We start from the raw sequence: 72,089 nt of genomic DNA, 5'->3' as shown, positions 1-72,089 counted from the left end.
CAAAATATGCACTTTCTTTGAGGAGTCTTATGTGATGTTATTGAGTAGAGGAATGCCTTCCCATCATTTGTTATCTAATGAAAATTACATCAAAAAAAAAAACTTACAGAAGGCAATTCAACATTTTAGGAGATGCACCTTTGTCAACACAAAATTTGCCATTAACAAGGTAATCAGATTCCTTGATTACAGGGAATTCTCCACCTCCAATTCTCACCATCCATAAAACTCTATTTCAAAACGAAATGTAATTAGATTACAACAATAACAATTTACTAATTCAGGACAGAACAAAAGGTGCATCAATAAATATCATTTGTTGCTACAGCTTAAAATCTATGATTCCAAGACTCAAGCACAATTACAACCACCACATCCATTTCAAGATCTGCCAACAGTTGGAAGCAGAAACTCTCCCCACCATTATTTGGTGGTTTAACTTTATGAATCCAAACTATCCAGTTTGGGACTGCTTAGCATATTTACTAGCAGGTACACATCATAAATCATGTCTAGATTTACTGCAGCAATGTCGATTGAGAGGAGATTATTCCATATTAACACTTCGATAGCATTCACAATTTCTGAACTAGTGCACAAAAACATTCACCTGTTGAATCACTACATAATAGATCCACTACCATGGCTGCTGTGGATGCATCTGCAGAAATCCTTTCTGAACCATTTCATGAAGAATTTGTATTGCCTGTGATATGTCGTTGTTGTGAAGACATCCTTGGATCATGGTATTATAAGAGCAACTATCTCGCATGTAACCATCCACTTCCATTTTCCTAAACAATTCATATGCTTCATTCAGCAGCCCTTCTTTACAAAGTCCTTTGATCATTGTACTATATGTGTAAACACTAGGGTGTACCCCTTTTACTGTGAGTGCATAAAATAATTTCCTAGCAGCTTTAAGTTGCCCAACTAGACACAAGCCATCAATTAAGATATTATAGTGGACAATATCAGGTTCTAACGCACTGCTCTGCATTGCACGAAAAAATCCCAATGCCTCATTAATATGACCATGCCTGCATAAGCCATACAACAAGGAAGAGTAAGCGATCACATCTGGTACTAGACCATAAGCATACATTTCTTTGAAAATTTCTTGTGCAACAGCAAGTCTTCCAGTTTGTGACATACCGTTAACAAGAGTGCTGAAAGTAACAACATTAGGGATTAATCCATTTCGAGTCATTTCATGAAAAAGTGTCACTGCCTCCTCTATCCTTTTAGCTTTACAATATCCATTAATAATGATACTGTAACTAACTACGTCAGGTGTGCAACCCTTATTGGTTATTGAATTGAATACTTTTCTAGCCTCGTCCATTTCACCTCGTAAACAATATCCATCCATCAATGAATTATATGTAACTATATCAGGCTCTATACCTTGTTGAATCATTCTCTCAAGAATAGCTTGAGCCTCTAAAGCCCTACCCTCTTTACAAAGTGTATCAACCACACTACCATATGTGATCACATTCGGTCTGCAATTGGTAGCCACCATTTCATTGAATAATGCTGTAGCTTCCTTCCACTGACATGAATTACATATAGCATGAATGAAAGAAGTATAAGTGACAACATCAGGTGGAATTCCTTTATACCTCTCATTTCATTAAACGCCTCAGTTACATGATTGTCCTTACAAAGGCTGTCGATTATGATGTTGAATGGTATAGTGTTCGGTGCACAACCTCTTTCTCCCATGGTCCTCAGCAATCTAATAGCACTAGTAGTTTCACCTATTTTACAAAGACCATTGACTATCGAATTATAGGTAAATAAATTAGGCTGACAACTTCTCTAACAAAAACGTCATCAAACAACCTCAAAGCTTGAGCTGCTTTACCTCCAATGCAGAGGCCATTGATCAAAGTGGAGAATGTTATAACATCAGGTTGAATGCCCAGCTTCAACATTTCCCCCAAAGCAGAAAACCCAAAATCCATACGATGCAAGCGGCAAAAACAATTAACCAAAATGCTACGAGTAGAAACACTGTGATGATTTCCTAGCAATTCCATTTGTCTCAACAGAGAAATACCAATTTCATAATGCTTCATTCTAACAATGGCTGAAAATAATTTATTAAATTCAACAATACAAGGGCGGGGATGGGTACGAAGCATGCGATCGAACAAAGCCAAGGCATCATCAATTTTATCAAGCACATACTTGGATTTCTTGCAGGGGGTGGTAGAGAAGTAAGATTTTTTAGAATAGAAGAGAGGGCTTTCCTTATTTAAAGCAGAAAAACAATTCAACAAAGAGAAGGGAATAGAATTGACAGATTTGGGGTTACTCAATGGCAGAAGAAGAAGGAAGAGAAGCGATTTTCCAACACCTCATCATCATCATATTCACCAAACAAATTCAAAACTCCGATTCTCCTTCAACACTCCAATTACTTGTCGGATGATACACTCAGATACACAGAGACTTCAAACTTATGTTTGGGTCCATTTAAACCATTTGCAGTTGCTTGAGAAAAAATATTTTGTTTAAGTGATTTTTTAACTTTTAATATATAACTAGATAAGGAATTCACTTACATTAGTATAATTTTTATATATTTTTTAAAATTTTATATCAAAATTAAATTTATAATTCATTTGAGATTAAATTTATGAATCAAAATAATTTTTTTAAATTTAATAATTTTGATTCAATGATTCAAAAAATATAAAAATTATACTAATATAAGTGAATATATATATATATATTTGTATTTGATTTTGAGTGGATTCTAATTGATAGGGCTTTGGATTGAATTAAACTTATTTAAAGTTGATCACCCGAAGTTGTACTCAAAATTTTAAAAATTTATAATAGAAATATCAAGTTGGCTATATGGATTGAGCACAAATAAAATATATTTTTTTAAAATGAGTCTAGATTGAAGACTCATGTGTAGCCCAATAGTTATGTTTTTAAATGATTCTTGATTGAAGACTCAGATATGACTAGATAATTATTTATATATATTTTACATTTATATCCCATTACGTGATGGTTAATTAAATTATTTTATCATTTTATTTAATGAAAATTTTTACCATATGAATCATATTTAGAAATATTTTCTACCTTAAACTTAAAAAATTATTATTCATAATTGTTAAAAATTTCATTATTGAATTTATTATTTTTTTTAAAGTCTAAATTTTAGTTCTAAAATTTATTTTATTATTAAAATAAATGTCAATTATCATTATTAAAACTTTATCTAAATTTTTTTATAATTTGGGTTAAATTTTAAAAACATTTTCATACAAAATTTTCGTAGAAAATCAATTATTCATGATTTTTATGAATTTTATCTTCGAAATTACTTTTATTTAATTTCAAAATTTTAATACATTTTATTTTTGGCTCAAAAATTAATAACAATTATCATTATTGATTTTTTTTCTAAAATTTTCCTTAATTTGGGTAAAATTGTAAAAATGTCTTATATAGAAGTTTCTTAGAAAATCAACTATTTTGATTATTAAAATTTCATCATTGGAATATATTTATTTATTTTCAAAATTTTATTATATTTTTTAAATTTAAAGAATTATTATTTTTTAACTAATCAAAATCTATCCTAATTTAAATAAGTAACAAGTTAAAATAAATTTAAAAATACAAAAATAATTAAATAAAAACAAAATAAAATAAACATACAAATAAAGTAAAATAATTAAAAACAAAAACGATTAATAAGATTACAATGATAATTTAACAACATTGGATAAGTGTCATATGAAGAATCCTCAGGGGACTCTTTTCATCTAGTGTAGTATGGATATATTAAATAGATATAAGTGATTAATTGTGAAAAAATGAAGTTAGAATATATTTCTTTTGATTTTTAATCTACTATTAATCCCAAACTCTATCTGTTTAATTCATCTAATGAGTATCTTACATGTCTAAATCTTCTAAAACTTAAAACTTTCAAAATTTCACTAGCATATATGCCATATGAGCTACTACTTTATTGGCAGTTAGAATGCATATTATATAATTATATTAATATATATTAAAGAATGTAAGTTAATATTAATCTATAATAAACAAATACTTCTTAGCATGGTTTCAAATGATTTCGTACAAAAGTGATTTTGGATATATTTTATATTATTTTAGATTTAACATAATATTTTTAAATTTATTTTGTGAGTAGTGCGATGCATTGGTTAGTTTTATTCATTTAATTATATGATACATTGCATAGATAATATATTATATAAATATTTATAGAAATTTAAAAAAATAAAATTATAAATTCATTAAAAATATTTTAATTTTGAGTTTGAGAGTTTAAAGCATGATTTATGTATTGCTTAATGAGAAAAATTATTTTATGTAATAATTGAGTAATATTAATGAACATTTATCATGGAATAATTGAATATATTAAAAAGTTGGTTATTCAAATAGGTAATAAAATAATTGTTAAAATATTTTAATTGATTATTATTTTATTATAAAAATTAAGAAGTAATTTATTAATTATTACATAAATTATAGCATGTTGATTAGAAAAAGATTTTTTTGTTAAAGAGATAAATATATTTTTACATAACCATTAAAAAAGATAAAAATGTGAGCTAAAAGCAAAACAAATTAAAAAATCATAAAATTAATAATAAGTACATTCGAAAGAAAAGTTACAAGTTAAAAAAAAAAGTACATGGCAAATATCATTTACAGATTTAAATATTTTTATATGCATACAATGGGGAAGCACTTACATATTTTTATACGATTTATATATTTAAATTTGACAATTGTATTTCATATTTTATTCATACTAATTATACATGTCAAATTATGTTTTTACATAGCCATTAAAAATGATTAAAAGATGTGAGCATTGTGCCCAAAGTAAAAATTAATTGAAAAATTTTATAAAATTAAGTAATATATACCTTTGAAAAAAGTTATAAAATAAAAAAATGTAACAAAAATTAGTTATAGGCTTAAAATCATAGGGTAATTGTTAGATGACAACTATGTGTGTTTGTGTGTGTATATATATGCAAGGGGAAATATCCACTTCTATTGATGAAAAAATACTTTAATTGTATACCTTTCATAATTTTTTATACACTTTATATTTACTTAATATGATTGTTTTATTTCATACTTTATTCATGTAAATAAATTCATGTCAAATTTTGAGTCAACATAAAATGTTTAACTATTTATCTGGTATAAAAATTTCAGTCGTTAAATATATTTTTAGAAAAAAAATTCTCAAATTCATATGATATGATAAAAATATTAAATTGATTATAAACTTTAGGTGTATGACGAATACTATTTTTTTTTGTTAAATTAGCCAATTGATACATGATTATACTAAAATTTTAGTGATTTATCATATCTTTTTAGGGAATTTTATGATGAACATTTGCTTGTTCATTAAGAAATTTGACAAAAATACTCCTAATTGCATAAATATTCAATGTGTAGGTAAAAAAATGAGAAAAGATAAAAATGAGAGCTTTTGGACTCATTTTGGATGCATTTTTATGCAAAAAGCTTCATTAGGCCTAAACTAATGTGCATTTGCTCAAATGCCTTACATGGGAGATTTTTTTACCTATTCTTTCTTTACTTCCTTCACTTAATGAAACTTTAATTCAAGTTTTAATTATAGACACTTAATTTTATTCAGATAAATTCTAACCAATTGTTTAGCCTTTAAAGTCTGGCTTAGTTCGAATCCAACATTGATAAATTTTTGAAATTAAATTCAAGATCAATTTGACTTAACTGCCTTGTGGTCCAACGTAGTTAAATAAAATCAAAACTGGTTAAAATCGATCAAATTTGGTCGAACTTGGGTTAACCCTTGAAATTTACAACCTAAGGGATTATCAAGGCTTAGAATTAATATTCTTGTGATTTTGATGCACTAAAAATTTGACTGTACCTTGAAAATGGTAAAATTACCAAAATACCTTTTAGAAATATTTTTATAATTTTGACTTTCTCGATGTTGGATTTTTGTGAAAGACTCCAAATAATATTTTTATATTATTTCATGATTTTTTATGCTTTAAAAACCTTGATCGCACCTTGGAAAATGTAAAATTAAAAAAATACCATTTAGGGATATTTTTGTAATTTAATCTTTTCAAGATCAAATTTTTGTGAAAAATTCTAGATCATATTTTCATATTTTTATGATTTATAGACATTAAAAACCTTGATTACACATTGAAAAACATAAAATTACCAAAATACCCTTTAAAGATATTTTCATAATTTAACATTCTCGATGTCGATTTTTCATGAAAACTTTTAGATCATATTTTTATATTATTTCATGATTTTTGGGGCATTGAAAATAGTGATCGCACCTTGAAAGGTGTCAAATTACTAAAATGCCCTTTTAAATGTATTTTTATAATTTGACATTTCTAAGGTTAGTTTTTCATGAAAACTTTTAGATCATATTTTCATATTATTTTATGATTTTTAGTGTATTAAAATCATGAAAACAATGATGGGATCATAATTTCCAAGAAAATTATGCAAAATGTCTAAAAACACTAATAAGGACAAAATTATCATTTCACATGCAATAAAGGGATTGCTACACATACTGCTAAATGAATATGTTGTGAATAATAAGGACTAGTAGATTTTAAAGGATACTAATCTAGTGGCCCACATTGTGAGCTTACCCACTAAGTTTAACAAAAGAAGACAAATGACTTTGTGCCATTTAATGGGATTTGATTCAAGGGCCATTAAGGAGTTTTTTTTTTTTTTTTTAGGTTTTAAGCAGTAAAAAGCAGTTATGTTGGGTGGAAGAGAGAAAAAAAAAAGAGAAAGGAAAGGCAAAAAAAAAAGGAATAAAAGGGGAGAAAAAAAGGTGGAAAGATAGGAGTTGGGAAAAATTAAGGTAGCTTTTGTTTATCTTTATTTCTTTTGATTGTCTTTATACATGGAACTTCAAGAAACATGGATTTCCTTCTTTTCTTTACTTGGATTTGTGTCAAAAATGGGGTGCTTGGTTTTAAAATGTAAACATTTTCCATGAATGAAAAGGAATGGTTCTAAAGTTTAAAAGATTTGTTTCCTGGTTTACATGGCTATCCATGGGAGCTTTGTATTGAATTTTTTTTTCATTAATTTTGTTTTAAAACCAACTTCATGAATGATTCAGTTTCGGTCAAGAAGCTTCATTTTTGTTCTGTTTTCCTTGTTCAAAATTGGTTTTTATGATTTTTTTTTTTGGTTTTATCCATAATGGTTGTTTTGAAAGCTTAAAGCTTAGACCTTTTAGTGCTTAAAAAATGGTTTTTTAGTTCCGTCTTCTTGTTAGCTATCTAAAGATGTTTTGGCTCAAGTTTTAAGCTCTTAAGTTTAGTTTTTATGATAAAGATTAAAGTTTTTATGGTAAAGTGTAGGAGCTGTTCAAATCATGACAAATAAAGTTTTTTATGGCTTTTTTATGGGAGTTTCAATTCTACCATTGGGGGGTTGTTTCTTTGAAATTCAAGGCTGTTTTCTTTGTCTTTAATTGGTGTTTGATGAAGAAAAGAGGGGCCTTTCATTATAAAATTCAAAAGGCATTAAGAATAGAAAGATATGAGTGTTTAAAAAACAACAAAGTGTTGAAAACCATAAAATGGGATTTTCAGTTGTCGTGAAATAAATAGAACCCTACCCTTTGACTTTTTGTTCATCACTGTAGACACCCAATTTGGTTCAGGCCCGGATCAATTGGGCCTGGTCCAAATAGGTAAGTCTATGTTCTTTTTTTCTTCATTTTATTTTTTATTTTTATTGTTATTTTTATTTGTATTTTACATTTTTATTTTATTTGTATTTTATTTTAATTATTATTATTATTATTGTTTATATATATATTTATTTTTTTATCTTAGGTATTTATGTATTTATTAATATGTATATATCTTTATTATTATTATTTTTTTTTCTGTTAATATTTATGTATATAAGATTATGTATTATGTATTATTTAATTTTAATTTATCTGTTAATTTTCTTGATTTATCTGATTTATTTTCATTTGATTTTTTTATTTTATTTTTTTGATTTATCTGGCTGGAAATTGGATTGGGATTCAATCAGAAGAGTCCATGTTGGATTCAATGATTGAATCCCGATCCAAAGAGGAATTGAGATTGATCAGAAACTCTTCTGATCAATCCCTATAAAAGGGATCCTCAGGAACAGAACAGAAGATAAAAAAAATAGTGAAAAAAAAAGCTACTGATTGAGAGAAAAGGGCGTATAGAAGATTTTTGAAGGCTAAGAAAATGTTTAGAAGTGTTAGAATAGCTGTAGGAATCGAAAAAATTTTTTGGAGATTTTTGGGGAAATTTTTTTCTGGAAATTTTTGAAAAATTTCCAGATTCCGGTGATTTTTTCGGCGAAAGTTGAATTTTTCGGCAACAATTTCGGTCAACTTTGAAGTTTCCGGCCAGCTGCCTAATTTTCGGAGAAGATTCCCAAAAATCGACCAATTTTTCGATGAACTTCCGATGAAAAACCCAGATTCTGACGAAAAATTCTAGAATCCGATGAATATTCAACCGGAGCTCTTCGACCGTTTTAGAGAGAAGGGAGAGAAAAGGAAGGAAGAGAGAGAGAGGAGAAAAGGTTTCTGTCAAAAAAACAAAGAAAATAGCCTAATATACCCTCCCAAAATGACGTCGTTTTTGAGTTAAATAACCTAGAGGATCCGCGCGTTTTGCCAAGATCTGACCCGATCCGAGCGTCGACCTGCTTTTTGACCCACGCGTGTTCTACTTTCCCGAGCTGTTAGCCGAGCCGAGCCAAGCCGACTTCTCGAGCACCTTCTCCGAGCCGTTTCTCTTCCTTGAGCCGAGCCGAGCCAAGCCATACTCCGAGTCGCTCCAGGTTTTTTTTTTTTTATTTATTTATTTATTTATTTATTAAATTAGGATTATTTAATGTTCTTTTATTTTTATTTTTGTTTTACTCTTTTTTTTATTTTCACTTTTATTTTGTTTTATTATTTTATTTTCTTTAAATAAAACCTAAAAAAAAATATTTTTGGGGAAAAGTTGAAAGTATCAATTTTTCTTAAAAATAAATTTTCAAAAAAAAGTTTTTTGAGAAAAAGTTGAAAGTATCAATTTTCCTTGAAAATCAAAGTTTTCAAAAAATATTTTTGGGGAAAAGTTAAAAGTATCAATTTTCCTTAAAAATAAATTTTCAAAAAAAAATATTTTTGGGGAAAAGTTGAAAGTATCAATTTTCCTTAAAAATAAATTTTCAAAAAAAAGCTTTTTGAGGAAAAGTTGAAAGTATCAATTTTTCTCGAAAATCAAAGTTTCCAAAAAATATTTTTGGGGAAAAGTTGAAAGTATCAATTTTCCTTAAAAATAAATTTTGAAAAAATCAATTTTTGAGGAAAAGTTGAAAGCATCAATCAATTTTCCTCAAAATTAAAGTTTCAAAAGAATATTTTTAGGAAAAAGTTGAAAGTATCAATTTTTCCTACACAAGAATAATCATTCTTTTCTTCTTTTTTATTCTTATTTTTTTATTTTTTCTTTAAATAATTTGACGATGGAGCCTCTGCAAGTGAAACAATAGTTTTTCTTGCATACTCTTGAGGTGAGGGAATTTTCTCAATTTTCTGCTAAAAGTATTAGAGTCAATTGAGAATAATTTCCAATAATTAATTACTTGGTAAAATTTTAAAGCTCATTGGATAACATAAATTTCAACTGGTATCATCTTTTGATGGGCATTGTGAGGGTGCTATAACCTTCCTCACACGTAACCGAACTCTTGAACCCTGTTCTGGTTAGTAGACCTGAACCTATTCTTTTAGGGACTCTTAAACTTAGGTGTTCCCTGAAAGGACAGATTCCATAGGTGGCCAATCGCACCTAGGTAAAAAAGATTGGTGGTGACTCCCTAAAAGTCAATGTCTAGCGATAGATCCCCGGATCTAAACATTATGACAGCTTGACGACTCCATTGGAAACTTTGAGAGTCAGGCCAGCAAATAATTTGTGTTATCCAAAAGCCTAATAAAATTGAACCTTTTTGTATATATGTGTTATTATTCATTCATGTTTATTTACTTTGTTAATTATGTCATTCATGTGTATATGCATAACATGAGCTCTACACCCGAGCTCCATCCCTCTAGGAGGGAGTAAAGTACCTATTGCTTTCGTGAGGTCTAATGCCTCCGCAGTGGCTAGCGAAATACTCCCACTCAAATTGAACCTTTTTCGTTTGTAGCCTATAATGGGTGAGGATTAGGGTGCCTTACTAGTCTGTGATGGACAAGGATGTAAGGAGCAATTTGAGGACCTTTAGACTTTGACTTTAAAACCGCATATAGTGAACCTTAAGAGTGCCTAAACCTAGGATATAGCCCTTTCTAATAGATATACCCTGAAATTAAGACACAAAAAGGGTGTTTATCTAATCATTTTGATTGTTTAACTTTGTGCATCATTTTCATTATCATATGTAACATTATGCATCAGCATCACTTTCATTTCATCCATGAAACTAACTATATTGTTTGTCTAATTTTATGCATCTACATTACTTTCATGATTATGTTTTAACACAATCATTTGCATCCATTTCATATTAGATTTCATTCAGGAAAATATACATTTCATTCGTGCATCAAAGCATCATACATAAAGCATAGCATAACATTGCTAATTCTAAGATATGGTACTCAAGGTTCAAGGATAGCTCCATCTAGCAAAAATTCTGCCCATCGATACAACACAAGATCCAAAGCAAGGTTAATAGAGCAAGAAAATTCTCATAGATTTGAAAAGATAGAAAAGGCACAAGAAAAGATTGAAAGTGAGTTGAGCAAGATTCTGGATGCTCTTAATAGCATGAATAAAGGAAAAAAAGTTGAAGAAAATGCAAGCCAACAAGTTTCCCCGTTGCAAGAAGTGGCTGACCCTTTATATCCTCTAGGTTTTGGCCCACCTCAAGCCCAGTCTGCTCAAGAGGTCCCACCACAACACTTCACATATCCAACATATCCTGAAATACCGTCAATTTTCAACCCAGGGCATTTTAATAGCTATGTAAACCCTGTCTTTACTGTAAAAGTAGCAGAATCAATTCCTGATCTAGATGATTTAAAAGAGAAGGAGAAAGAAAATATAAGAGTGAAAATTCAGGAAAGCTCCAAAATTAGTATGCTACAGCAAAGGCTACGGGCTGTGGAAGGATTTAGTTTTTATGGGTCAGTTGATGCTGTTGGGCTCTGCCTAGTCCCTGATGTGGTTATTTCTCATAAGTTTAAAGTACCAAAATTTGAAAAATATGACGGTACAAAGTGCCCCAAAACTCACATCACAATGTATTGTCGAAAAATGGCAGCTCATGCTCATGATGAAAAACTATTAATGCATGTCTTTCAGGATAGTCTTACTGGCTTTGCGGCCAGATGGTATGTTCAGCTAGACAAAACTCGCATTCGCTCTTGGAGCGATATGGCACATGACTTCATCGGTCAATATCGACATATTATCGATTTGACCCATGATCGTTTGTCTTTACAAAATCTGGAGAAAAAGGTAAACAAGTCTTTTAAAGAGTATGCCCAGAGGTGGAGGGATGTTGCTTCTCAGGTACAACCTCCTTTGACTGAGAAAGAGACTACAGTGCTATTTGTTAGCACTTTAAAACCTCTCTATTATGAAAAGATGATAGGGAATACAACGAAAAACTTTACTGATATGATAATTTTGAAAGAAATTATTGAGAGTGCCATCAAGAATGACAAGCTAGAAGGAAATTAAGCATCTAGCAAGAGAGTCCCGAAGAAGAAAGAAACTGAAGCTCAGGCTGTGAGTTTTGATAGACAGTAATTTAGAGGCTATCAACCCTACTTACCACCAGAATATCTGCCATATTACTTTACTGTAAATAACACTTCCCTTCACCTATACCAACCATTTGTACAATCACCATACCCCTAAACATATCAAACCCTTCATAGGCCTCAAAATACCATGTACAGTCCTAACAATCAACTACCCCAAGACCCCAAAATCGCCCAACTAACCCTATTGGTGGTTCACGGAAGCAACGAACTACTCGTGAGAAACCTGTTTTTGACCCAATTCTAGTGACTTATACGGAATTATATAAAGAGCTTTACAACAGTCATTTGATTGCTCCAAGTAAATTGGAACCCCTTAAGCCACTTACCCCAAGTGTTACGATCCCACAGCCCACTGTGACTACCATTATGGGATTGTCGGTCACTCCCCAAGAAAGAGGTTAGAATGGGCACTTCACTTTCATTTGGAAATAGACAACGATTGGCAGACCTACTTCGAGAATTTGTAGATATATTTGCTTGGTCTTACTAAGATATATCAGGGTTGAGCACAGAGATAGTGGAGCACAGATTGCCCTTAAAGCCAGAATGTAAGCCAATTCAGCAGAAACTGAGACGGATAAAGCCCGAAATGCTACTAAAGATTAAAGAAGAGGTGAAGAAACAATTTGATGTAGGTTTTCTACAAATGGCTAAGTATCCAGAATAGGTAGCCAATATAGTCCCAGTTCCTAAGAAAGATGAAAAAGTACGAATGTGTGTAGACTATCAGGATTTGAATAAGGCTAGCCCAAAGGATAACTTTCCTTTGCCTCATATCGATACATTGGTAGATAACACGGCTAAGCATTCAATTTTTTCTTTTATGAATGGTTTCTTAGGGTATAATCAGATAAAGATGGCTACAGATGATATGGAAAAGACTACTTTTGTGACTATGTGGGGAACTTTTTACTACAAAGTCATGCCTTTTGGGTTAAAGAATGTTGGGGCAACATATCAAAGGGCTATGGTAACACTCTTCCATGACATGATGCACAAAGAGATCGAGGTGTATGTAGACGATATGATTGCAAAGTCTTGTGAAGATGAAGATCATGTCACTAGCCTCAGAAAGTTATTTGAGAGGTTGAAAAAATTTCAACTCAAATTAAACCCAGTCAAGTGCACCTTTGGGGTAAAGTCAGGAAAGTTGCTAGGCTTTGTGGTTAGTGAAAGAGGAATTGAAGTTGATCCAGATAAGATACAGGTCATTCAAAATTTGTCACCTCCTAGCACACCAAAAGAAGTTTGAAGTTTTCGGGGAGATTGAACTACATTTCTTGATTTATCTCTCAGCTTACTTACAAATGTGATCTCATATTTAAGCTTCTCCGTAAAAATAATCTTGGGAAATGGAATGAAGAATGTAAAGAGACGTTTGATAAAATTAAGCAATACTTATCGAACCCTCCAGTATTGGTGCCACTTGTTCCAGGGAAACCTTTAATCTTATACTTAACTGTATGTGAAAATTCAATAGGATGTGTGCTGGGGCAGCAAGACGAGGCTAGCCGAAAGGAGAGAGCTATTTACTATCTGAGTAAAAAATTCACAGAATATGAATCCAAGTATTTTTCATTGGAGAAAATATGTTGTGCATTAGCGTGGACTGCCAAAAGACTCAGACAATATATGCTCTATCATACTATGTGGCTCATAGCAAAACTGGATCCCATTAAGTATATCTTCGAGAAGCCTTCTTTGTCTGAGAGAATCGTTAGATGGCAAGTAATGCTTTCAAAATATGATATTATATACATGAGCTAAAAAGTAATAAAATGGGGCGTTATAGCAAAATTTCTTACAGATCGTGCTACTGGAGAGTATAAGCCAATAAAGTTAGAATTCCCTGATGAAGACCTAATGACTATTTCCTAACTGGAGGAAGGGGAGCATGGAGAAAAAAGTTGGAGAATGTACTTTGATGGAGTTACTAATGCCTTGAGGCATAGAATTAGGGCAATTCTTATTTCTTCAGAAGAATAATACTGCCCTGTAACAGGAAGGTTAAATTTTAATTGCACAAATAACATCACTGAATATGAGACATGCATCATGGGCTTACAAGCTGCTATAGATAGAAGAGTGAAAGTACTGAAAGTGTTTGGAGACTCAGCTCTAGTTATATACCAGTTGAAAGGAGAATGGAAGACGAAAGATTCAAAACTCGTTTCATATCATAAGTATATTCTAGAGTTGACAAAATAATTTGAAGATATCCAGTTTGACCACTTACCCCGAGAAGAGAATTTGATTGTTGATGCATTGGCTACTTTAGTTGTAATGATTCGAATTAATGACAATACTGACATTCAGCCCATCAAGCTAGATGTTAAGGATATACTAACTTATTGCTCTAATATAGAAGAAGAAGATGATGGAAAGCCCTGGTATTATGACATCTTACAGTATATTAAGGATCAGCAGTACCCAGTTTAAGCAACAGAAAATGGTAAAAGGGTCATCCGAAGATTGGCTATGAGCTTTTTCCTGGATGAGGATGTCCTGTACAAAAGAAGCAGGGATCAAGTATTATTGAGGTGCGTAAATAAGACTGAAGTGAAGAAAATCATTGAAGAGGTGCATGATGGAATATGTGGGGCACATACCAGTGGATATATGATGGTGAGACAGATCATGAGAGCAAGATATTACTGGTTGACGATGGAAAATGATTGTATTAATTATGCTCGTAGCCATAAATGTCAGATATATGCTGATAAGATCCATACTCCGTCATCTGCCTTACATGTTATGGCACCACCATGGCCATTCTCAATGTGAGGCATGGATGTCATCGGTCCAATCACCCCAAAGGCTTTTAACGAGCACATATTCATTTTTGTGATGATAGATTACTTCACAAAATAAGTAGAGATAGCATCATACGTAAATGTGACACGCTTTGTGGTTTGCAAGTTCATAAAGAAAGAGATTATCTATAGATATGAGCTTTCGAAGAGGATTGTTTCAGACAATGCCAAGAATCTAAATAGTAAGATGATACAAGAAATATGTGCTCAATCCAAGATCAAGCAACATAACTTGGCACCATACCGTCCGAAAATGAATAGGGCAGTTGAAGCAGCCAATAAGAACATAAAGAGGATTTTAGAGAAGATGACCGAGACTTACAAAGATTGGCATGAGAAGTTACCATTTGTATTACATGCATATCGAACGTTAGTTCGTACCTCTACTGAGGCAACCCCATTTTCTTTAGTTTATGGGATGAAAGCTGTACTACCAGTGGAAGTAGAGATCCCCTCCTTAAGAGTTCTAAAAGAAGTTGAGTTGAAAGAAGCTGAATGGATTCAAGAACGCTATGAGCAATTAAATTTCATAAAAAAAAAGAGATTGACTGCACTGTGCCATAGTCAGCTATATCAAAGAAGAATGATGGGGGCTCATGATAAGAAGATTCAGTCCCGTTACTTTCGAGAAGGAGAGTTGGTCTTGAAAAGAATTCTTCCAATCCAGCACGATAGTAGAGGAAAATGGACTCCGAATTGAGAAGGGTCGTATGTGGTGAAACGAGCTTTTTCGGGTGGAGCGTTGATACTGACTGAGATGGATGGAAATGATTTACCCCATCTTATAAATTCTGATGCTGTGAAGAAATACTATGCTTGAAAAAAAAATGAAAAAATGAAAAAATGAAAAAATAAAAAATAAAAAATAAAAAAAAAGAAAAAAGTGAACGAAAAAGGAGGACTTAAGGCGAAAACCCTAAAAGGGCGATTTGAGTCATAGGAGATTTGTCTAAGTTGAAAACCTGAAAAGGCAGCTTAGATAAGGAAAATACAGCATCGAATTTAAAAGTTCGCTGACATGGAGGCTAGCAAATTCGAAAGAGTTCCAAGTTGTCAAATACATCAGAGGGTTGGGTTTTCAGAAAAAACTTTGAGATGTGTTGTCATGATTATCTGATTGTTCATTTTGGGCTTTATCTCCATACTCATCCTTGTAATTCTCCCTTGGCCAAAATTAGCTAACATTTTGCTAATAAAAGACATTCTATTTCATTCTTTGTGTCTTTTTTTTATGACTGTTTCTCAACCATTCATATTCCTTTCTTCCTAATACCCCACCATAGAAGAAATGTGTAAATGCATTCTTACTTTTTGAGTTTGAAATAATGATTGATGAATGAATAACAACATGAAAGATTTTTTTTACATTGCATTGAATAAGTCAAGAGTGATAAAGACAAAATTAAGATGTTCAATTCCTGATTAGGATATTGAATCTGGGAAGAGATTTCTTACAGGAAGAATGTGAGTGGAAGAGACAATTAAGAGCTACACTGGCTTGATTTTAAAATAGCAGTGTAATTGGATCTTTGAAGAATTAAAAGGCTTGATGCCTAAGAAAAGAGCTTGAGAAACTTGAGTACTATACATTGAACAGGAATTAATTGGCCAACATTTGCATAGCATGCATTGAAATTCATATGCATTGCATAGCATACACTACTTTTAGGAAAGTATAGTGTATAAATTCAAGAAGCAGGGGTGTTCCAAGATCCCACATAGAGAAGATAGATGTGAAGACATTTTCAAAATTAAAAAAAAAAAGCTTGTCAGGTAAGTTCCTAATCCTTGAAATAGGATGTCTTTTGATATCATGGTTGATTTATAAGACCTTTGGACATAATCTCCTGAAATTCCTTCAAACACAACTTTCAACTCCTTTGGAAATGATTGTCAAGGAGCAATTTATTTTTCAAAGTTGTGGTGCCTCTGTTTAGAGGAGCAATTTGCTTTTTCAAAGTCGTGGTGCCTCTGTTTAGATGAGCAATTTACTTTTCAAAATCGTGGTGCCTCTATTTAGAGGAGTAATTTATTTTCCAAAAGTCGTGGTGCCTCTGTTTAGAGAAGCAATTTACTTTCCAAAAGTCATGGTGCCTCTGTTTAGAGGAGCAATTTATTTTTTCAAAGTTGTTGAGCCTCTGATTAGAGGAGCCATTTATGTTTCTCAAAGTCATGGAGCCTCTGCCTAGAGGAGCTTTGATCAAAAATAAAAAAAAATAAAAAGTAAAAAGGTCGAGTTGAGTCTTGAGTGGGTGTCTACATCTTTGCAAAATTTTTGTTTCACAGAAAATGTGCAAAGAAGGGCAGTTGTAGACACCCAATTTGGTCCAAGCCCGGATCAATTGGGCCTGGTCCAAATAGGTAGGTCTATGTTCTTTTTTTCTTCATTTTATTTTTTATTTTTATTTTTATTTTTTTTGTATTTTACATTTTTATTTTATTTTTATTATTGTTTTATATATATTTTTTATTTTTTTATCTTAGGTATTTATGTATTTATTAATATGTATATATCTTTATTATTATTATTTTTTTTTGTTAATATTTATGTATATCAGATTATGTATCATCTGTTATTTAATTTTAATTTATCTGTTAATTTTTTTGATTTATCTGATTTATTTTCATTTGATTTTTTTGATTTATCTGGCTGAAAATTGGATTGCGATTCAATCAGAAGAATTCATATTGGATTCAATGATTGAATCCCGATCCAAAGAGAAATTGGGATTAATCAGAAACTCTTCTGATCAATCCCTATAAAAGGGATCCTCAGGAACAGAACAGAAGATAGAAAAACAGTGAAAAAAAGTTACTGATTGAGAGAAAAGGACGTATAGAAGATTTTTGAAGGCTAAGAAAAGGTTTAGAAGTGTTAGAACAGTTGTAGGAATCGAAAAAAACTTTTGAAGATTTTTGACGAAATTTTTTTCTGGAAATTTCTAAAAAATTTTCAGATTTTGGTGATTTTTTCGGTGATAATTTCGGCCAACTTTAAAGTTTTCGACCAGCTGCCCAGTTTTCGGAGAAGATTCTCAGACACCGACCAACTTTTCGGTGAACCTCCGACGAAAAACCCAGATTTCGATGAAAAATTCCAGAATCCGTTGAATATTCAACCGAAGTTCTTCGTCCGTTTTAGAGAGAAGGGGGAGAAAAGGAAGGAAGAGAGAGAGAGGGAAGAAGGTTTCTACCAAAAAAACAAAGGAAACAGCCTTATATACCTTCCCAAAATGATACCCTTTTTGCGTTAAATAACCCAGAGGATCCGCGCGTTTTGCCAAGATTTGATCCGACCCGAGCGTCGACTCGCTTTTCGATCCGTGCGTGTTCTGCCTCCCCGAGCTGTTAGCCGAGCTGACGTCTTGAGCTATTTCTCCGAGCCGTTTCTCTTTGTTGAGCCGAGTCGAGCCGTACTCCGAGCCGCTCCAGGTTTTTTTTTTCTTTTTATATTTATTTATTTATTTTATTTATTAAATTAAGATTATTTAATGTTCTTTTATCTTTATTTTATTTTTATTTTTGTTTTACTCTTTTTTTATTTTCACTTTTATTTTGTTTTATTATTTTATTTTCTTTAAATAAAACCTAAAAAAAATATTTTTGGGAAAAAGTTGAAAGTATCAATTTTCCTTAAAAATAAATTTTTTTAAAAAAATATTTTTTGGAAAAAGTTGAAAGTATCAATTTTTTTCGAAAATCAAAGAATCCAAAAAAAATATTTTTAGGAAAAAGTTGAAAATATCAATTTTCCTTAAAAATAAATTTTCAAAAAAAAGTTTTTTGAGGAAAAGTTGAAAGTATCAATTTTCCTCGAAAATCAAAGTTTCCAAAAAATATTTTTGGGGAAAAGTTGAAAGTATCAATTTTCCTTAAAAAATAAATTTTTTCAAAAAAATATTTTTGGGAAAAAGTTGAAAGTATCAATTTTTCTTAAAAATAAATTTTTAAAAAATCAATTTTTGAGGAAAAGTCGAAAGTATCAATTTTTCTCGAAATTAAAGTTTCAAAAGAATATTTTTAGGGAAAAGTTGAAAGTATCAATTTTCTCTACACAAGAACAATCATTCTTTTCTTCCTTTTTATTCTTATTTTTTTATTTTTTCTTTAAATAATCCGACGATGGAGCCTCTGCAAGTGAAACAGTAGTTTTTCTTGCATACTCTTGAGGTGAGGGAATTTTCTCATTTTTTGCTAAAAGTATTAGAGTCAATTGAGAATAATTTTCAATAATTAATTACTTGGTAAAATTTTAAGGCTCATTGGATAACACAAATTTCAACTGGTACCATCTTTTGATAGGTGTTGTGAGGGTGCTATAACCTTCCTCACACGTAACTGAACTCTCGAACCCTGTTTTGATTAGTAGACCTGAACCTATTCTTTTAGGGACCCTTAAACTTAGGTGTTTCCTGAAAGGAAAGATTCCATAGGTGGCCAATCGCATCTAGGTAAAAAAGATTGGTGGCGACTCCCTAAAAGTCAATGTCTAGCGATAGATCCCCGGATCTAAACTTATGACAATCACTTTTAGTAAAAACCTTGGTTATTGAGATTCTTCAAATTGTGTGTTGCATACTAAATTTATTTTTTAGTTTACATTTAGTTATATTGTCATGTCTTCTATGTTAGTTTGTTAAGGTTATTTATTTCACATTTATTATTATTATTATTATTATTATTATTATTACTACTACTACTATTACTACTACTACTATTATTAATGCCATTACATAGTCATCTTTGTTTATATGTGCCTTTTGCTTGTTTAATAACTTGTTACATGCATAGCCATTCTAAAATATCATTTATATGTCATCTTTAATTACATTCATACATTTATATTCAGTATTTGCATTTTTAAATGTCTCTCCAAGAGATTAATAAAAATCTGATTTTTAGAAAAGTCATGAAAAGTGAGTTTGCTTCGAAAATCCACCTAAATGTTGGAAATTTTAGAGACATTCATAAAAATATGAAAAAACCCAAACCTTAAAACCCTAAATCCTGAAACCTTGAAATCTTCAGTCCTAAAATTGTAAACCTTAAAACCTTAAACCATAAACCTTAAATCTCAAAACCTTAAATTACCTAAACCCTAAACCTAGCACTTAATCCTAAATCTACCCAAACACCAAAAATCATTCCAAAATTCAAGGAATTTGCACAAAAATCTCATATGAATAATTTATTCTTGAATGCTATATAGAGAATGGAGCACTTAGGAAATTTTATTTTTATTAAGTTTTTCATGGTATTCTTTGACAAAGAATAATAAGATTAAACAAAAAAAAAAAAACGAGATTTTAAATATAAATAGTTACACCTAAACTCTATTTAAAGGTTGATGAGTCCAAATGGTCTCTTTATATTTAAAGACCTAATTTTCAAATCTTTTCTCGCCATTATGCATAACACACAAAACTTTATTTTTAGATTGTAGCTTGCATTTATTTTGCATGCCCATGCCTTTTAATTAGTATTATTTAACATCGTAAGTTTTTCACATAAAACATTTTTTTATGGAAAACGTTATTAAAAAATATGAAATTTGAAATAAAATAATATTTCGAGAGAAATAATTCTTGGTATTGTACCTAGATTTTAGAAAGTCACCGCAATTATCATATTTAAAAGGATGTTATTTTCATTTTAAAAAAATTTAATGATGAATCTTAGGCAGAAAGAGTTATCTTTAAATTTTACCTAGATGTTGGAGAATTTTAAAGTAATTATTTAACCTAAAGATTTTCTTAATATTCTTAAAAGAAGACTTTTAATAAAATTGATTTTATTTTTTAAAAATGAAGGAAATTATTATTAAATTTCAAATGGAAACCATTTTCATGCAAAACCAAAGATAACACATGATTAATTGGTATTGTTTTTTAAACAAGCACTATAGGATTGCTAATTCTTCCCAACGTGTAATCGTATTCTCGAACCTAGTTCTATTTTCAAAGACCAAAAATATCTTTTTGATAAATCTCAAATTCCTTTTTTGGTGTTATTAAAAAGATAAACTTTTTAAGTTAACCAATCACACCTAATACCAAAAGGTTGGTTGTGACTCTATGTTTGTAATTTTTAAAATTTTTTGTCTAGTAGTCCTCAAAATCATTATGACAATTTGGTGACTCCGTTGGGACCTTTTGAGAGTTAGGTAAAAAATTAATCATGCATTATCTTAAGTTTTGGATTTAGTGGTTTAGTTTATATTTAATTTTAAGTCCTTTCATTTTAATTTTTTTAAGAATATTGCATGCTAGTATCTTACTTTGATTGCCATTTGCTCTTCTCTTATATTATTTTGATTGATATATCTCTTCACATGTGCTTTGCATATTCACTTGTATGTATGAGCTCTATACTCAAACTCTGTCCCTATTAGGAGGGAGTAAAGTAATTATGCTTTCATGATTTGAAAACCTCTACATTTACTAACGAAACACTCTCACTCAGATTAAACTCTTTCTATTTATAGCCTATAATAGGTGAACATCGAGATGCCTTACTAATCTATAATGAGCGATGATATGAGGAACAATCTAGAAACCTTTAGACAAATAAATCATAACTCAGCATATACTGAGCTTTATAAAGCTAGCCTTTGGTAGAGTTACGCCACACCCATTCCATAAAAATTACCCAAAATAAGTCACATAAAAAAGCATTATTTACCTTTCTCATTTGATTTTCTATTTAAATCATCAATTTGTTGAATGTTTTTGTTGTTTTAATAATAATAAAGGTAAAAAAAAATCACTAGGAATAATGATCCTTTGGTTTTTTTTTAAGAGAGAAAAAAAGAGAAAAAAAAAAAACAATGAATGAATGGATGAATGAATGAAAGAAAAGAATAAAAAGAAAGAGTGAAGTTGTTCAAAAAGATTAATTTACTTTTTGCATTGCATTGCATTTTAAAGTTTTCCTTTTATTAATTTTTCTATGTTTTATGTGTTTTGTTGTTTGTTGCATGCATCATTTTTAGCATCAAGCATTGGAGACATTCATTTTAGATAGCTTATCATGATAGGTTTTTGTCAAATTTCAAGAATATGTCTTTCTGTTAATAAGTCATTTTGGGAAGTCAAGGAATAATTTGAAAATAGGTAGCATATGGAAGAAAAAAGAAAGAAAAAGAAAAAAAGAAAATAAAAAGGTCCATCTAATAAATTTTCTTCAAACATATTGGTCTAGTCTTTGTCTAAGATATGCATAAAAGAAAAAAAAAATACAAAATACAACAAAATAAAAAATTTTACAAAAAAATTAAAAGAAAAACATAGGGTTTTTCTTTAATTCTTTATTGGCCTAATAAAAAAATAACAAAACAATAGAATTGGAAAATGATAAAAATCATTGAATCCTAGTCACTCTGTTTGAATTTCTTTTTAAAAGAAAAAAAAAAGATGAGTGTTCCTGAATATTTCTTTCTTCTAAGAAAAGGAAAAAAAAGTTCTAAGCCGAATGTTGTTGTATCTTTTGCATTTCATTTGATCCTTTTTAATACATTTTTATCATGCGTTTGAACTTATAATAAAACAGTATATGCAATCCATCTCATGCACATAGATAGTACATGTATTCCATCTTAAGCACATTTTAATAGATAATACATGCATTACATATCTTAATTTCAATAGGTTAGTATAACACATGCATTGCATTTCATGTAAAAATATCTTATGCGTACAATATGTCAAAGTATTGCATATAGCCCTATTGTTTAAGTGATAGGCATATATCTCATTACGCATGTAGAATGTCATTGTATTTCATGCATGTGGATTCATGAATAATATGATGCATTGTACAAATTACATTTCATATGAACATACATCACCATTTCCACAGCATGACATTTCATTTCTTGCATGCATATTTCTAAGTGATGTGATTTTTATCATTTAGACCTTGTACATATGAAAATTCATTGTCTTAAGTATCTTTGTATTTCATAATATCCTTTTGCATCATTATCATATTCATGCATTCACAAACATGTTTTGTGTGTCACGTAAAGTTAGATATTCTTTTGAAGCATTTATTCAATAAGAGTAATAATATAGATTTTTTAGTCTAAAACCCTATAATAGAACATCTTCTTAATGGACATCAAAAGGAAAAATTAGGAAAGGTTTTGGAAGCTCTAAGGGTAGCGTATCCTAAAAAAGAAGATAGTTTGTTCCTCACTCATACAATATACAGAATCATGGAGAATAAGAATGACAACAAGATTGAAAAGATTGAATAAGCTCGAGAAGAGATGAAAGAAATGGTTGTGGAAATATGGTAAGGCATTGAAAGATAGTTAATGAAGTTAAAGTAGATCTTGTTAGGGCTTTCAAAAGGAAAGAGAATTAGTGAAACATTAAGGACGAGGGGAGAAGTTGTTATCAATTAACCATTGCACCCACCTAAGTTCACATGTCTTTATGCCTAGAATCCTTATACTACATAAGCACCATCAACAAACCATCCACCTTATATTTATATTGGTACTTCTGCCAGACTATCTTCGACTCAAATAAATGTTAATCTTAAGTCTATTCTCTGTAATCCTATCATGATACCTAACCTGGATGATCCTAAAGAATCAAAGAAGCTAAAAGGGGTGTCTGAATTGGTAGAGAGTATGAAAATAAAAAACAAGTGCAATTTATTGAAAGAAAGACTTAGGGCAATAAAAAGAAAGAAATGTCTTTGGGAATGTTGATGCCAATGAGCTTAGCTTAGTTCCTAAACTGGTTATCTTTGCAATGTTTAAAGTTTCTGACTTCGAGAAGTATGATGGAACAAAGTATTATTTGGCACATATTATAATGTACTACAAGAAAATGATTGGCTATACCCACAGTGATAAACTCTTAATACATTGTTTCTAAGATAGTCTAACCAGATCTACAACAAAATGGTATGTGTATTAGGCCAAAACAAAATTTATTCTTGGAAAGATTTGACTAGTGGTTTTATTGCATAATATAAACATGTGGTAAGCATGGTGCCGGATAGGTTGACCATATATAATATGGAAAAAAAGAGCTACTGAGACTTTCAAAGAGTATGCCTACATATAGAGGGATCTTACAGCCCAAGTGCAACCATCATTGACCTAAAAGGAAACAATCATCGTATTTGTCAATACCGTTCGAGTTCCATAGTTTGTTAAGCTCATTGTTCACGTCATAAAAAACTTTACTAATGTGGTGCTTATTAGGAAGATAATAGAAAATGTAATCGACAATGGTGAGCTTAAAGGATGGGAGAATACTGATACAAAGAATGATGATGAAAATGCAACTCAGATTGAAAGCCATAAGGGGTAACAATTTGGAAACTTCACTTTGTTTTATCATTACCCAGTGCATCAAGCTCATGAGGTATCAATCCATTATACTTATTAGCCAAAACCATCAATTTTTTAGCCAATATATGTCCTCTAAACACTTGCTTATATGCCTAGCCCAATCACTACATCCATTATTAAATCAGTTACAAAGCCTAGCCAAAAGACAAATTGTTCAAAGGGATCAAGAAAAAAGCAAGTGAGGAGTTAGATTAAACCAACTCTCATGACTCACTTTAAACTACTACCCCAAATGGTCCATAAAAACCTTCTAAAACTTGTGAATTTAGAACCTCTGAAGCCTTCTTACCCAAGATGGTATGACACCCATACACGGTGTGATTGCCATAATAGCAATCAAGGACAATTAATAGAGAACTGCCCTCAATTGAAATACAAAGTCAAAGATCTAATCAAAGCTAGATTGTTAGATTTTTAAGACAAAAAAAGAATCAAATGAAGAATTTGTGGAATTGTTATAAGCCAAAAATATATGAGGTCCTGCAAGATCCAACATTCAAAACTTTCTAAAAATTCAATAAAATGATCCACTTTTGGGTTAAAAAGGTAACGGTAGTCCAAGGGTAATTTGCAGTTTCAGTTTGAAAAAATAAATTTTGTTTTGATTTGGATATCTAAATGGATAAACTTTTGCCTGGTATATTACCTTATAGATTTGTGATCTAAAATTTTCCCATTTACTTAGGATTGAATTATTGATTTTCAAGATTTTTCAATAGAAATAAAAGGTTCAATTAAGAACAAAGCCTCACATAATTAATTTCAAAAATCATGAAAAAGAAAAGCACCTGGAAAGAAAAAAAGAGAAGAAAAAAAGAAAAGGAAAGAAAAAGGAAAAAAAAAAGAAAAAAGAAAGGAAAAAAAAGAAAAAGAAGAAAAATGAGAGAAACAGAAAGTTTTCTTTTGTAATAAAAGGTCTTGAAAAAGTTGGTGATTACTACTAGAAATAAATTTATCAAATACCTTCACACATTTTCTTAAATCATTCAATTGATTCCACTTATTAACCACAACAGTTCAAGAGGCATGAACTTAAATTCATGAACTTTGTTTTCACTAATAATGTTATGATATGAAAGAATGATAATTTTTTCCCTAGGCACTAGCCAATGAGATAGTCAAGTTCAAACCAAAAATAAAAAAAGAAATTTAAGATTACTAGAAGATCAGGTAAACATGACATTTTAAAAGATTCAGATGTGGTAATTTGATGAGTCAAGGCTATATTGAAACCTTAAAATTTTCCAAAATTGAAGCAATCCCAAATCTTTTAAAAGGATTCAAAATATGCCAACCTCTTTTTTTTTTACCCTAAAATTGTCCTTATCCAATATCACAGAAGCACATTGACCAAAAAGAAGGACTTTATTGCCCTTAAGGTGACTTAAGTTCCAATTAACTTGTTCCTTTTATGAAGTAAAATGAATATCTTGACACCTTAAATGAATTCATTCTACATGACCCCTTTCTCATAATAACCTTAGGGATGGTTTGTCAAAATTGGGTATCTTTCTTTATTTATGGTGAGGACATAAAAAAAAAATGAGAAAAAAAATGAGAAGAACAAAAAGAAATGAAAAGAAAAATTGAAAAGAAAAAAGAAAGAAAGATTTTATTGTGACATTATGTAATTGAGACATTCAAATGAATCCGAGATTAAAAGGTTCATAATAAATTTATGAAGAAACCAGTAAGAAAAACTAAAAAATTAAAAAAAAAGTTAAAATCTAAGAAAATTTGAAAAATTACTACTTGAGATGATAAATGGTCATCTTTCATCATCCCTTCACAAATATAGAAAGTTATCCTTTATTGTCCTTTTGAGTTTGATAAAATTTTTTTAAAATAAACCCTAACCAAATATCACTCTCTAAACTGAGAGGCAAAAAGGGATGCATTTAGGGGTTAAGAATGGTAATGTTTAAAAGAAATCTCGTATGTTAAGGGCAATGCCTAATATAAGATATCCCAAACTTTTGAATCCATTCAAAGAAAAAGTTAAAAAAATGAGAAAGTGAAAGAAAAAGAAAAAAAAAAGAAAAACAAAAGAAAAAGAGAAAAAGAATAAGAATAAGAATAAAAGAAAAAGAAATGAATGAATAGAAAGTATAGGAAAATGAAAAGATAAATACCCCCAAAATGAATCCTTCAAATAAAAGAATAATTCTTGGTTTAAATCACCCTTAAACACTTATTTTGGGCCTATTTATCCTTTTTTTTTTTTTAACTTTTGAACCTTGGCCTACATTAGATCCTCAGAAAAGTCCATATTGGATCAAGTATAGATGCTTAAAAGTAAAGAGTTTCTCTTAGAGGAATGATAATAAAACTTGTTGCAATGTTTTAGGATCGAGAAAGTGTCCATTTACCAGACGAATGAGGAATGAGAAAAACAGGGGCTTAAAAAAGCATTTTCAATAAAAATCAAAGCAAAAAGTCACCACCAATCTTTTTTAGGGTGCGATGGGCCACCCAAAAGTTTTGTCATTTTAATAAAACATTTAAAATATTTAAAAGTTTTATAAAAAGAATAAATTTGTGATCTCTAAAATCAGATTTAGGATTTGAGAGTCAGTTATGCATAGGAAAAAATTAGCACCCCGCACAGTACTCGTCAAAGATAGTACCAATTGATTGTATGCCATCCTTGAAATTTGATACAATGGTCCTATTATAGTGTTTAGAAACTAATTCCCTTTTTCAATCGAAAAACTTCAATTTTCTTTTCTTTTTGAAAACATATTAACTTTTTTTAAAACAAAACATTTTATTTTTGAATCAAAGTGAAAACACTTTAAATATCAAGACACTTTTTTCACTCTCCAATATTTAGATTGAGTTTAAAAAATATCTCTAATTTAAAGGTTTTCAAATTATCCTATAAAACTGAGATAACACCTCATATAAATAATAATCGTCAAGAATCTCTTTATAATTAGTCCAGATCTTGATGACTATATCTATTTGAGATGTTATCTTATTTAAAAATATTTTTACTTTGAAAACTCATTTTGAAAATAGATGCATGATAAGCATGTTCATAATAAAATGAATGCATGAATGACATAATATGAATGTATAGTAATTTAAAAATGCATGTAACAAAGTAAAACATGATATGAATGCATAAATGGGCTTAAGGATTAGTTTTAAGGTTTTTGATTTTAGGGTTTAGGGTTTAAGGGTCGATTTTAGGGTTTAGTGTTAAGGCTTCCATGGGAATTTGGGGTTTCATGGAATTATGCATGCATGATAAATACATGATAAGGAAACAAATTAATTACAAATTTAGGCATTTATAAAACTAAATTACAAATAAGATGTTCATGAGAAATTAAGACAAAATGGATCAAACACAAAAAAATTTCAAACTTTAAAAAGATGTTCCACTTTTTTTTTCTTCAAAAACCAATCAAATAACATCAAAATCATCTAAACAATTTAATAAACTAGAAATTTTTCATTGAAAAATTAATCCAACACATTGAAAACTTAGTAAACATATCAAAAATAATAATCAAACATATAGAATCGAGTAACAAATTCCTACCAAAAGAAGAACAAGGTTTGGCAAACAAGAAAACCACCATGGCCAAACTTTCTTGGCATTTCCCTACCCCTATTTGCATTCCAAACATACATCACTTACCTTCCAAATCATCATGTAAGGGCATTCACATTATAAGAAGAATTTTTCCAAGTATAAAGCAAACTAAAGATAGTAAAGAAATCATGATCAACTTGGACATAAAACCAAACATTACCATGTATCACTAACCATTCAAGAATCATATAAAACATCAACAAATTCATCATCTAGTCATCATAAACCACATTTTGAAGCAACCAAACTATCAAGAAAAGCTAAGAGGAAGTTTGACCATGATAGGAGAAGTCTTGGCCGAACCTTGAACTTGTTTTAATGATGGATTTTGTTGATTGTTGTTGCTTGTTTTCTAGTTTTAATCCAACTATTGATTAATTGGATGAAGTTAATCCAAGCTTTGAGTTAAAAAAAAAATGAACTATAAAACTTTCAAGAAACCAAAGAAAATTAAAAAAAAAAAAACAATATGAGAATGCTAAGGTGAATGTGATGAGAACACCAAATATGAAAGATGAAATGTAAAAGGATTATACCTTCAAGCTTTTTTTAATTTTTTTTCTTTTCTTCTTCTTCTTTTTTTCTTTTTTCATGTTTTTTCCTTGGTTTTTTTTTCCATCTCTATTTCCATGCACTCTCTAGCTCTTTTCCTTTTTTAGAATATGTAAATGTCCCCTTGAAAAAGATAGAGAAATATCCCAGGTAGGATTAAAAGCTAGCCTTTAGATTAAAACTCATCCAATGGTCTATTTTTCTCCTTTGTTTTTGGTTGCAAGGAGCAAGCTTTCACCATTGGATTAAGCTACTCCAAATGATCACATAATACAAAATGCACACTACTAAAGATGGATTTTTAATGTTGTTGGGTTGGAATGAAAAGATCAAATTGCCCTTAATTACAAAGTTTTTGGTTTCTAGGTTATTTTTTTTGGAAATCTATGTTCCCTTATTCATTTTTAAGATTTTAAAACACCAAAAATAATAAAATATTATGAAACTAAGATCTGTAAATTTTTGTGAAAATCTTACCTCGAAAAGGTTAAATTGTGAAATTACCCTTAAGGTGTATTTTGGTAATTTCACACCTCCCAAGTTATTGCTATGATTTTGAATGCACCAAAAATCACGAAATATTTTAAAAGAGTGAACTGAAAAGTTTCATGAAAAATTAACATAAAAAAGTTAAATTATGAAAATACCTCTAAAGGGTATTTTGGTGATTCACACCTTCTGAGATACAATCAAGGTTTTCAATATTCCAAAAATTATTAAATAATATAAAATGATGATTTGGAGCTTTTTGTAAAATTTTGACCTCGAAAAGATTAAATTATGAAAATACCCCTAAAAGGTATTTTTGTAATTTCATATGTCTTAAGGTGTGATATGTGTTTTTAATACATAAAAAATGATTAAAATATTCAATTATGATATGAAAGTTTTTATAAAAATTTAACTTTAAAAAGATCAAATTACAAAAAAAAATCTCTAAAGGCATTTTAGTAATTTTATATTTTCTTAAGTGTGAAAATTATTTTAATACTTTAAGAATCATAAATTTCAATTTAAAACTACATCGATCCCAATTTGGTTGCAAGAATTGAAAGGAGACCATTTTTTACCAATTTTGACTAAGTTTGATCAAATTTGACTAAGTTTGACCTTAGGGCATTTAGGTCAAATTGGTCCCAATTTTAATTTTAAAACCTTATCAAAATTAAAGAAGTGTTGGATTTGAACCAAGTTGGATTTGAAGGGCTTTACAAATGGTCGGGATTTTGCTCGGACAAAATTAGGTGTCTACAAAACCCATGAATGTTTTTACCTTCCTTTACTACCTAATTACCTATTTGGGACAATTTGTACCTTTTGGATAAATTTAAATTCTTAATGCATGGTGTAATGATCGAAAAGAATAAAAAAGAAAAAGAAAAAATACGAATGTAGCTCTAAGGTTAAAATCTTATAAAATGATAGTCTAGAGTAAACCTTGAAAGCTTTAAAACTATTTTTGATACTAAGTAAGATAGACACTAACCAAACGCAGCCTGGATCCTTTGAGAGATCCAAGGATATCAAGGTGCCAAAATTTTGAAATCCATAAAAAAGGATTGATTTTAAAATTTTGAGACTTCTTTCCTTATCCCTAAATGACTTTCCAAAGTTTTAAGCCTATCATAGTTGGACATATATGAAACTGCCACGTTTGGATACTAAAGAAAGCGTTAAACATGTTTGGCTTTCAAGGGACTCATGCTTTTTATAAAAACTTACATTTCATCCATGAGCCTGCATGACAAAATATACACCATTTTATTCTTTTTAAGTGGTGAAACCCTTTTGAATGAACTGAAACCTCCACTTGCTAAATCATTTAATCCATTTGAAAAGAAAATTTTCACCAATTTCATTTCTAGTAAGGATTTCTAATTTCCAAGAGACTCCTATAGTCATAGTTTGTTTAGATATTTTGTTCTCTTTTACTAAGGAATTTAATTATGTAGAGCAATTTTGTTGACTATTTTTGAAAATTTTTAAATAACCTATCATGCACTTTTTGTGTAAAATAAGGAAATCATGTTTGGTAAAAAAAAACTTTCTTTTAAACTAGACCGAATTTAAGGGGGAAAAATATTTTTCATTAAAGAATTAATGGTATTTTTAGGGATGATGGTGTGTCTTCTTGTTTTCACAATCGACTCCAAAACGCAAGTTGCATGTTGCATATTTAAATTAAAAATAAAGGAAAGCATTTTGAAAATGAAAGAAAAATCAAGAGAACTTGTCCAAAAGCAAAGAAGGTAGAAATAGGTAAAAAAACAAGATGAAAAATGTGAAGGAATCGTAAAATGGTAAGTTGAGATCATTTTGGAAAGAAAGGGAAGATTTAATTGGATGGGAAGCAGGAGATAAGCATTAGGAAGGAATTTTCTTTTGAAAAAGGAGTATTTTTTCTGTTAGCATCCATGTTGGAGCACATACATCATGAAGTTTTGCATTTGTATAAGCATTAGCATTAGCATTTTTTAAAATCTATAGTTGCAGGAAACATTTGCATCATTAGGATAAGTATATGTATTTGCATCCTCGAATAGGCAATTGCCTTATTGCATGAGGACACTTGCATTTGCCCATGACACTTGCATTTGCATCAGGGTAGAGGGCATTGACATTTCACATTCTAGTGGTTGATCATTTATGTGTACTCTTTTAGAATATGGTTTTGTGTTTGCATCTGGATAGTTGTAAGGATCAATGCATTCATATCATCAAAAGTTAAGATCTGCATTAACATGTTCGAATATATACTTGCCTCATGCATTCTTGCATTTGCATATTCTTTAAGAATTCTTCTATCATATTAGGATGACAATAGAAATTGCATTTTGTTAGAGGTTATATACTTTTGCATTTGCATTTAACAAAAGAAATTCGCTGGTAAGAAATTTGGCATCAGAATTTTCACAAGTAGCATTCACAACATGGAAAAGACAGTTGCATTTGCATAATTGGTAGGGATTTTTACACTGATTTTCTAAAAAATATATCAAGATTTTCTTATGATAGTACCATATTTTATTCAACTCTCTCGATGGTGATATCCAAGTTTTTTTTTTTGTATATTTTACTTACTCTCGATGGTGATATTTGAGCATTCTATATGTTTTGGTGCTAATATATGAAACTTCTCAATGGTGATATCTGATTATTCATGCCAAAATATTTTTAAAATTTCTTGATGATCATACTATGGCGTTTTCAAAAGTACTCGGTGGTGATATTCAAGAATTCAAAACTCCACATTTGCATCCTCTTACGGTGGTGATATTCGAGCATTTAAAAATGTTCGTAGTGGTGATTGAAAATCTATAAGTGCAGATAATCGTACCAAGTAATAAAGTGATAAGTAAAGTTTGTTCATACGAAAACTTTAATTGAGAGAATTAAATACCAAAATTAAACACCTTTAACTATAGTCAGAAAATAAAAATATAAGCAACTACTAACCTAATATGCAAACCAAAATTAAAAATTTAAATTAAATAGCAAACCAAAATTAAATTAAATTATGCAAACAGAATTTAAATGAACTAAAACTAGATATGAAACTTATCTAAACAGCAAGTAACCGAATTAACAAGAAACAATAAGCTTAACATGCAATAACCAAGATGAATTTAAACAAGCAAAACTATATGGAAGGAGCACTGCAGGAACTAAAAACAGAATCTTAACTTAATGTAGTAAACGTCAACAACCTTAAAACTATATGAAGTAATGAAAACTGTAATGCAAAATTTAACTAACAACCTAATGTAGCAACTTGAATTAGAGCTGTAAATTAAAGCAGTAATTAAAATAGCATGCAGAAAATTAAAACAGTAAAACTGTTTAAAACTGTTATACTATATTAATGTAGAATTTTAAAACTATAAACAAAAAAATATGCATTAACTATTTTAATTATGCAGAAAATTAAACAGAAATTGAATTATGAATTTTAACTAATGCAGTAGGTAAAATTTAAATGCAGTAAAATTTTAGAGTGCTAAAAACAGAAAATTAAACCTAAAATTAATGCAGAAAAATTAATAGTGCAGTCAAATTAAAAGCAGTATATAAAACAGTGAATAGAAATTACCTAGAATGCAAAACAGAGTAAATGGTTAAAACCTAGACTGATCCGAAACATGCAGAAAACAAAACTAATATGCATGCAGGAAAACTAATTAACTAGATTAAATAGAAAATTAAAGAAAACTGAATTGCGAGAACATGATTAAAATTTAATTGTAAATATCTTGAACTAAATTAAAATAACACAACTGAATTGAAATTTAAAGAATTAGAACTAAAAATTAACTTGCAAGAATAGAAAATTAAAACTGTTTTAGAAGAAACAGTTGAACCTGCAATAGGACTCCTTTCCATCTTTGAAATCTTTCATGCAATTTTGGAATAACGTAGTTTTATTAAACCAAGAGACAGTTTGGTTTCTATCTCTTCCAACTCACCTTGCAAATTTGTGTTCAATATCTGCCTGTTTGTGCGCCATAAACGGCCTTGAGTTTTCCAAGTTGTAGCTTCCTATTCCTCATCCGTCAGCCATGCATTGATCGCCAATAAATTTCCACACATCTACCATGTCATCCCATGAAATTTCATGCATGTGCACCTACATGGAATTTGCTTGAAAATTTTCACAGTGCAAGCTGCCAGAATTAAGAAACTGAAATTGTCAAAACTTGTCATCTTCAATTTAGCTCCAACCATCTTCAAAAAATCTTCAATTGATCTTCTAAATTTAAGTCTTTATAAATTCAGTCATTTTAGCACCAAAATCAATCAATTTGCATTGAATTCCTTTTTTTTTTTCTAAATTTCTTAAAATTTTTCTACACATTAGAAAATTAAGCAATTTAGGAGTAAAAATTAAATTATCTCAGTAAGAACATAGCAAAATCCATAAAATTAAGCACTAAAAATAACTCTATTTTATAGAGCTATCAAACCCCCAAACTTGAATTTTTGCTTGTCCTCGAGCAAAATAAAACTAAGCTAGATTAGAAAAACATGCTAGAGATCAAAAGTACATAACTCCCAATATTAGATTCTCATAAGTTCCTCAAAAATTGCATGATGAATATAACTTGAACAAAATCATAAGCATATATTAAACATAAGAATTATTCAGGAACAAGCTTCCCTTCAATTACAAATTTTTGTGTGTGTGTGAATAATCTATCTCATATAATGCAAGATATTCAATTAAGGTTAGGCAAACATGAAATAAACACATCATCTCAAAGAATGCACAAATTTCATAAGTTTGCTTTGTACATACTCTCACTACTAATGTAGCCACACTAACCAAAGATCAATAGGTCTTTATTAAGCTTGTAATGCCAGGCTAGGGTTAAGGTATGATAAAGGAAAATTTAAGCTCATAAAACCCCAAACATACATTACTTGGGATCTAAACTTTTATGAGAGAGCTTTCAAAAATTGTAATGCCCACAAACTTAAATTCTTCTTTCTTCCTTTTTTTTTTCAACTCAAATAGCAACTTCTTATTAATTTACATGTGTACTTGTTGTTTTCATATGTCCACCATTGTTTTTCTCTTTTTGCATTTTGTTTTTGTTTTTCTTTGTTTTGCTTTAAACATAATTTGCATAATCTTTTCTTTCCAAACTAAAACTCTATCCTTCCTCCCAATGTAACATAGCTCTCATATTGATTTTTAATTGATCCATATGCACATAGGGTAAGGTAGAAAGATAAAGATATTAAATCAAAGGGTAGCTAATTCATGTAGGTAAAAAACAAAGAAAGGATATATATATATATATATATATATATATATATATATAAAAGACTCAAAAGGGGTGAATAGGGATAAGCATACATAAGGTTAGCTTGAAAAGCTTAAACGATCCAAAAATGGCCTAAACATAATTCCCATATCAGTTTGAACTTCTTGAAATAAATAGAATTCAATTCTGTTTTAAACTATCTTGAACTTACAATAGGACTCCTTTCCATCTTTGACATCTTTCATGCAATTCTGGAATAACATGATTTTATTAAAACAAGAGACAATTTGGTTTCTATCTCTTCCAACTTAGCTTACAAAATTGTCTTTAAAATCTGCCTATTTGTGCACCATAAACAGCCCTGAGTTTTCCAAGTTGTAGCTTCCAATTCCTCGTCATTTATCATACATTGATCTCCAATAAATTTCCACTCATCTACCATGTCATCTCATGAAATTTCATGCATGTGCACCTAAATAAAATATCATGGAATTTGCATGAAAATTTTCACAATGCAAGCTACCAAAATTGAGAAACTAAAATGGTCAAACTTGTCATCTTCAATTTAGCTCCAATCATCTTACAAATATCTTTAATTGATATTCTAAATTCAAGTGTTCATAAATTCAGTCATTTTAGCACCAAAATCAATTAATTTGCATTGAATTTCATTTTTTTTCTAAATTTCTCAAAATTTTCCTACACATGAGAAAATCAAGTAATTTAGGAGTAAAAATTAAATTATCTCACTAAAAACATAGCAAAATTCATACAATTAAGCACTAAAAATAACTCTATTTTATGGAGTTATCAAGTGTTGATATATGAGCTTTCATTAGCATTTTCTCAATAGAGATATCCAGGAACCCTTCAGTGGTGATAGACAAATACATCTTCATTCGCTAGGCAATGATATCCGAGTATTCACGTTTAAACATCATTAAAATTTTCTTGGTGAAAACTTTCATTTAAGCTTTCTCAATGCTGATATTCGAGCCTTTTCATTAAATTTTTAGTGATATCCGAAATCATTTTACATTCTCTACCATGGTGGCATCTAAAGATATTTGCTTTTTCTCAGTGATAGCATATGAGTTTTCTTTTTGAAAATGATATACTAAGCCTTTTCAAAGTCATTCGATGGCGATAACCGAGTATCCATGTCTAAATATGTTTAAAATTTCTCAGTGGTAACTTCTAAGTATTCTTGTTGGAATTTCATTAAATTTTTAGATGGAAGCTTTTGTAAAATTTTCTCGGTAATGATATCTAAGTCCTCTTTAGTGGTGATATTTGAAGTTATATACATTCACTCGGTGGTGATATCTGAGTATTAAAGTTTAAATTTCATTTTTTGGTGAAAGCTTTTTTAAAATCTCTCGGTGATGATATTTGAGTACTCTTTAGTGGTGATTCTGAAGTCATTTGCAATGACTTGATGGTGATATTTGAGAACTCCTCAGTAGTGATATTTAAAGTCATCAAATTTACTTGATGGTGGAATTCAAGTATCCAATTCTAAAATTGCATTTCTTTTCAGTGGTGATATTCGAATTTTCTTCAGTGGCGATAGTTAAAGTCATTTGCATTTACTCAGTGGTGATATTTGAATATCTAAGTCTAAATTTGCATCTTTCTTAGTGGTGATATTTGAGTTTTTTCAAAGGTAATATCCAAAGACATTTGCATCCTCTCTCAATGGTGATATCTGAAGTCATCTTAATCTTCAATAGTGGTATCCAAGTTTCTATGTAGATTTATTTTTAAAAGTTGTGAAACTTTTAATGAAAAGAGTTTTTCAAAAACACCAAAAATAAAATAAAAACAAAACAAAACAAAATAAAATAAAAATTCTAAAAAAAGACAACAATAAAAAACTTCAAGCCATAGTCCCGAACAAAATTAATGTATTTATCTTTGCATTATTTTTTATTCTCAGAAATATGCAAAAAAAGACAATTATAGATATTTAATTTTATTCGAGTAAATTCTAACCAGTTGTGAGGTTCTTAAGACCCAACCCAATTTGAATCCAATGTTGATAAAATTTTGAAATTGAATTCAGGCTTAATTTGCCCAGATGCCACGTAGTCAAACTTGGTTAAACAATGTCAAACCTAGTCAAAATTTATTAAACTTGGTCAAACTAAGGTTAACCCTTAGAATTCATAAACTAATGGGATTATGAAGGCTTAAGATTAGTATTCTTGTGATTTTGACGCATTAAAAAACTTGACAATACCTTGAAAAAATATAAAATGATCAAAATCGCCTTTGGGGATATTTTTGTAATTTTGATTTTTTTGAGGTCGAATTTTCATGAAAGACTCCATATCATATTTTTATATTATTTCATTATTTTTGATGCATTAAATACCTAGATCGCATATTGATAGGTAAAAAATTACCAAAATACCTATTAGGATTTTTTTTCATAATTTGACCTTTTCAAGGTTAAATTTTTGTGAAAAACTCCAAATCATATTTTCATATTATTTTATGATTTATGGTACATTAAAAACCTTGATTGCATCTAGAAATGTGTCAAATTATCAAAATAACTTTTAGATATATTTTTTTAATTTGATCTTCTCGAGGTCGATTTTTCACAAAAACTTTCAGATCATGTTTTTATATTATTTCATGATTTTTGATGCATTGAAAATCATGATAGCACATTGTAAGGTGTGAAACTACCAAAATGACTTTTTAAAAGTATTTTCATAATTTGACCTTTCCAAAATTGATTTTTCACAAAAACTTCTAGATCTTGTTTTCCTATTGTTTTATGATTTTTGTTGCATTAAAATCACAAAAACAATGATGGGATCATAGGTTTTCAAAAAAATCATGCAAATGGCCTAAAAATACTAATAGGGGTGAAATTGTCATTTTACATACCATGAGGGATTGCCACACATATTGCCAAGAGAATATGCTGAAAATAATGAGAATCATTAGATTTTAATGGACACTAATCTAATGGTCTAAATTGTGAGCTTACGCACCAAATTTAATAAAAAAAGACAAATGACTTTGTATCATTGGATGGGATTTAATCCATGGGCCATTAGAAGGCTTCTTTTTTCTAGTTTTAAGTAGCAAAAAGGCAATAATGGTTGGGGGGAAAAAAGAAAAAAAAAACAAAGAGGAAATGCAAAACAAATGGGGGGAAAAGGGAGAAAAGGAGATCGAAGGAAAGAAGTTAGGAAAAACTAAGGTATCTTTTGTTCATCTTTATTTCTTTTGATTACCTTTGTACATGAAACTTCAAGAAATATGGATTTTCTTCTTTTCTTTACCTAGTTTCATGTCAAAAATGGGTGCTTGGTTTCAAAATATAAACATTATCCATGAATGAAAAGAAAGGGTTCTAAAGTTCAAAAGATTTGTTTCCTAGTTTACATGGCTATCCATAGGAGCTTTATCTTGAATCTTCTTTCCATTTTTTTTTTGTTTTAGAACAAAATTTCATGAATGATTCAATTCTAGTAAAAAAGCTTCATTTTTGTTCTATTTTCCTTGCTTAAAACCTAGTTTTTATGAATTTTTTTGGTTCTATCCACAATGGTTGTTTTGAAAACTTAAAGCTTGGACCTTTTAGTGCTAAAAAAATGGGTTTTGAATTTTGTCTTCTTGCTGGCTATTTAAGGATGTTTTGGGTCAAGTTTTAAGCTCTTAATTTTAGTTTTATGGTAAAGATTGAAGTTTTTATAGTAAAATGTAAGAGCTTTTCAAAGCATGACAAACAAAGAAGTCTTTTATAGCTTTTATAAGAGTTTCGATTCTAGCATTGGGGGAGCTGTTTCTTTGAAATTCAAGGCTATTATCTGTCTTTAATAGGTGTTTAATGAAGGAAAAAGCAACCTTTCATTGTAAAATTCAAATGGCTTTAGAAATAGGAAGATGGGAGTGTTTAAAAGGCAACAAAGTGTTGAAAGCCATAAAATGTGATTTTTGGTTGTCTTGAAATAAATGGAACCCTTCCCTTTGACTTTTCATTCATCACTTTCTTACTTTGCATGTTGTGGTGCTCACTTTTGTTGTAATGTCAAGTCTCCTATGTTAGTTTGTTAAGGTTATTTATTTCACATTCATTATTGTTGTTGTTGTTGTTGTTGTTGTTGTTGTTGTTATCATCATCATCATCATCATCATCATCATCATCATCATCATCATAGTGCTCATTAAACGGTCATCATTGTTTATATGTGGCTTTTGACATTCATTCTTGTTGTTGTTGTTGTTGTTGTTGTTGTTGTTCTTATTATCATCATCATCATCATCATCATCATCATAGTGCTCATTAAATGGTCATCATTATTTATATGTGGCTTTTGCTTGTTTAATAACTTGTTACATACATAGCTGTTTTAACTTATCATTTATATGTTATCTTTAATTACATTAATGCATTTATATTTGGTATTTACATTTTTAATTGTCTCTTCAAAAGATCAATAAAATTTTGATTCTTAGAAAAGTCATAAAAAATGTGAGCTTACTTCGAAAATTTACCTAAATATTGAGAATTTTTAGAAAGATTCATAAAAAAATATGGAGAAACCCAAACTTTGAAACCTTAAATCCTAAAACCCTAAACCTTGAAACCTAAGCCCTAAAACCCTAAATTACCCAAACCTAAACCTAGCCCTCAATCCTAAATCTACCCAAACATCGAAAATCATTCCAAAATTCAAGGAATTTGCACAAAATTTTCATATGAAATAATTTGTTGTTGAATGCCACCTAGAGGATGATGTACTTAAGAAATTTTATTATCATTCGATTTTTCATGGGATTCATTAACAAAGAATAATAACATCAAACAAAGAAAAATAAAAACAGGATCTTATATATAAATAATTACACCTAAACTTTACCTAGAGGTTGAGGTGTCAAAATGGTCTCTTTATATTTAAGGACCCAATTTTAAAATCATATCTCACCATCATGCATGACACACATTTGCATATCTTTATTTTTAGATTGTAAGTTACGTTTATTTTGATAACCATGTTTTTTAATTATTTTTATTTAGCATTGTCAATTTTTCAAATAAAACATTTTTTTATAGAAGATGTTATTAAAAAAATATGGATTTTGAAATAAAATTAAAATAACATTTTGAAGGAAATAATTTTTAATATTCTGTCTAAATATTAAAGAGTCATCAATAATTACCATCTTTAAATGATGTTATTTTTATTTTAAAGGAATATCGTGACGAATTTTAGGCAGAAAGAGTTATCTTTAAATTTTATCTAGATATTGGAGAATTTTAAAGTAATTTTTTTAATTAAAGATTTTATCAATATTCCTAAGCAAAAACTTTTAATAAAATTGATCTTCTTTTCTAAAAGTGAAGGAAATTATTATTAAATTTAAAATGGAAACGATTTTCATTTAAAATCAAAGATAACGCATGATTAATTGGTATAATTTTTAAAACAAATGCTGTGAAGATGTTAATCCTTCTCCATACTTAACCATACTTCTAGAAAAACTTTTGTTTTTGAAAACCAAAAATATCTTTTTGATAAACCTTAAAATCCTTTTTGGTTTTATTAAAAAAAAAATACTTTTTAGGTGATATTCACATCTAACATAAAAAAATTAGTGGCGACTCTATATTTTTAATTTTAAAAATTTTTATCTAATGGTCCCCAAAACCATTATGACATTAATTTTCATATTTTTATGTGAAAATATCCATTTTAGCTCATAGTGCTTTGTCACTTTTGTAATAATTTTGTATGAGCTAGAATGTTGTCACTTGCATTAGTGGGTGTAGAAGCTACAATTGGAGCTAGAATTTTTCATGGCTAAATTGGCAATTAAATGGTTCTCATTTAGCTGGAATTTGAAGTAGAAAATTTGTTACAATTGGAGCCTAAAATGTGAGGAAGGGATCAACCACAACCGTGTGATGCACTTGGTAATGATCAAGTGTGATTGGTGCCACTTCTTGGACTCAAAGAGGAGGTAAATGGGTAGCAGCTTAGTTGGCAGTTTGGAGGCTTATAATTGGATATAATTCTGACCTTTTGGAGCTTACAAGATCAAAGAAAGGAAGTTTGAACTGAAGTGAAGTGAAGAAAGAGAAAGAAACAATGAAGCTTATAGAGCAAGATGGATGACTTGGAAAAATCTATAACATGTGGCATCTTAGTTGGCATTTTCCTGCAATGTTATTGGCTGGAACACTTCATCCTTGGCCTATAAATAAGAGGGATCGCCGGCCATTTGAGGAGACTTTTCCATTTTTTCCAATTTTTTTATTTTTCTGCATTTTACTTTTCTCGACAAATAGTTTCCTTCTTGTTAATTTAGAGGGTTGTTTGGAAGAAAATCACTTTAATTTCCAACAAATTTACTTTTCTTGCATTTATTTTACATGCACTTTAAGATTCAATCAATAAAAGTTCAAGTTCTTTTATATTTCTTGTTCAGTTTCATGTATTTTTGTTTGATCTCAAATCTGTTTGGTTGATTTTTCAATTGAGCTAGTTGTGGTTTTTGCATTGGATCTCATTCAAATCTTATAAATTTCAATCCAAATTTTTTTTTATGCATTCTCAGATTATGTTTCTTTAAATCTAGAAAAAATCACATTTAAACTGAATCTACAAAATTCTAGAAAAAACCAAAAAATATTCGATTGGATCTAGTAGCAGAGTTGATGAACAAGTGAATAACAGCTCTTGAAGACTCTCCTCTCCTAACTAGGCAATCGATCCAATCTTTTTTCACTTTGTACTTCTTAATTCATGTGTTTACTTGCTTAGATTCAGTTGATTGCCTTTAATTTCATGCTTTTCAATTTTGTTATATTTATAAAAAATTTATTTCATTCATGGGGCATTTATTTATTCATTTTAATTTAAGATTTGAATATTTGCTACGTCTCTCTTCTACTTTTTTTTTTGGTTAATCCTATTGCAGTCCATTTCTTTCCTTTATACTTTATAGCATTCCCCATTTATAAATTCACACAGCTCAACTTTTTAATTGCTTTTAAAATTTTATTATAAGTAATAATAAAGGCTTTTACTCAAGGGTGTTAAAATAATTTTTAAGATTAATTAAATTATTATTTATAATAACATTGTATTATTAAATATGCCTAAAATAATTTACACCAGTAGGGGTATTCATTCAGTTGGATCAGTTAATTTCGAATCAAATTATCTAAAATTGAATTAACTGAATTATTTTATTTTATTTTCGTTAACCGAATCAAATTTATGAATTTCAAAAATAAAACGATCGAATTTCGTTAATTTGGTCGGTTCGGTTAATATTTTTGGTTAACCAAATAATAAATACATTTAAGTTAAATTATATTTTAAACTCTTAATTTCTCATATTTAAACAAACTAAGTAAAAATTATTCAATAAAATATTCAAATACTAAAGAATAATATTAAAAACTCTAACAAGTTATGAAATTAAGTAATTTATTTTATATATTTTTTATTTTATATTTGAATTATGTTATATTTCGGTTAATCCGATTTTCGAATCAAATTAACCAAAAATCAAAATTTTTCTAAAATCATTTTTGTTAATCGACCAAAATTAATTCAATGGTTGACCGATCAACTAAAATAAATCAATTTAATCTGTTAATTTGATTAAAACCAAATTATGAACACCCCTATACATGAGGCCCTTGTTGAAAAACCAAACTCATTGGTTTTCCTATCTCCTTTTTTAAGGCACAAATCCATCATTCACATGGGGAAGCATCTGGATGGCTCGGGATATCATATTCTGCTGTTACAACTGCAATGGAAAAGGAAGATGGACAAGCAGACAACAAGTTTTGACACAAGATATGGAGGGCGGATGTTCCAAACAAAACTAAAGTGTTTGGTTGGAGATTAAAGAATGGAATTCTACCTGTTTTTAGCGACCTCAGGAAATCGAAAATTTAAGCTCAAATGATGTATCCAACATGTGGTCAACAAGGTCAACAGGAAGAAACAGTGATGCATGCCTCAGGCTCTAATCTAGCAAGGTAAGTATGGGAATGCTGTCAATGTGGATGATGCCTGGAAATGTGCGAACATGAAGCGGAAAAGGGATGGCTGTCCAATGTATCAAGTTGGATTGGTAGCTGGTTTGGCGATTTGGCGTAGCCGGAACCTAGCAGGTAAGAGCAACGTGAGCAGGAAAGCAGAGGAAACAGCTGCCTTTACTGCCAAATATCTGGAAGACTATAAAAGGGCCAAGGTAAGCATTACAATTAACTCTATGGGATAGGTAGGTAGATGGAAAGCACCCGAGGAAGGTTTATCCGGAATTGGTGTGGTGATCAGGGATGAAACTGGATTTGTCTTAGGGACATGCTCAACTACAGAAAAACGAGTCAGAGATCTATAACTGCAGAGCTTTAGCGGCAATTAAGGCCATTGTAGTCACAAAGGATATGGGATTCAAGTCTGTAATTATTGAGGGAGATGCACTAAGCATTATTAATCAGCTAAACTCAGAAGCTCAAAACTTTTCTCTGATAAACGATGCCGAGCTAGTCAGTTATGAATTCCACCAGTTCAAAGCTGTTTACACGAGCAGCACACAGACTTGCAAAATATGCACTTTCTTTGAGGAGTCCTATTAGATGTTATTGGGTAGAGGAATGCCCTCCCATCATTTGTGATCTAATGAAAATTACATTTAACAAAAAAAAAAAAACTTGCAGGAGGCAATTCAACATTTTAGGAGATGCATCTTTGTCAACACAAAATTCGCCATTAACAAGGTAATCAGATTCCTTGATTACAGGGAATTCTCCACCTCCAATTCTCACCATCCTTAAAACTCTATTTCAAAATGAAATGTAATTAGAATACAACAATAACAATTTACTAATTCAGGACGAAAGAAAAGGTGCATCAATAAATATCATTTGTTGCTACAGCTAAAAATCTATGATTCCAAGACTCAAGCACAATTACTTCTACCATATCCATTTCAAGATCCGCCAACAGTTGGAAGCAGAAACTTTCCCCACCATTATTTGGTGGTTTAACTTTATGAATCTGAACTATCCAGTTTGGGACTGCTTAGAATATTTACTAGCAGGTACACATTATAAATCATGTCTAGATTTATTGCAGCAATGTTGATTGAGAGGAGATTATTCCATATTAACACTTTGATAGCATTCACAATTTCTGAACTAATGCACGAAAAGATTCACCTGTTGAATCACTAGACAATATATCCACTACCATGGCTACTGTGGATACATCTGCAGAAAATCCTTTCTGAACCATTTCATGAAGAATTTGTATTGCCCGCGATATGTCATTGTTGTGAAAACATCCTCGGATCATGGTATTATAAGAGCAACTATTTCGCATGCAACCATCCACTTCCATTTTCCTAAACAATTCATATGCTTCATTCAGCAGCCCTTCTTTACAAAGTCCTTTGATCATTGTACTATATGTGTAAACACTAGGGTGTACCCCTTTGACTGTGAGTGCATAAAATAATTTCCTAGCAACTTTAAGTTGGCCAACTAGACACAAGCCATCAATTAAGATATTATAGTGGACAATATTAGGTTCTAACCCACTGCTCTGCATTGCACGAAAAAATCCCAATGCCTCATTAATATGACCATGCCTGCATAAGCCATACAACAAGGAAGAGTAAGCGATTGTGTTTGGTACTAGACCATAAGCATACATTTCTTTGAAAATTTCTTGTGCAACAGCAAGTCTCCCAATTTGTGACATGCCGTTAATAAGAGTGCTGAAAGTAACAACATTAGGGATTAATCCATTTTGAGTCATTTCATGAAAAAGTTTCACTGCCTCATCTATCCTTTTAGCTTTACAATATCCATTAATAATGATATTGTAACTAAATACATCAGGTGTGCAACCCTTATTGGTTATCGAATTGAATACTTTTCTAGCCTCGTCCATTTCACCTCGTAAACAATATCCATCCATCAATGAATTATATGTAACTATATTAGGCTCAATTCCTTGTTGAATCATTCTCTCAAGAATATCTTGAGCCTCTAACACCCTGCCCTCTTTACAAAGTGCATCAACCACAACACTATAAGTGATTACATCGGGTTTGCAATTGGCAGCCACCATTTCATTGAATAATGTTGTAGCTTCTTTCCATTGACATGAATTACACATGGCATGAATTAAACAATTATAAGAGACAACATCAGGTGGAATTCCTTTACCGCTCATTTCAGAGAAAAGCTTCAAAGCCTCAGTTACATGATTGTCCTTACAAAGGCTGTCGATTATGATGTTGTATGTTATAGTGTTCGGTGCACAGCCTCTTTCTTCAATAGTCCTTAGCAGTCTAACAGCACGAGTAGTTTCACCTATTTTACAAAGACCATTCACTATCGTATTATAGGTAAATAAGGTAGGCTGACACCCTTCTCGAACAAAAACGTCATCAAACAACCTCACAGCTTGAGCTACATTACCTCCAATGCAGAGGCCATTGATTAAAGTGGAAAATGTTATAACATCAGGTTCAATGCCCAGCTTCAACATTTTCCCCAAAACAGAAAACCCAAAATCCATACGATGCAAGCGGCAAAAACAATTAACCAAGATGTTGAGAGTATAAACATTGTGATGAATTTCTAGTAATTCCATTTGTCTCCACAGAGAAATAGCAATTTCATAATGCCTCATTCTAACAATGGCTGATAATAATTTACCAAATTCAACAATACAATGGTAGGGATGGGTACGAAGCATGTGATTGAACAAAGCCAAGGCATCATCAATTTTATCAAACACATACTTGGATTTCTTGGACGGGGTGGTAGAGAAGTAAGAGTTTTGACAATAAAAGAGAGGGCTTTCCTTATTTAAAGCATAAAAACAATTGAAGAAAGGGAGGGGAAGAGAATTCAGAGATTTGGGGTTACCCAATTCCAAACGTTGAAGAAGATCAATGGCGGAAGAAGAAGGAAGAGAAGCGATTTTCCAACACCTCATCATCATCATATTCACCAAACAAATGCAAAGCTCCGATTCTTCTTCAACACTCCGATCTATAACAATATATTAAATTCGATTTTTGTGGATTAAGCCTTCTTTAAGTTTTCTTTTTAAATGGCAAAGAAAAAATTTTAACAAGATTCCAAAAATCACAAAAACAATAAAAAAAATCAAAACTTAATTAAAAAATAAATTAAAGCACTAACAAATATGAGATTAAAACATTTTTATTAAATAAAAACTAAAATAAAAATGTTGCTAACAAATATGCATTTAATCAAATACAATGAATTAAATATCATTCAATTATTAATTTTGTGATGATAAAAATATAATATATAATTATATTAATTAATTATAATGTAAATGTTATAATTGTTTTTTATTTTTATTCTTATATGTTATTTTAATAAACTATATATTTTATTAAAGATATTTTATTTATATTATTATTTTGATAATTTAAAAAATAAGAGCATAAAAATAATATACTTAATTGAATTAAATAAAATAAAATTGAACCCAAATAGTATGTTATTTTCGAATCTCAGATCGTCATTGTGTGTAATTTCTTATGGGTTATAAAAGAATTTCATGGCAGTTAAAATTATGAATTTTTAGATGGTTACTTGTGTGTTCTTTAGCAAATAATAATAATAATAATAATAATAATAATAATAATAATAAAGCTTTTGAAATATAAAAATATAGAATCCATGAAAATTATATTCATTTTTAATTTTATTATTTTATAACTTTTAAAAGAAGAAGATTCAAAGTCAATTTTTTAATAAAGATATAAATATATTGATTTTTAAATAGAATATTTAAAAACTAATTTCATATTTTATCTTACATTTTATTTTATTAAAATAAAATTTGAAAAAAATTAATTAATTATATCAATTAAAATATATAAAACATATATATTTGTTTAACCTTCTTTGGAGCCCTAGCAAAAGGTAATCCACCAATCCCTCTGACCGCATAAAAATAATAATTTGTTTGTTTGAAAATAAAATACACTCAATGCATCTATATATAACAATTTCTCCTGTATGGATTATTTTATAATTTATCATATATTAAATTATTTTTTATTACTATTACTTTGTTGCTTAATTACATTAATATTTTTTTATGAAATTTTAATTTCTATTTAAAACTTTACAAAATTATTGTCTTCAAAAGATCTTTCTTAGGTTATCAACGGCCAAGGTTCTTCCAATCTTCTTTTTTTTTTTTTCAAAGGTATTTCAAGCAAAAAAAAAGAAATCTAAAACCATTAGTGTCAACTACGTCATTGCCTTTCACGAGCCACCCCATGACCAACACGTGTCCTTTACAATCTTAAACGACACCTAGTTTCAATAAAAATGTGAAAAGATCCGTTTGATTAGAAGAATATTGAATTTTAGAAAAAAAAAATGTAATACTCAAAAAAGTAAAATTTTTATTTGATTTTTAAAATATTTTGTATTTAGATTAATTCGTCTGATTGAAAAAAATTTACGTTTATTAATTTTTGTATAATTATTATAAACTTTTTAATAACATTTTTTTATAATCTTTTATTTTATTTTATTAATAATAAATATTCAAATGATAAATGTGTCTTTAACAACAAATCTATATATATATATATATATATATATATATTAATTGATTGTTGTTTTAATTTATAAAATATCATCAATTAAGATATTTGTTAATATAATCATCTTAATTATTAGTTTTATAATTTATATAACATCATCAAATAAGGCATTTATTAACATAAATGCCTTAATTGACAACTTTATATTATTTAAAATATTATTAATTAAGTTGTTTGTTATTTTAAATGCTTTAATTGATACATTTCCTTAATGTTTTGAATATAGCATCAATTGAGGCATTTATTTAGGTGAACGCCTTAATTGAAATTTGTTTATTTATAAAACATGATAAATTAAGATATTTTCTATTATGAATGCCTTAATTGATCTAAAACGATTCATATATAAATACTATATTAATTAAGGTGTTTTTCATTATGAACGTTTTAATTTATTTTTTTTTATAATTTATAAAATAAATCAATTAAGGCATTTGTGTTTATGAACGCCTTAATGGATCATCTTTTTTATTTTTTTTCATAATCAATTAATGCATTTCTAGGGTTGAATGCCTTATTTGTTCAAGTCAATTTAGGCATTTTAGGGAGTGAACACCATAATTGGTTGGAAATTTTTATCAAATATGGCATTTATTGTTAAAACCACAACAAGTAATGCAAATAAGATAATTAGGCATCAGATAGTATACATACCTTTTTTAAAAAAAGAAAACAAAGATAAATTTAACAAAGCAAAGATTAAATAATAGATGTTGAAGCTGAAGTTGCTTCAAATAGAAAAGTATTTACTTTGAGATTAGATATGTTGAAATAAAAATTAGAAACATATTAGTTATTGAAACATAATGAAGACATCAATTAAGGTGTTTTACATAGAAAAACCTTATTAAATGTATAAAATATAGGTTCTTCTAAAGTCAATTAGACCTTACAATGTTCATATTATTAAAATACGGTCTACAAGACGGAAAACAAAATTTTAATATATGGAAATTAAAACATTTGAAAGAAGAAATGCCTTAATTAATAATCAATTAAGTCATTTTTTTTATTAAAACACTTTAATTAATAATCACTTAAATTTTTATCAAACTATGATTGAAAATCAATCATGTCATAACATGATCTTCGAGACTGAAAACAAAATTTAATATGTGATAATTAAAGCATTTTTTTTCCTTAAAATGACTTAATTAATAATTGGACAAATAAGGGATTTGAAAAAAAATACCTTAATTAATGATCAATTTATACGTTTCTTCCTTAAAACACTTTAATTGTCACATATTAAATTAAAAATAAAGCAATTTTTTTTTTTAAAAAAAAAGCTACACTTGAATTTCAGACTTACTTTTCAAAAGGATGACGGACATGTGATCAAATTTTTATTTAGGTTAAATTTGAAAATAAGATAATTTTTTTTCTGAAATCTTATAATATCACAGGGAGAAGTTGATTTCTAATTTCGAAACTTTTGATACTGTTAAAAATATTATATTTTCTTATGTAATCAGATTATCTTGAACCAAACATGAAAAATAAAATACCTATCATTAAGATTTCGAGAGAAAATTTGTAAATTTCTCTAAATCAAACGCATTATAAGTAATTTTGGTTAACTTAGGTTATGTTGGACCCATGTTACCTCTTCCAAGTCACACAAGATTTTTTCTTTTTTCTTTAAATTTTTGTCCCAAATAAAATGACTAAATTATACTTACGCCCTTATAGAATATATTCTTTTCAAATAACACCTTATGATATTTTCAACACTCAACATTTTGAGATTTCAATTTGTTATTATCTATGTTCTATACTAATAAATGTCTTTAAATAGAAGTTTGTATCACAAGTTAAAAAGAACTTATTAATTGGGTAAATTATTTAAACATTAAAAAAATCATACAATATATATTTATACATATTATATATATGAGAAATGTTAATTGGTGCTTATTGATTCTAATTAAGTTTATATTCACTTATTTCTTTTACTTATTTATGAGTATAACGTTTAAATCAATTCTATCTATTTGTTTTTTTTTTTTTTATGAAGTTGCATGCTACATGGTATAAAAGTTAAAAATAAAACCATATATATATATTTTAAAAGACCAAATAATTTTAAATACATACTAACTAATACATTTTATGATAAAAAAATATTAAACAAACCAAACAAAATCAATAAAAAAGTTGATGGAATATATTTTGAGATCTAAAGATTCTAAAACGACAAGACATCTTTTTTGCCACTAAGACAATTTTCTTCGATTTTTTTTATTGGTAAAGCAAATGACATATTTAAATTTGGTTAAAATCATAATTTTTTTTTCAAGTTTTAGAATTAACCTGGTTATTGATAATAACCAGAGCAATTAAATCAATTTTGACATACTTTGTGTTGGTAATAATGACTCAAATCTCATAAGAGATTTGTTTGGGATTTGTTAGAGATTTGTTTGGGATTTGTTAGATATTGCTTGATGGACAAGAAGACTTACAAAAGAAGAATTTCAAGAGAAAGAGGATTCTTAATAGGTAAGTTTGACTTGCAAGAGAAGAATTCTAAAAGGAAAGGGATTCTTAATAGGCAAGTTTGACTTACAGGAGAAGAATTCTAAGAGGAGAGGGATTCTTAATGGGCAAGTTTGTATGGTTATAAATAGGTGAAGTCTCTACAGGGTTAGGTATGAGAAAAAGATGTAAGAGAGTTGTAGGGTTTTGTGGGATAGACACCCCATAGGAGTATTGGGGCTCTACGTCTTATGGGTGTGTATGTTTGTTTGTGAGTGGACTAGAAGAGATTGAAAGGGTCCACATAGGTATGGTGTATGGGAGCATATGGGTATGTGTTTAGTTATGTTGAAAGGGTGCACAAGGGTTTGAGTTTGTGTTTGTTTGGGTTGAGAATACTCTATAGGACTAGAGGAGATTGAGAGTGTCTTATGAGTATTGATTGTTGAGTGAGGTTGATGATTTGATGTAAGTTTATAATTCTCTACAACTAGTGGATCTTGTTTCTCATCTGTGGATGTAGGTCAGTTGGACCGAACCACGTTAAATTATTGTCTCTTGTGTGTTTGATTTATTATTTGATTTCACTTCTGTTGGTGTGATTGGATTGGAGGCTTTTAGCCCAACACTTTGACCCATGTGTTATTAATAAGATTTGAACCTTAATATTTGTGCTTATTCTTAAAACATTGATTATTTAAATTAAGAATGATTTATTCTTAAAACATTTATTAGTAAAATTAAGAATGAATGAGTTATTTTATAATTAGATATCCTTAGTCGCTCTCAATTGAATAGGATTAGCCGATTAGGGAAACTTATAATTGTGTTTAGTTAAAAGAAAAAAAATAGATTGCCCATCAGCTTTGAGTAGTGACCTTTAAATAACAATATTTTAGTATTAAATTTTAGTTATATATATTTTGATGAATTAATTTGATTGATGTAATTCTTGTTAACATTCATTATTTATTCAAAATGCAAATTTAATCTTTCTTTATCAATTTGATTTTGATTAATGATATACACAAAACATTTTGATTTTTTGTGGGACAATTGCTCTTTTTTATTTATGATTAGAGTTTGAGTCAAGTTTTATAATAAATACTTATATTATATAAATTTAAAATTTTGGGATTTTAGTTTTTTTTTAATATTAACAACTATGATGCATGAAATAATTTTATTTATTTAATATAAATATGTACATGTAAATTAATTTCTTTCAAAATTATATTAACTTATTTTTTAAAAAATAAATTTTTTATATATTTTTGTCTACAATAATATTTATATAATTGTAAAATTATATCAAATAAAAATAAAATATGACTTTTTGAAAAAGATAAAAACATATATATTATTGCAAGATGAATTAAATAATGAAAAATATTAACATGCTTTCTCTTTTGTAATCTTGATTAAACTACTGTATAAAAGATGAAAAATATTAGAAGATATGTGAAAAATAAATTAAAAAATTATTTTTCGTAAGAATAAAATTGCAATAGAAAAAACATATATTTTGAAAAAAATTATAAACAAAAAATAAATTGTAATAGTAATGGAATATATCTTGAAAAAAAGTTGTAAACTAAAAAAAAAAAATCGATATAACATATTACATTTATAGTTTTAAATTTGTCGAAGTATTTTTAGAGGCAATTAAGAATTTTTAAATTTTTAAATCCAATTTTATGCATCTATTTGAAATATAAATTTGATAATTAGAGTTGAGATAAATATAATATTTTTGATGATTTTATTATTTAAAGATTTGATATGAAAAATTATTTATATTTTTAATGTCTTGAGTAAAATTGTTTGAATTTTAAATATCTTAGGTAAATTTTTGAAAAGATAAATTTTTATTTATTCAAATTAAGACCAAAAAAATATTGTTGAAAGATTTGAATAAATTTATTCTTGTTAATTTTTAAACATATTTGAATAATTTTGATAATTAAGTAATTTTAAATAAGATTATTTGGTAAACAATTAAAATTATTATTTATTAAGAAGATAAAATTCATATTCCATATTTTTAACTTTAAAAAATATATTTCTAGATTAATTTGATTTTTCATTATAATTTAAATAATTTTGATATTTGAATAAATTTAAAATTATCAAATTTATAATTAAAAAAAATATTTTATTTTTTTAAAAAAATGATCTTATGTGTTATTCAAAAGAATTATCTATACAAAGATCCATGCGATTGGGTTTTAGGAATTTGTTTTTACAGGTGAGGGAAAGAAGGAGGATCTGATGTACTTACCGGTGGATCTTTATTACAGACAAAATCATGGTGGCCCTTGAAAATAAAGGTTAGTCTCTTTTTTTTTTCCTATCTTTTTTGGGTTTAAAGTTTGGAACTTTAATCTGCTTTGAGTTATGGTATCGGTTTATTTGAGTGAAATTTTTTTTTTTTGTGGTGTTTTAATTAATGGGGTTTTTAAAAAATGTGATTTTTTTGGCATTGTCTGCATGGGTTTTTTATTCTTTTTTCTGAAAAGTCTAGTTCTTTTTATTGCTTTATTTTTTCAGTGTTGAGATCAATTTGCTTGAAAATCTTCTCTGAGTTGCTTCAATTTTTAGTGTTTTTTGAATAATTTAATTTGAATTTAGGATCAAATTGAGAGGTAAAGTTCGGTTCCTATTGGACTGGTATGAGATATGGTATCTTAAAATTGAGGGCTTTTTAAATTATGGTGTGCCATTGAATAGCTAATGCTATGAAATTGAAAATTTATATTATACTATATATGTAATTTGTATTTCGAAGATTTGGATTCGTCCTACATATTTGATAAATGAAGAACTATTGATCAGCTTACTGGTGAAAATATGTTATTAAGTTGGTTTGTTTGATCCTAAAACAGATGTACTGATTGAACCTGTTGTCTATTGGAATGATTGGAAGAGAAGTATGTAAATGTTGTTTTCATATCTAGTTCTAAGCTGTGTGTTATAAGGAGTCTGGATGATCTCTTTATATTTAAGGACTCAATATTAAAATCGCATCTCACCATTATGCATGACACACATTTGTATATCTTTTTTTTTAGATTGTAACTTGCATTTATTTTGCATAACTATGTTTTTTAATTATTTTATTTAGCATCGTCAATTTTTCACATAAAACATTTTTTATGGAAAATGTTATTAAAAAAATATAGATTTTGAAATAAAATTAAAATAATATTCCTAGGAAAATAATTCTTGGTGTTTTGCCTATATATTGGAGAGTCACCAGCAATTATCATCTTCAAATGATGTTATTGTCATTTTAAAGAAACGTCGTTGTGAATCTTAGGTGGAAAGGATTATCTTTAAATTCTGTCTAAATATTGAAGAATTTTAATGTAATTTTTTAACCTAAAGATTTTCTCAATATTCCTAAACAAAGACTTTTTAAAAGTGAAATGAATTATTATTAAATTTCAAATGGAAACCATTTTCATCCGAAACCAAAGATAATGAATGATTAATTGGTATCATTTTTTTAACAAACATTGTGAAAGTGCTAATCCTTCTCCAGCTTAACTATACTTCCAATCCCAACTCTATTTTAAAGATCAAAAATACTTTTTTGATAAACCTTAAATTCCTTCTTTGGTTTTATTAAAAAGATGAACTTTTTTAGGTGGCATTCACATCTAATACAAAAAGATTAGTGACGACTCCATGTTTGTAATTTTTAAAATTTTTCATCTAACGGTCCCAAAACCGTTATGACAATAACTTTCATATTTTTATGTGAATATATCTATTTTAGTTCACTAGTGCTTTGTCACCTTTGTAATAAATTTGCATGGGCTAGAATGGTGTCACTTGCATTGGTAAGGTGTAGAAGCTACAATTGGAGCTAGAAATTTGCATGGCTAAATTGACAATTAAATGGTCCTCATTTGGCTGGAATTTGAAAAAAAAAAATTGTTATAATTGGTGCCTTAAATAGGAGCAAGGGATCAACCACAGCCGTGTGATGCACTTGGTGATGTTCAAGTGTGGTTGGTGCCATTTCTTGGATTGAAAGAGGAGGCAAATGGGCAAAGGTTTAGTTGGCAATCTGGAGGCTTCTTATTGGATATAATTATGACCTTTTATAGCTCACAAGATCAAAGGAAGGAAGTTTGAAGTGAAGTGAAGTAAAGAAACAAACAATGAAGCTTATGGAGCAAGATGGATAACATGGAAAAATCCATAACATGTGGCATCTTAGCTAGAATTTTCCTGCAATTTTATTGGTTGGAACACCTCAACTACTGAAAAACGAGTCAGAGATCTATAACTGGAGAGCTTTATAGGCAATTAAGGCCATTGTAGTCACAACGGATATGGGATTCAAGTCTGTAATTATTGAGGGAGATGCACTCAGCATTATTAATCAGCTAAACTCAGAAGCTCAAAACTTTTCTCTGATAAACGATGCCAAGCTACTCAGTTATGAATTCCACCAGTTCAAAGCTGTTTACACGAGCAGCACACAGACTTGCAAAATATGCACTTTCTTTGAGGAGTCTTATGTGATGTTATTGAGTAGAGGAATGCCTTCCCATCATTTGTGATCTAATGAAAATTACATCAAAAAAAAAAAACTTACAGAAGGCAATTCAACATTTTAGGAGATGCACCTTTGTCAACACAAAATTTGCCATTAACAAGGTAATCAGATTCCTTGATTACAGGGAATTCTCCACCTCCAATTCTCACCATCCATAAAACTCTATTTCAAAACGAAATGTAATTAGATTACAACAATAACAATTTACTAATTCAGGACAGAACAAAAGGTGCATCAATAAATATCATTTGTTGCTTCAGCTTAAAATCTATGATTCCAAGACTCAAGCACAATTACAACTACCATATCCATTTCAAGATCTGCCAACAGTTGGAAGCAGAAACTCTCCCCACCATTATTTGGTGGTTTAACTTTATGAATCCGAACTATCCAGTTTGGGACTGCTTAGCATATTTACTAGCAGGTACACATCATAAATCATGTCTAGATTTACTGCAGCAATGTCGATTGAGAGGAGATTATTCCATATTAACACTTCGATAGCATTCACAATTTCTGAACTAGTACACAAAAACATTCACCTGTTGAATCACTACACAATACATCCACTACCATGGCTGCTGTGGACGTATCTGCAGAAAATCCTTTCTGAACCATTTCATGAAGAATTTGTATTGCCTGTGATATGTCGTTGTTGTGAAGACATCCTTGGATCATGGTATTATAAGAGCAACTATCTCGCATGCAACCATCCACTTCCATTTTCCTAAACAATTCATATGCTTCATTCAGCAGCCCTTCTTTACAAAGTCCTTTGATCATTGTACTATATGTGTAAACACTAGGGTGTACCCCTTTGACTGTGAGTGCATAAAATAATTTCCTAGCAACTTTAAGTTGCCCAACCAGACACAAGCCATCAATTAAGATATTATAGTGGACAATATCAGGTTCTAACCCACTGCTCTGCATTGCACGAAAAAATCCCAATGCCTCATTAATATGACCATGCCTGCATAAGCCATACAACGAGGAAGAGTAAGCGATCACATCTGGTACTAGACCATAAGCATACATTTCTTTGAAAATTTCTTGTGCAACAGCAAGTCTTCCAGTTTGTGACGTGCCGTTAATAAGAGTGCTGAAAGTAACAACATTAGGGATTAATCCATTTCGAGTCATTTCATGAAAAAGTTTCACTGCCTCATCTATCCTTTTAGCTTTACAATATCCATTAATAATGATATTGTAACTAAATACATCAGGTGTGCAACCCTTAATGGTTATTGAATTGAAAACTTTTCTAGCCTCGTCCATTTCACCTCGTAAACAATATCCATCCATCAATGAATTATATGTAACTATATTAGGCTCGATTCCTTGTTGAATCACTCTCTCAAGAATATCTTGAGCCTCTAAAACCCTACCCTCTTTACAAAGTGCATCAACCACAACACTATAAGTGATTACATCGGGTTTGCAATTGGTAGCCACCATTTCATTGAATAATGTTGTAGCTTCTTTCCATTGACATGAATTACACATGGCATGAATTAAACAATTATAAGAGACAACATCAGGTGGAATTCCTTTACCGCTCATTTCAGAGAAAAGCTTCAAAGCCTCAGTTACATGATTGTCCTTACAAAGGCTGTCGATTATGATGTTGTATGTTATAGTGTTCAGTGCACAGCCTCTTTCTTCAATAGTCCTTAGCAGTCTAACAGCACGAGTAGCTTCACCTATTTTACAAAGACCATTCACTATCGTATTATAGGTAAAGAAGTTAGGCTGACACCCTTCTCGAACAAAAACGTCATCAAACAACCTCACAGCTTGAGCTACATTACCTCCAATGCAGAGGCCATTGATTAAAGTGGAAAATGTTATAACATCAGGTTCAATGCCCAGCTTCAACATTTTCCCCAAAACAGAAAACCCAAAATCCATACGATGCAAGCGGCAAAAACAATTAAACAAGATGTTGAGAGTATAAACATTGTGATGAATTTCTAGTAATTCCATTTGTCTTCACAGAGAAATAGCAATTTCATTATGCCTCATTCTAACAATGGCTGATAATAATTTACTAAATTCAACAATACAATGGTGGGGGTGGGTATGAAGCATGTGATTGAACAAAGCCAAGGCATCATCAATTTTATCAAACACATACTTGGATTTCTTGGAGGGGGTGGTAGAGAAGTAAGATTTTTTAGAATAGAAGAGAGGGCTTTCCTTATTTAAAGCAGAAAAACAATTCAACAAAGAGAAGGGAATAGAATTGACAGATTTGGGGTTACTCAATGGCAGAAGAAGAAGGAAGAGAAGCGATTTTCCAACACCTCATCATCATCATATTCACCAAACAAATTCAAAACTCCGATTCTCCTTCAACACTCCAATTACTTGTCGGATGATACACTCAGATACACAGAGACTTCAAACTTACGTTTGGGTCCATTTAAACCATTTGCAGTTGCTTGAGAAAAAATATTTTATTTAAGTGATTTTTTAACTTTTAATATATAACTAGATAAGGAATTCACTTACATTAGTATAATTTTTATATATTTTTTAAAATTTTATATCAAAATTAAATTTATAATTCATTTGAAATTAAATTTATGAATCAAAATAAATTTTTTTAATTTAATAATTTTGATCCAATGATTCAAAAAATATAAAAATTATATTAATATAAGTGAATATATATATATATATATATATTTATATTTGATTTTGAGTGGATTCTAATTGATAGGGCTTTGGATTGAATTAAACTTGTTTAAAGTTGATCACTCGAAATTGTACTCAAAATTTTAAAAATTTATAATAGAAATATCAAGTTGGCTATATGGATTGAGCACAAATAAAATACATTTTATTAAAATGAGTCTATATTGAAGACTCATGTGTAGCCCAATAGTTATGTTTTTAAATGATTCTTGATTGAAGACTCATATATGACTCGATAGTTATTTATATTTATTTTACATTTATATCTCACTACATGATGGTTAATTAAATTATTTTATTATTTTATTTAATAAAAATTTTTACCATATGAATCACATTTAAAAATATTTTCTACCTTAAAAACTTAAAAAATTCTTATTCATAATTGTTAAAAATTTCATTATTGAATTTATTATTTTTTTAAAATCTAAGTTTTAGTTCTAAAATTTATTTTATTATTTTTAAAAATTTCTCACTTTTATTTTATTATTGCTTGAAAATAAATGTCAATTATCATTATTAAAACTTTATCTAATTTTTTTTTTATAATTTGGGTCAAATTTTAAAAACCTTTTCATATAAAATTGTCGTAGAAAATCAATTATTCATGATTTTTATGAATTTTATCTTCGAAATTATTTTTATTTAATTTCAAAATTTTATCATCTTTGAAATAATTTTTGTTTTTTTCAAAATTTTAATACATTTTATTTTTGGCTCAAAAATTAATAACAATTATCATTATTGATTTTTTTTCTAAAATTTTCCTTAATTTGGGTAAAATTTAAAAAATGTCTTATATAGAAGTTTCTTAGAAAATCAACCATTTTGATTATTAAAATTTCATCATTGGAATATTTTTATTTATTTTCAAAATTTTATTATATTTTTTAAATTTAAAGAATTATTATTTTTTAACTAATCAAAATCTATCCTAATTTAAATAAGTAACAAATTAAAATAAATTAAAAATACAAAAATAATTAAATAAAAAAAATAAAATAAACATACAAATAAAGTAAAATAATTAAAAACAAAAACGATAAATAAGATTACAATGATAATTTAACAACATTGGATAAGTGTCATATGAAGAATCCTCAAGGGACTCTTTTCATCTAGTGTAGTATAGATATATTAAATAAATATAAGTGATTAATTGTGAAAAAATGAAGTTAGAATATATTTCTTTTTATTTTTAATCTACTATTAATCCCAAACTCTATCTATTTAATTCATCTAATGAGCACATTACGTATCTAAATTTTCTAAAACTTAAAACTTTCAAAATTTCACCAGCATACATGCCATATGAGCTACTACTTTATTGGCAGTTAGAATGTATATTATATAATTATATTAATATATATTAAAGAATGTAAATTAATGTTAATCTATAATAAACAAATACTTCTTAGCTTGTTTTCAAATGATTTCGTACAAAAGTGAATTTGGATATATTTTATATTATTTTAGATTTTACATAATATTTTTAAATTTATTTTGTCAGTAGTGTGATGCATTGGTTAGTTTTATTTATTTAATTATATGATACATTGCATTGATAATATATTATATAAATATTTATAGAAATTGAAAAAATAAAATTATAAATTCATTAAAAATATTTTAATTTTGAGTTTGAGAGTTTAAAGCATGATTTATGTATTGCTTAATGAGAAAATTTATTTTATGTATTAATTGAGTAATATTAATGAACATTTATCATCGAATATCTGAATATATTAAAAAATTGGTTATTCAAATAGGTAATAAAATAATTGTTAAAATATTTTAATTGATTATTATTTTATTATAAAAATTAAGAAGTAAATTATTAATTATTACATAAATTATAGCATGTTGATTAGAAAAAGATTTTTTTGTTAAAGAGATAAATATATTTTTGCATAACCATTAAAAAAGATAAAAAGATGTGAGCTAAAAGCAAAACGAATTAAAAAATCATAAAATTAAATAATATGTACATTTGAAAGAAAAATTACAAGTTAAAAAAAAGTACATAGCAAATATCATTAACAGATTTAAATATATTTAAATGCATATGACGAAAAAGCACTTACAAATTTTTGTATGATTTATATTTTTAAATTTGACAATTGTATTTCATATTTTATTCATACGATTATATATGTCAAATTATGTTTATTGAAAAAAATTATGTTTTTACATAGCCATTAAAAATGGTTAAAAGATGTGAGCATTATGCCCAAAGTAAAAATAAATTGAAAATTTTTATAAAATTAAGTAATATATATCTTTGAAAAAAGTTATAAAATAAAAAAAATGTAACAAAAATCATTTATAGGCTTAAAATCATAGGGTAATTGTTAGATGACAAATATGTGTGTTTGTGTGTGTATATATATGTAAGGGGAAATATCTACTTATATCGATGAAAAAATACTTTAATTGTATACCTTTCATAATTTTTTATACACTTTATATTTACTTAATATGATTGTTTTATTTCATACTTTATTCATGTAAATAAATTCACGTCAAATTTTGAGTCAACATAAAATATTTAACTATTTATTTGGTATAAAAATTCCAGTCATGAAATATATATTTAGAAAAAAATTCTCAAATTCATATGATATGATAAAAATATCAAATTGATTTTAAGCTTTAGGTGTATGACGAATACTATTCTTTTGTTAAATTAACCAATTGATTCATGATTATACTAAAGTTTTAGTGATTTATCATATCTTTTTATCACATTTTATGATGAACATTTCCTTGTTCATTAATAAATTTGACAAAAATACTCATAATTGCATAAATATTCAATGTGTTCATAAAAATATGAGAAAAGATAAAAATGTGAGCTTTTGGACTCATTTTGGATGCATTTTTATACAAAAAGCTTTATTAGGCCTAAACTAGTGTGCATTTACTCAAATGCTTTACATAGGAGATTTTTTTACCTATTCTTTCTTTACTTCCTTTACTTAATTGAGTTTAATTGAACTTTAATTCAAGCTTTAATTGTAGACACTAATTTTATCCAGAAAAATTCTAACTAACTTTGTAGCTTTTAAAGTCTGGTTCAGTTCGAATCCAACGTTGATAAATTTTTGAAATTAAATTCAAGATCAATTTAACTTAACTGCTTTGTGGTCAAACTTAGTCAAATAAAATCAAAACTGGTCAAAATCGATTAAATTTGGTCGAACTTATGTTAACCCTTGGAATTTACAACCTATGGGATTATCAAGGCTTAGAATTAATATTCTTGTGATTTTGATGTGCTAAAAACTTGACTATACCTTAGAAAGGATAAAATTATCAAAATATCTTTTAGGGATATTTTTATAATTTTGACTTTCTTGATGTTGGATTTTTGTGAAAGATTCTAGATCATATTTTTATATTATTTCATGATTTTTGATGCTTTAGAAACCTTGATCACACCTTGAAAGATGTAAAATTACAAAAATACTATTTAAGGGTATTTTCATAATTTGATCTTCCCAAGATCATATTTTTGTGAAAAACTCTAGATCATATTTTCATATTTTTATGATTTATAGACATTAAAAACCTTGATTACACCTTGAAATGTATAAAATTACCAAAATACCCTTTAAAGATATTTTCATAATTTGACCTTCTCAATGTTGATTTTTCATGAAAACTTTTAGATTATTTTTTTATCATTTCATGATTTTTGAGGCATTGAAAATAGTGATCGCACCTTGAAAGGTGTCAAATTACTAAAATACCCTTTTAAAGGTATTTTCATAATTTGACATTCCCGTAGTTAGTTGTTTATGACAACCTATGGGATTATCAAGGCTTAGAATTAATATTCTTGTGATTTTGATGTGCTAAAAACTTGACTATACCTTGGAAAGGATAAAATTATCAAAATATCTTTTAGGGATATTTTTATAATTTTGACTTTCTTGATGTTGGATTTTTGTGAAAGATTCTAGATCATATTTTTATATTATTTCATGATTTTTGATGCTTTAGAAACCTTGATCACACCTTGAAAGATGTAAAATTACAAAAATACCATTTAAGGGTATTTTCATAATTTGATCTTCCCAAAATCAGATTTTTGTGAAAAACTCTAGATCATATTTTTCATATTTTTATGATTTATAGACATTAAAAACCTTGATTACACCTTGAAATGCATAAAATTACCAAAATACCCTTTAAAAATATTTTCATAATTTGACCTTCTCGATGTTGATTTTTCATGAAAACTTTTAGATTATTTTTTTTTATCATTTCATGATTTTTGAGGCATTGAAAATAGTGATCGCACCTTGAAAGGTGTCAAATTACTAAAATACTCTTTTAAAGGTATTTTCATAATTTGACATTCCCGTAGTTAGTTGTTTATGAAAACTTTTAGATCATATTTTCATATTATTTTAGGATTTTTAGTGTATTAAAATCATGAAAACAATGATGGGATCATAGTTTCCAAGAAAATTATGCAAGAGGCCCAAAAACACTAATAAAGGCAAAATTATCATTTCACATGCAATAAAGGGATTGCTACACATACAGCCAAATGAATATGTTCTGAATAATAAGCACCAGTAGATTTTAAAGGATACTAATCTAATGACCCACATTGTGAGCTTACCCAATAAGTTTAATAAAAGAAGATAAATGACTTTATGCCATTCGATGGGATTTGATAATAAGGTCCTTTAAAATTATCATTTCACATGCAATAAAGGGATTGCTACACATACAACCAAATGAATATATTCTGAATAATAAAGACCAGTAGATTTTAAAGGATACTAATCTAATGACCCACATTATGAGCTTACCCAATAAGTTTAATAAAAGAAGATAAATGACTTTATGCCATTCGATGGGACTTGATTTAAGGGCTATTAAGGGGTTTTTTTTTTTTTTTTTTGGTTTTAAGCAGCAAAAAGCAGTCATGTTGGGTGGAAAAGAGCAAAAAAAAAAAAAAAGAAAAGGCAAAAAAAAGGGGAATAAAAGGGGAGAAAAATAGGTGGAAAGAAAGAAGTTGGAAAAAACTAAGGTAACATTTGTTTATCTTTATTTCCTTTTATTGTCTTTATGCATAGAACTTCAAGAAACATAGATTTCCTTCTTTTCTTTTCTTGGATTTGTGTCAAAAATGGGTGCTTGGTTTCAAAATGTAAACATTTTCCAAGAATGAAAAGGAAGGGTTCTAAAGTTCAAAAGATTTGTTTCCTAGTTTACATGGCTATCCATAGGAGCTTTACATTGAATCTTTTTTCCATTATTTTTGTTTTAGAACCAACTTCATGAATGATTTGGTTTTGGTCAAGAAACTTCATTTTTGTTTTGTTTTCCTTGCTTAAAATTGGTTTTTATGATTTTTTTTTGTTTTATCCACAACAGCTGTTTTGAAAGCTTATAGCTTAGACCTCTTGGTGCTTAAAAAATGGTTTTTTAGTTCTATCTTCTTGTTAGCTGTTTAAAGATGTTTTGGCTCAAGTTTTAAGCTCTTAAGTTCTATTTTTATTATAAAGATTGAAGTTTTTATGGTAAAGTGTATGAGCTATTCAAAGCATGACAAATAAATAAATCTTTTATAGCTTTTTATAGGAGTTTCAATTCTAGCATTGGGGGTTGTTTCTTTGAAATTCAAGGCTGTTTTCTTTGTCTTTAATTGGTGTTTGATGAAGAAAAGAGGGGCTTTTCATTATAAAATTCAAAAGGCATCAAGAATAGAAAGATAGGAGTGTTTAAAAAACAACAAAGTGTTGAAAACCATAAATTGGGATTTTTAGTTGTCTTGAAATAAATGGAACCCTTCCCTTTGACTTTTCATTCATCAATTTTGGTATAAACCTTGGTTATTGAGATTCTTCAAATTGTGTGTTGCATACTAGATTTATTTTTTAGTTTACATGTTCTATAGTTTACATTTAGTTGTATTGTCATGTCTCCTATGTTAGTTTGTTAAGGTTATTTATTTCATATTCATTATTATTATTATTATTATTATTATTATTATGCTCATTACATAATCATCCTTGTTTATATATGCCTTTTGCTTGTTTAATAACTTGTTACATGCATAGGCATTCTAAAATGTCATTTATATGTCATCTTTAAATATATTGATACATTTATATTAAGTATTTGCCTTTTTAAATGTCTCTCAAAGAGATCAATAAAAATCTGATTTTTAGAAAAGTCATGAAAAGTGAGTTTGCTTTGAAAGTTCACTTAGATGTTGAAAATTTTTAGACAGGTTCATAAAAATATGAAAAACCCAAATCCTAAAACCCTAAATCCTAAAACCTTGAAATCTTAAGTCCTAAAACTGTAAACCTTAAAACCTTAAACCATAAACCCTGAAACTTTAAAACCTTAAACCTCAAAACTTTAAATTACCCAAACCTTAAACCTAGCCCTTAATCCTAAATCTACCCAAACACCAAAAATCATTCCAAAAATCAAGGAATTTGCACAAAAATCTCATATGAAGTAATTTATTCTTGAATGTCGTCTAGAGAATGGAGTGCTTAGGAAATTTTATTTTCATTAAGTTTGTCATGGAATTCCTTGACAAAGAATAATAAGATCAAACAAAGAAAAATAAAAATAGGATTTTAAATATAAATAGTTATACCTAAACTCTATTTAAAGGTTAAGGAGTCCAAGTGGTCTCTTTATATTTAATGACCTAATTTTAAAATCTTATCTCACCATTATGCGTAGCACACATTTGCAAATCTTTATTTTTAGATTGTAGCTTGCGTTTATTTTGCATACCCATGTCTTTTAATTAGTATTATTTAGCATCGTAAGTTTTTCACATAAAACATTTTTTGTGGAAAACATTATTAAAAAATATGGAATTTGAAATAAAATAATACTTTGAAAGAAAGAATTCTTGATATTCTACCTAGATTTTGGAGAGTCACCGGCAATTATCATCTTTAAAGGATGTTATTTTCATTTTAAAAAAATGTCATAATGAATCTTAGGCAGAAAGAGTTATCTTTAAATTTTGCCTAAATGTTGGAGAATTTTAAAGTAATTATTTAACCTAAAGATTTTCTTAATATTTCTAAATGAAGACTTTTAATAAAATTGATTTTTTTTTTTAAAAGTGAAGGGAATTATTATTAAATTTCAAATGAAAACCAATTTCATCCAAAATCAAAGATAACGCATGATTAATTGGTACTATTTTTTAAACAAGCACTATAAGATTATTAATCTTTTCTCATGCGTTACTGTACTCTCGAAGCTAGTTTTGTTTTCAAAGATCAAAAATATCTTTTTGATAAATCTCAAATTCCTTTTTTGGTGTTATTAAAAAGATAAACTTTTTGAGGTAGCCAATCACACTTAACATCAAAAGGTTGGTTGTGACTCAATGTTTGTAATTTTTAAAATTTTTTGTCTAATGGTCCTCAAAATCATTATAACAACTTGGTGACTCTGTTGGAGACTTTTGAGAGTTAGGTAAAAAAGTAATCATACATTATCTTAAGTTTTGGATTTAGTTGTTTAGTTTATATTTAATTTTATTTACTTTCACTTTAATTTTTTTTTAAGAATATTGCATGCTATTATCTTACTTTGATTGCCATTTGCTCTTCTCTTATATCATTTTGATTGATATATCTCTTCACATGTGCTTTGCATATTCACTTGCATATATGAGCACTATATTCGGACTCTGTCCCTATTATGAGGGAGTAAAATAATTATACTCTCATGAATTAAGAACCTCCGGATTTGTTAGCAAAACACTTCTACTCAAATTAAACTCATTCCATTTATAGCCTGTAATAGGTGAACACCAAGATGCCTTACTAATCTATAATGAACGATGATATGAGGAACAATCTGAGAATCTTTAGACATATAAATCATAACTCAGCATATAGTGAGCTTTATAAAGCCAGTCATTGCTAGAGTTATGCAACACCCATTCCATAGAAATTACCTAAAATAAGTCATATAAAAAAGCATTATTTACCTTGCTCATTTGATTTTTTGTTTAAATCGTCAATTTGTTGAATGTTTTTGTTGTTTTAATAATAATAATGGTAAAAAAAAAAAGAATCACTAGGAATAATGATCCTTTGTTTTTTTTTTTAAGGGAGAAAAAAAGAGAAAAAAAAAACAATGAATGAATGGATGAATGAATGAATGAAAAGAATAAAAAGAAAGAGTGAAGTTGTTCAAAAACATTAATTTACTTTTTGCATTACATCACATTTTAAAGTTTTCCTTTTATTAATTTTTCTATGTTTTCTGTGTTTTGTTGTTTGTTGCATACATCATTTTTGGCATGAAGCATTGGAAACATTCATTTTAAGTAGCTTATCATGATAGATTTTCATCAAATTTCAAGAATAGGTCTTTCTGTTAGTAAGTCATTTTAGAAAGTCAATGAACAATTTGAAAATAGGTAGTAGATGAAAGAAAAAAGAAAAAAAGAAAATATTTAACAAGTCCATCTAATAAATTTCCTTCAAACATATTGGTCTAGTTTTTTTCCAAGATTTGCATAAAAAAAAAAAACAAAATACAAAATTTTACAAAAAAAAAATAAAAAAGAGGGTTTTTCTTAAATTCTTTGTTGGCCTAATAAAAATAAAAAAGAAACAACAGAATTGGAAAATGATAAAAATTTTGGAATCTTAGTCAGTCTATTTGATTTTCTTTTTAAAATAAAAAAAAAAAGAGTGTTCTTAAATATTTCTTTTTTCTAAGAAAAGGGAAAAATAGTTCTAAGCTTGAATGTTGTTGCATCTTTTGTAGTTCATTCGATCTTTTTTTAATATATTTTTATCATATGTTTGAACTTATAATAAGATCGTGTATACAGTCCATCTCATACACATAGATAATACATGTATTCCATCTTATGCACATTTTAATAGATAACACATGCACTCTATGTCATACATATTTCAAGGGTAATGTCAATTTTAATGGGTTTGCATAACACATGCATTGCATTTCATGTAAAAATATCTTATGCGTACAATATGTCAATGTATTGCATATAAGCATGTTGTGTAAGTAATAGGTATACATCTCATTATGCATTTAGAATGTCATTGTATTTCATGCATGTGGATTCATGAATAATATGATGCATTGTACAAATTACATTTCATATGAACATACTTTACCACTTTTGCAGCATGACATTTCATTTCTTGCATGTATATTTCTAAGTGATGTGATTTTTATCATTTGGACCTCATACATATGAAAATCCATTGTCTTAAGCATTTTTGTATTTCATAATATCCTTTTGCATCATTATTCTATTCATGCATTCACAAACATGTTTTGTTGTCACATAAAGTTAGATATTCTTTTGTGGCATTCATTCAATAAGAATAATAACATAGACTTTTTAGTCTAAAACCCTAAAATAAAACATCTTTTTAATGGACATCAAAAGGCAAAATTAGGAAAGGTTTAAGAAGTTCTAAGGATAGCGTATCCTAAAAAGCACGGCTAGTTTGTTCTTCACTTGTACAATACGTAGAATCATGGAGAATGAGAATGACAACAAGATTGAAAAGGTTGAATAAGCTTGAGAAGAGATGAAGGAAATGGTTATGGAAATAAAGCAAGGCGTTAAAAGATAGTTAATGAAGTTGAAATAGATATTGTTAGGGCTTTTAAAATGAAAGAGAATTAGTCAAACATTAGGGATGAGGGAAGGAGTTGTTATCAAATAACCATTGCACCCACTTAAGTTCACATGTCTTTATGCCTAGAATCCTTATACTACACAAGCACCATCAACAAATCATCTGCCTTATATTTATATCGGTACTTCTACCAAACTATATTTGATTCAGATAAATGTTAATCTTGAGTTTATTCCATATGATCTTATCATGATACCTAACCTAGATAATCCCAAAGAATGAAAGAAGCTGAAATGGGTGTTTGAGTTGGTAGAGAGTACAAAAATGAAAAACAAGTGCAATTTGTTGAAAAAAAGACTTAGGGTAGTAAAATGAAGCAATGTCTTTAGGAATGTTGATGCCAATGAGTTTAGCTTAGTTTCTAAATTGGTTATCTTTGCAATGTTTAAAGTTTCTGACTTTGAGAAGTATAATGGAACAAAGTATCATTCGGCACATATTACAATGTACTATAAGAAAATGATTGGTTATACCCACAATGATAAACTCTTGATACATTGCTTCCAAGATAGTCTAATCAGATCTACAACAAAATTATGTGTAGTTGGGCCAGAATAGAATTTATTCTTGGAAATATCTGACTAGGGCTTTTATTATATAATATAAACATGTGATAGACATGGCGTTGGACAAGTTAACCCTATATAATATGAAAAAAAAAGATATTGAGACTTTTAAAGAGTATGCCCACAAATGGAGGCATCTTGCCGCCCAAGTGCAACTACCACTGACCCAAAAGGAAACAATTATCCTATTTGTCAATACCCTTCAAATCTCATAGTTTCATAAGCTCATTAGGCACGTCACAAAAAACTTTCTTGATGTGGTGCTTATTGAAGAGATAATAGAAAATATAATCAAGAATGGTAAGCTTAAGGGATGGGATAATACTAATACAAAGAAGGATGATGAAAATGCAACTTAGATTGAAAGCCATGAGGGGTAACAGTTTGGAAACTTCACTTTGTTTTATCATTACCCACTGCATCAAGCTCATGAGGTATCAATCCATTATACTTATTAGCCAAAACCATCAATTTTTCAACCAATATATGTCCCCTAAACACTTGCTTATATGCCTAGTCCAACCATTACATCCATTGTTAAATCAGTTACAAAGCCTAGCCAAAAGATAAATGGTTGAAAGGGATCAAGAAAAATGTAAGCGAGGAGTTAGATTAAACCAACTCCCATGACTTACTCTAAACTACAACCCCAAATGGTCTAAAGAAACCTTTTAAAACTTATGAATTTGGAACCTTTGAAGCCTTTTTACCCAAGACGGTATGACACCAATGCACGGTGTGATTACCATAGCAGCAATTAAGTACAATCAATAGAGAACTACCCTGATTGAAATACAAAGTTAGAGATTTGATCAAAGCTGGACTGTTGGATTTTAGGGACAAAAAAAAAATTAGATGAAGAATCTGTGGAATTGTTATGAGCTAGAAATATGTGAGTCTTATAAGATCCAACATTCAAAACTATCTAAAAATTCAAAAAAAAATGATTCACTTTTGGGTTAAAGAGGTAACAGTAGTCCAAGGGTAACTTGCAGTCTTGGTTTGAAAAAATGAATTCTGCTTTGATTTGGATATCTAAATGGATAAACTTTTGCGTGGTATATCACCTTATAGATTTGTGATCTAAATTTTCCCATTTACTTAGGTATGAATTATTAATTTTCAAGATTTTTCAATAGAAATAAAAAGTTCAATTAAGAATAAAGCCTCCCATAATTAATTTCAAAAATCATAAAAAAGAAAAGCACTTGGAAAGAAAAAAAAAAGAAGAAAAAAAAAAAGGGAAGAAAAATGAAAAAAAGGAAAAAGAAAGAAGAAAGGAACAAAAAAGAAAAAAAAAAAGAAAAAGAGAGAAACATAAAGTTTTCTTTTGTAATAAATGGTATTGAAAAAGTTGGCAATCATTATTAGAAATAAATGTATCAAATACCTTTACACGTTTTCTTAAATCATTCAATTGATTCCACTTATTAACCATAATACTTCAAGAGGCATGAACTTAAATTCGTGAACTTTGCTTTCATCTAATAATGTTATGATATGAAAGAATGATAATTTTTTCCCTAAGCACTGGCTAATTAAATAGTCAAGTTCAAATCAAAAGTAAAAAAAGAATTTCAGACTACTAGAAAATCAGCAAACATGACATTTTAAAGGATTCAGATATGCTAATTTGATGAGTCAAGGTTATACTGAAACCTTAAAAGTTTTCAAAATTGAAGCAATCCCAAATCCTTTAAAAAGACTCAAAATATGCCAACCACTTATTTTTTTACCCCAAAATTATCCTTATCCAGTATCATAGAAGCACATTAACCAAAAAAGAAAGATTTTATTGCCCTTAAGGTAACTTAAGTTACAATTAACCTATTCATTTTATGAAGTAACATGAATTTCTTGACACCTTAAACGAATTTTTTTTACATGACCCCATCTTATAATAACCTTAGGGATGGTTTGTCAAAATAGGGTATTTTTCTTTATTTATAGTGAGGATATAAAAAAAAAGACAAAAAAAAGAGAAGAATAAAAAAAATGAAATGAAAAATTAAAAAGAAAAATTTTTTTTATTATGACATTATGTATTTGAGACATTCAAATGAATTCAAGAATAAAAGGTTCATAATAAATTTATGAAAAAATTGATGAGAGAAAACTAGAGAATTAAAAAAAGTTAAAATCTAAGAAAATCCAAGAAATTGCTGCTTCAGATAATAAATGGTCATCTTTCATCATCCATTCACAACCATAGAAAGTTATCCTTTATTGTCCTTTTGAGTTTAATAAAATTCTTTAAAAATAAACCCTAACCAAAGATCACTCCCTATACTAAGAGGTAAAAAAGATGCATTTAGGAGTTAAGAATGGTAATGTTTAAAAAAGGACCTTGTATGTTGAGGGAAAATGCCCAGTATAAGATTTCCCAAAGTTTTGAATCCACTCAAACAAAAAGTAAAACAATGAGAAAGTGAAAGAAAAAGAAAAAAAAATAAAATAAAAACAGAAAAAGAATAAAAATAAAAGAAAAAGAAATGAATGAATGGAAAGTATAGAAAAATGAAAAGATAAATACCCCAAAAATGAATCTTTCAAATAAATGAATAATTCATGGTTTACATCACCCTTCTCTATCCCCCTTTTTTTTTTTAAACTTCTTAACCTTGGCCTATATTATATCTTTAGAAAAGTCCATATTGGATCAAATATAGATGCTTAAAATTAAAGAGTTTCTCTTAAAGGAATGGTCATAAAACTTGTTGCGACATTTTAGGATCGAAAAAAGTGCCTATTTACCAAACGAATGGAGAATGAGAAAACAAGGGCTTAAAAAAGCATTTTCAATAAAAATCAAAATAAAAAGTCACCACCAATCTTTTTAGTGTGATTGGCCACCAAAAAGTTTTATCATTTTAATAAAACATTTAAAAGTTTTAAAAGTTTTATAAAAAGAATAAATTTGTGATCTCTAAAATCAGATTTAGGGTTCAAGAGTCAGTTATACGTGGAAAAAGATTAGCATCCTCATAGTATCCGTCGAAGACAATACCAATTGATTGTATGCTACCTTGAATTTTGATACAATGGTCTTATTATAATGTTTAGAAATTAGTTCCCTTTTTCAATCTAAAAACTTCAATTTTCTTTTCTTTTTGAAACCAGATCAAATTTTTTTTTAAAACAAAACATTTTATTTTTGAATCAAAGTGAAAACACTTTAAATATCAAGACACTTTGTTCACTCTCCTATATTTAGACAGAGTTTCGAAAATATCTCTAATTTAAAGGTTTTCAAATTTCCTATAAAACTGAGATAACATCTCACATAAATAATAATCATAGAGAATTCCCTTATAATTAGTCCAGATCTCAATGACTATATCCACATGAGATGTTATCTTATTTAAAAACTTTTTACTTTGAAAAGTTATTTTGAAAATAGATGCATGATATGCATGATCATAATAAAATGAATGCATGAATGACATAATATGAATGCATGGTAATTTAAAAATGCATGTAACAAAGTAAAACATGATATGAATGCATAAATGGGGTTAAAGATTAGTTTTAGGGTTTAGGTTTCAAGGTTTTAAGGTTTAGGGTTTAGGGTATAAGGGTCTTAGGGTTTAGGGTTTTGGGGTTAAGGGTTTCATGGGAATTTGGGGTTTCATGGAATTATGCATGTATGACAAATACATGATAAGGAAACAAATTAATTACAAATTTAAGCATTTATAAAACTAAATTACAAATAAGATGTTCATGAGAAATAAAAAGAAAAATGGATCAAACACAAAAGTTTTTCCAACTTTAAAAAGATGTTTCACTTTTTTTTTTCTTCAAAAACCAACCAAATAACATCAAAATCATCAAAACAATTTAATAAACTAGTATTTTTGCATTGAAAAATTAATCCAACACATTGAAAACTTAGCAAACATGTCAAAAATAATAATCAAACATATAGAATCAAGTAACAAATTCCTACCAAAAGAAGAATAAGGTTTGGCCAAACAAGAAAACCACTATGGCCACACCTTCTTGGCGTTTCCCCACCCATATTTTCATTCCAAACATGCATCACTTACCTTCCAAATCATCATGTAAGGGCATTCATATTATAAGAAGAATTTTTCCAAGTATAAAACATGCTAAAGATAGCAAAGAAATCATGAACAACTTGGACATAAACCAAACATTACCTTATATAACTAACCAATCAAGAATCATATAAAACATCAACAAATTCATCATCTAGTCACCCTAAACCACATTTTAAAGCAACCAAACTATCAAGAAAAACTAAAAGAAAGTTTAAACATGATAGGATAAGTTTTGGCCGAACCTTAAACTTGTTTTAATGGTGGATTTTATTGATTATTGTTGCTTGTTTTCTAGTTTCAATCCAACTATTGATTAATTGGATGAAGTTAATCCAAGCTTTGAGTAAAAAAAAAATGAACTATAAAACTTTCAAGAAAACAAAGAAAATTAAAAAAAAATAATATGAGAATGCTATGGTGAATGTGATGAGAGTACCAAAAATGAAAGATGAAATGTAAAGGGATTATACCTTTAAGCTTTCTTTAATTTTTTTTCTTTTCTTCTTCTTCTTTTTTTCTTTTTTCATGTTTTTTCCTTGGTTATTTTTCCACCTCTATTTCCACGCACTCTCTAGCTCCTTTCCTTTTTTAAGAAAATGTAAATGCCCCTTTGAAAAAGATAAAGAAATATCCCATGTAGGATTAAATGCTAACCTTTAGATTAAAACTCATCCAAGGGTTTATTTTTCTCCTTTGTTTTTGGTTGCAATGAGCAACTTTCACCATTGGATCAAGTTACTCCAAATGATCACATGGTCCAGAATGCACACTATTAAAGATGGTTTTTTAATGTTGTTAGGTTGGAATGAAAAGATCAAATTGCTTCCCATTACAAAGTTTTTGGTTTCTAGGTTATTTTTTTTGGAAATCTATGTTCCCTTATTCATTTTTAGGGAACTAAAAATATTAAGATCTGTAAATTTTTGTGAAAATCCGACCTCGAGAAGATCAAATTATGAAATTACCTTTAAGGGGTATTTTGATAATTTCACACCTCCTAAAGTATTGCTATGATTTTCAATGCACCTAAAATCATCAAATATTTTAAAAGCATGATTTGAAATATTTTGTGAAAATTTGACCTCAAAAAAGTCAAATTATAAAAATACATTTAAAGATTATCTTGGTGATTTCACACCTTTTAAGATACAATCAAGGTTTTCAATGTTTCAAAAATTATTAAATAATATAAAATGATGATTTGAAGCTTTTTGTGAAATTCTGACATTGAAAAGGTTAATTTACAAAAATACCCATAAAAGTTATTTTTGTAATTTCACATGTTTTAAGGTGTGATGTGTTTTTAATACATAAAATATTATTAAACTATTCAATTATGATACAAAA

General features: G+C 28.6%; 3 protein-coding genes across 5 annotated transcripts; 1 reads left to right on the top strand and 2 right to left on the bottom strand.

The window, feature by feature from the left end:
* Positions 1 to 41,488: 41,488 nt before the first annotated feature.
* On the top strand, positions 41,489 to 42,807 carry LOC149513489 (uncharacterized). The gene is made up of 2 exons (XM_089748756.1): positions 41,489 to 42,247; positions 42,357 to 42,807. Exons 1-2 carry the CDS (start codon positions 42,083 to 42,085, stop codon positions 42,633 to 42,635), a joined length of 444 nt encoding a protein of 147 aa, XP_089604882.1. The 5' UTR covers positions 41,489 to 42,082; the 3' UTR covers positions 42,636 to 42,807.
* LOC111310477 (uncharacterized) lies at positions 42,804 to 45,175 on the bottom strand. Of its 3 annotated transcripts, none has more exons than XM_089748753.1 (2): positions 43,218 to 45,175; positions 42,804 to 42,837 (listed from the first exon to the last, which is right to left on the bottom strand). In XM_089748753.1, exons 1-2 carry the CDS (start codon positions 45,016 to 45,018, stop codon positions 42,830 to 42,832), a joined length of 1,809 nt encoding a protein of 602 aa, XP_089604879.1. In that variant the 5' UTR covers positions 45,019 to 45,175; the 3' UTR covers positions 42,804 to 42,829. The 3 variants fall into 3 exon arrangements, with proteins under 3 accessions (XP_089604879.1, XP_089604880.1, XP_089604881.1); XM_089748754.1 differs by lacking the exon at positions 42,804 to 42,837 and having other exon boundaries at positions 42,859 to 43,402; positions 43,595 to 45,175; XM_089748755.1 differs by lacking the exon at positions 42,804 to 42,837 and having other exon boundaries at positions 42,859 to 44,378; positions 44,940 to 45,175.
* Positions 45,176 to 53,072: 7,897 nt separating this feature from the next.
* LOC111309613 (uncharacterized) lies at positions 53,073 to 56,162 on the bottom strand. The gene has a single exon (XM_022908617.2). It carries the CDS (start codon positions 55,701 to 55,703, stop codon positions 54,225 to 54,227), a length of 1,479 nt encoding a protein of 492 aa, XP_022764352.2. The 5' UTR covers positions 55,704 to 56,162; the 3' UTR covers positions 53,073 to 54,224.
* Positions 56,163 to 72,089: the final 15,927 nt, after the last annotated feature.

Source organism: Durio zibethinus, chromosome 19, assembly GCF_047325235.1.
Source record: "Durio zibethinus cultivar Kanyao isolate XHJ-2024 chromosome 19, ASM4732523v1, whole genome shotgun sequence".
Taxonomy (NCBI): Eukaryota; Viridiplantae; Streptophyta; class Magnoliopsida; order Malvales; family Malvaceae; genus Durio; species Durio zibethinus.
This window is presented reverse-complemented; position numbering and strand designations above follow the sequence as displayed.

What these genes read in the sequence shown, in the direction of transcription:
- LOC149513489 (XM_089748756.1), top strand. Translation starts at nt 42,083, where the DNA reads ATGAAGCGGAAAAGGGATGGCTGTCCAATGTATCAAGTTGGATTGGTA. An exon ending in AAGACTATAAAAGGGCCAAG is followed by an intron (nt 42,248 to 42,356) that starts GTAAGCATTACA and finishes GATTTGTCTTAG; the next exon opens with GGACATGCTCAACTACAGAA.
- LOC111310477 (XM_089748753.1), bottom strand. Translation starts at nt 45,018, where the DNA reads ATGATGATGATGAGGTGTTGGAAAATCGCTTCTCTTCCTTCTTCTTCC.
- LOC111309613 (XM_022908617.2), bottom strand. Translation starts at nt 55,703, where the DNA reads ATGGAATTACTAGAAATTCATCACAATGTTTATACTCTCAACATCTTG.